Raw genomic sequence first — 60,948 nt, 5'->3', positions numbered from 1 at the left:
ATTAAACCCATTTGCGGGCCGTATGTTTGACACCGATGCCTTGAATCAAGCGTGCTCTGGTGGAGGAAAAAAAATCTCCAAGTAAAGCGCATCACGAGGCTTCATTTTCAGTGAGAGTCCTGAGGCACTACGAGACCGATGCGTCCAACCACAATCCATGCCCCGTTTAGCATTAGCAAATATGATTATTGAGAATATCTAAGCAGACATGAATGTTTGTTTTTGAAACAAACACGGACATATGTCTGGTACGCGGAAGGAGGGGGGAAAAAAAGACACCAGAATGCACCAGAAATTATTTTAAGGCTCTGTTAAATTCTCATCTTAATATCAAAACAAAAACAAATACAATACACCTTTGTAGCCCGATGTCGCTGAAGCAGAAAACTAGTATAAAATAAAACATCTTCAAACCAGCTACTCACATGGTTAGTGCTCATAAATAGGATTCTATTGGAAAAGAAACAAATTGAAATCCGCTTAACATGTTGCAGCTGAAGTTAGCGTACGACAACAAGCGGCCAAGTTGAAATGACCAAATGTGCCTGATGGATTCACCGGTTGGCCAGCCATCTTGCGTTACCACCCACTAAGCCGCAGGTGTCAAAATCAGGGCCCGGGGGCCAGGTCCGGCCCGCCACATCATTTGATGTGGCCGGCCAAATGCCAATTTTTGAACACTTGATCTGACTTGAGTCACAATGGCCCTCTGACAGAAAGTAGAACAACAATGCGGCCCGTGATAAAAACGAGTTTACTGGCACGTTCTTTTCAGTTTTCCCGTACAAAAAAATTATTGGACGTAATTGGCTGCAAAATATAGTAAATCCAACCGTTGTAAACCAGCATTAACCAATTCAATGTCAGTGACGTATTTTCACTTTTTTTTTTTTATAGAGTCCAGACATTTGATCCCAGATTAATACTTAAATATCTGGAAATGAATGGCCCGAATGTACATTTAAAAATGTGAAAATATGCCCCTGGCATTGAATGGGTGAACAATACTTAGATGACACAACCTGTTGACGCAAACAGCGACGTTTTAAATTCTAAATCCGCGAACCCTGTTTAACACGCGGGGGTTAAAAAAAAAAAAAAAAAAAAAAGCAACAGGATTTGTGACGGCGGCAACGTAAGATGGCTGCCCGCCGGTCATATTTTCATTCACGCGAGCCGGCTTTGGTCCTTGGCAATCCGAGAAAAAAAAAGCGTCCGTACTTGAAAACGAGGCTCCTGTTATCACCTAAAAATGGCCGCCTTAATTTCAATTCAGAGTGCGTGAAAATTGTCAGAAAAGAGAAGTTTTGATACACACAATGTCAACATTTCCTGAAATTAAAAAAAACATCAGATAAAATGAGTATACTGGAAGCGCAACTTAAGTGTGCATGCTTCAAATTCAACACGTTTCCCAAAAAACCACGACCACCATTTTTTCTTTTTCCCGTTTCCTTGAGATCCAGCTTAACGCATTCAATGCCAGGGATGTATCCGCGTTTAAGAGTCTGGATTTTAAGTATTACATCAATACTTAAGGATATTCATTGACAGATACTTAAGAATTAAGTTGACACTTAAGTATCTGGGATCGAATGCCTGGACTCTTAAAAAAAAGAAAAATTGAAAATACGCACGTCCGCACCAACAAGCCACAAGAGCTGCCTCAGCACGACAAGTGCAACTTTTGGAAGCCGGACATTAAAGGTGCGTCCTAAATTCCAAAATGGCTTCCCGTAGTGACCAAACGTAAGTCTGAATAAAAACCAAGAATATAAGGGTGATTAAAGCAGCTTTCAAAAGGAGCCGCGACCTCACAAACACTGCTTATTAAGTACACTAAAAAAAAAGGGGGCGCAATTCAAGAGTAGTGGACTCCGTGTCAAGTCTGTGCGTCCCCTCTTGAAGAAAGAAAGAAAAAAAAAAAAAAACCTTAGCCGCCAGGAAGCGTCAAAGTTAGCAGGGCGGCCATGTTGTGCGAGGCCGCTCGCCAGTCAGGGTCCCCACCCCCGCTTCCCTCTTGGCTCCTGCTGATCCAGGTGAACGCCGCATCTGCCAGCAAAATAACGACAAGTACATTTATTGACTGGTTCACTGCCAGGCGAGCGAAAACGGATCTTTGACAGCCGCCATTGGAAGGGTGAAACAGCTAATAATTTAGTCATCGATTATTTGAGGCAATGACTCACTTTAGTTCCCGAACACACGCATACATTTGCAGAACGGAGCCGGGCCCCGGAGCGTACCTGGCGCTCACTGCACGGCGCAGGCGGTGCAGCACTGCTCCTGCTTCTCGGGTAGCGTGGAATAGTTCATCTGGCGCACGATCTCGGCGAAGAGCTCGTCCACCATGGTCTTGCTCTTGGCCGAGGTCTCGATGAAGGGGCAGCCCCACTCCTGGGCCAGGGCGCGGCCGTCCGAGCCCGCCACCTCGCGCTCCGACTCCAGGTCCACCTTGTTGCCCACCAGGATCAGCGGCACCTTCTCGAAGCGCTTCACGCGCACTATTTGGTCTCGCATGGGCCGGATGTCCTCAAAAAGCCAAGGAAATCAAAATTGGATTGGGAACATTTTGGACCATGTGTTAGTGCAGAATTTTTTTTTTTTTTTTTTTTAAAGACTTGGAGATGTTTGTCTGTTCACCTGTCTCCGGCGTTGTTCCTAATATGATAGCATTAAGCAAGCTGACTTTCATCACGCGGTTGTAAAATTTTGGTGTGACGGTATACTGTTAAAATTCGTACGATAAGCCACTACTTTTTTCTCACATTTTGATCCCTGCGGTTTATAGTCCAGGGCGGCTTATCTGCTTCTTTGTCACGATCCACCAGGGGGGCATTTTCAAGGTAAACAAAGGGAGACAGAAGAAGGATGCTACTTAAGTATTGCGTTTGCATTTTAACTGCTATTTTACTTACCATGAGGTGACACTCCCCAAGAGTAAACACAACCAGATGTATTACTGTTGTGTTGGTTCATTATTATAACAATCTGAGTGTTTTGGTATTGAAAATTTGTTGGCGCTATTTCTGAACATGCAGGCACGTTGAATAAAAAAACGTTTCAAATAAACAGAATAAAAATACCCATGTGTGATATTTGTGCGTAACAAAATCTACATATCGTGGAATTAATGGCTATTAGTTATATGCCACTTGAGAAAATATTTTCCTCAATGGGGACCCCCGAGTTCATTTGAGTTTGACACCCCTGGTTGAAATGGTCTTTGCAGGGGTTCACTGTATCTGACAAAAGTGGGAGTAGTGAAAATAAGAAAGAAACGCTTTTTTTTTGCCTTCCCACTTACCTGGAAGGACTGTTGGTTAACCAGGCTGTAGACCAGGATGAATCCCTGCCCGTTCTTGATGTACAAGTCCCGCATGGAGGCGAACTGCTCGGTGCCCGCCGTGTCCAGGATCTCCAGCACGGACGGCGACGAGTCCACCTCGATCTCCTTCCTGTAGAAGTCCTCGATGGTGGGGTCGTACTTCTCGATGAAGGTGCCGGTGACGAACTGGACGGTGAGCGCCGACTTGCCGACGCCTCCGCTGCCCAGCACCACCACTTTGTACTCCTTCATCACGCCGAGCTAACTTGGAGCGGCTAACGGCTTAGCTTCAAGGCGCCCCCGAACATTTACGGGCCTTCCCCTATCTTCTTTTTTTTTCGCCCAAGTCGAACCGGGACCACCGCCGTCTACTCGGGGATAGAAGCAACTGGCGGGGTCATAACTGCCAGGTGGGAAAAGTCGACGAGTAAAGTTGCTATGCACTCCGCCTGTTAGCTAGCTCGAAGGCGGCTAACTCTTGGCGGCTCCATGGCCGAGCTGGTTAAGGGTTCGACCCGCTTTCCAAGAGGCACCGTTGGGGAAGGCGCCGTCGAGTGAAGCGCATTCTACTAGGCCGTAAGCGTTCGGGCACGAGCAGAGCGGCGCACCGGCGGCGGTGCCCCTCGCCCTGGAGCCTGCGTCCGGCAACCGAGGCCTGCTTCCGTTTCCGGTGCTACCTTCCACCTTTGACCGAATCGCGGTGCGCTGCCTTGGCTCCGGGAGGCAGTGGTCGAAACCTCCGGCTAGAGAAGCCGTTGGTATTTTGGAGCGCTCCTCGCCATGTTTTCGGAGGCCGCCTGGACGTCTGGCTGGAGCCTCTGCCGGCTGGCTGCGGCCGGGAGGCGGGCAGACTGCACCCGGAATGGTCGCCGGCCAATCAGCGCGCGGCTACGCGACACCCCGAAATCACTGAGAGCGGGGGTGACAAGAGCTACATTTACGGGCGTGATCTCAAAGCAGCAGAGAATCAAAGGAACATTATTGTATAACAGGGGTCGTTTTTATCTCGGGTTCTGTTGCATCGTGGCCGAATAACTTTTTGTTGTTGCTCATGTTCACTGGAGCTCATATCGTACGGCTTATTTGGTTCTTCGGCGCAAGCAACATTGTTACGTTGTACATACCAACAGACAAGTTCGCCATCTACTGGACAAACCTCATAATACAGCAAGTATGCAACATTAACTAGCAAGATACCCCAGTGGCCACACAAGAAAATCTCTTCTCAATTTGACCAGGCTATATAATTTAAGGATGGTTTTGTGAAAAATTAAAAAAACGAATAGGACTGCTGCCATTAGTCTACCGTCCATAATCAATAGACAAAACAAATCTTTTTTTCCAAGCAATGTAGTGCAACACTACACTAGCGTTCAATCATCTAGCTTCATCGTGCTACTGCTCATCGTAAAACACTGTGATCACCCTGGAGATGATCCACAAAGGGCGGGGGTTGCCATCGGTTGTCCAACTAGTTAGGACAAGCAGCTTACTGGCTAATGGATCTGAAGATGGGCATCACGGATTTGGAACAAATGCTCAAAAGCCTTTCCGCCTCCTCCCCCGTGTGTGTGCTAGTGTTCATACGAGCGACCTGCAGGGCTGTGAAGCAATTTGTCAGGATGACTCACTCCGACTGGGAGCGACGCTATGGCAACAAGAAGGAACAAAAAAACACACACACACACACACACACACACACACACACACACACAAACAAGAAAACAAAACAAAACCAAAATATCCTCTTTTTTCAGATGTTGTTTTGAGATCATAAACGTCACCGTTGTCCCCTCGTGGCCATTCTAAACAACCAAGGCAGAGGTGTCCAAACTGCAGCCCGGGGGCCCATTTTCGGCCGGCCATCGACATTTTATCAGGCCGCGAGATAGCCCGCAATTGTATCCCAAAAAGGAAATGACACTTCACAAGCGAAAACGCGAAAGAAAAGGACACAAAACTCAGTTACTGTCGTGGTATTTAATGTGTTTCACGGGATTGTTTTATATTTATGTCCGACAAGTGTTTTACATCCAAATATTTACTGTAGTTATGAATTGACTACTGAGCTAGCATAGCATAGGTTAGTGATGGGCTACAACGCGTCTGACTTTCAGTGCTAGAGGAATACAGTCATAGACGACTTCAATTACGCCCTATTCTTTGACATCGATGTAGGCCCTTACTCAAAACACCTTCTGTATATTAACAAGCATTTCGTAAGAAAAAGAAAAAGATGTCGACTGACGTCAAATTTTTAACAATCCACTGGTTGAACATTCGATGCAACTCCTGGCTAGATTTATTCAAAATAAAGATTATTTAGGAGTATAGTTCCATCATATTTACATAAGTGCAAACAAGGTGAAGGTCACACATTCGTAGAGGATCCACATCAGCCAGCACAGCTGGACTCACAAAAAACTGTTCACCCCAAAATCTCTTTACCTCCCCGAAAGACAGAACAACGCTCGACACGGCCAAACCACTTTTTTTTTTTTAAATATCACGTATGTGATGCATTTTCACAAAGCAGGCCTATGTCGCACGGATTAGTTTGAAGTTAGGGACGAAATTTCCGACAGAGAATTTGGCATTTTTACAAAAACGAGGTCTTCGCCTTAATTTTCCCAGAAACCGATTGGAATTGAGTAATGGTGAGCACACCGTGCGCACCATTCAAAGATGAACCTGCCAAAACCTTCAGCACATTTCTATCAAAATTGGGCATTTCAAATTAGAAAATATATCAACAGCTTAATTTTCATCTCCGGGGACATAAGCCTGATGAATAATTTCAACATTTATGTCTCACCAATGACTTCATCATTTCATATCCACATATGTTGTTGATATTTTCACATTTGCAGCTGTTTTTTCCCCAATCAAGTGAAAGCATGAGTACAATTTTATACATATATACTGTTTTTATTGCATTTTTTGCTTGAAGCAGGACACTATATTTTCACCTAGTCATATTGAAGTGAAAAGTATATTGAAAAAAAGTCACTCATTAAGAAAAAATCCAATAATTTGGGACAGATTTCTGTTTTTCAAATGAAAGCTGCAATTTTATGAGGATAAAGTTGTAGGTTTTGACGACGACTACTATTTTTTATGATTCAAGAGGAATCCAACTCAGAATTTTCCCTGGTTTCTGCGCAACATGAATAATGATAGTTATGGAAGTCATACGATGATGCGTGAATCTTTCTTTTCCTGGGCCACGACACAATTAGCATGCGAGCGTTGCCTTTATTCACAAAACGGCGACGCGGTTCATTAAACGTACTAAAATGCGTCGAATCGACACCAAGCGAGACTTTTCCTGACTCAACTCATGCGCGCAATTCCACATTTTCCCTTCAAGGGCGAAGGAATTTGAAAGAGGCACGTTAGAATTTGGATTTGGATGGCGGTCAAACATTCAAGCCGAGCGAGAGGACCAAAAAAAGCGGATCGTTGGAATCCGCTCCGGCATTGCATTTAGTTGCATAAAACGCCAGGCGACTTTGGCCCCACCGCAATGTTTCATCGTAAAGTCACTTTTGTGTCTCTGACACTAAAACGGAGGTCCCCAACCGCATGGGTCGCACCCAAAATAAGGATTTGCTTCATCTTATAACAGTTGATTCATTTGTGCTTTGTTTGGCTGAATCTCTGTTCTCCGGCGCCGCCTCTGGCCGCTGTTCAGATTACATACATTTTGTAGTGAGGAAAGACGACGTGGCTTCAGATGAGAACAGTCACAGTCGTCTGTCTGTGAAATCTGGCCCACAAGTGTACTGTTTTGTAAAAAAATTGTCATTTATGGAAACAGGCGCAAAATAAGTTTGTCGATCCAACAACTTCTGACTGGATAACAAGCTAGCTAATGTTGTATGCGTTTAGCTCGTTAGCATTTTCGTTTGTGCCAGCTATTTCTCTTTGGTATATTATATTAGCGTACGCAAAGGTTTTGCATCGATAAATACTCATTTGCATCTAATTAACGTTTTGTATTGAAATGTATAGCCGGTTCACGGTAAAAATCTCAAGCGTTGACTGTTGCGCGGTGACAAAAAGGTTGGGGACCCCTACACTAAAACAAAGCTTCTTTTTCTTTCTTTTCTCTATCCACAATCCTCACCACAGACATACAAACAAAAGTTGACATAATTTCACCCGTCTGTTCACTTCATTCCCAGTCAGTATTCTACTGTTGTGTATATACTGTAGTAGGATATGTTTATAGATAGACTTTTGATTAACACGTCTTACATGGCTTTTTTTTTTTTTTAACTGTACATAACTACAGTGAAGGCATAAGAATGATGGCAAACTGGTGGGACTGGACAGTTTCAAAGAACAATTCTTGACAACATAAAAGTATACAAAAAAAACAAAAAACAAACTAGGAATTTTGACCTATACCCGATGAGGGAGTGGTGCTCAATTTTTCACTGACAAATGTGATCTATTAACTCATTCAATTGGGGGCCATGTCGGATATCTTTGATAACAGCCAAAAAAAAAACAAAAAACCACAAAATCAGATGAATTGCTGAACATCTAAAATCTCAGATACTAACACTCGTATTTTGAATTAGTTTTGTCTTTGTTTTTTTTTTCAAATGCAATGCATCCTCACGTTTCAGGTTGAATTGATGTGTTTTCTCATGCTGACTATCATTATTTGAATAGTGTTACTTCAGCAGGTCTCATTTATCATCTCATATTTAAAAAAAAAAAAACAGAAAAGAAACATGTCACGTCTCATTCCTGCTGATATCGTATCAGATTGATACCAGTATCGCACAATACACTAGGCTGTAATCGGAAGTGAAAAGGTTGTATTGAGACGGCCCTGCATTCAATGCTTAAAAAAAAAAAAAAAAAAGTACCGCATTTTCATACTGTAAGGCACACCTTCAACGAATGACCGATTTTAAAACCATTTTCATATATAGGGCGCACCGCATTATAAGACACATAGAATAGAAGCTACAGCAGTGGCTGGGCTTGTGTTATGCTTCCTCTAGATGGAGCTGCGCGAAAGGGAATGCTAACAAAACAATCAGATAAGCCAGTCAAACTTTATCCATAAACAATCAGGAATGAAGATGAATTATGGAAAGTACTATCTGAAGAATAGGGGAAAAGTACCTCCATTACATCAAAAGACTGTTTCGATCAATGCCAAGAACAATCGAGAGTTTAAAAGAATAGAATTAGGATTCAATTATACTTTGAACTTACATTTTTGAATGCAATTGCAACCAAAAAGCTTAAAATATATTGTTTTGTTGATTCTTGATTTATTTTACATGATATAATATCAACTGTATCAAAATTAGAGCATATGTTTAAACGGAGTGTTATGAAAATTGTTATGAAAAAAAAACTGGTAAAATTTGAAGACTATACATGGCAATGAAGTCATTTCATTTTTTGTCCTCCAAATATGAAATCTGGCAGTTTATGCGCGGTACAAGGCGCGCCGTATTACTGCCAGCGTTTGAGAAAAATTAAGAGGTTTAGGGCGTGGCTTATAGTGTGGAAAATCCGGTACCTGGCATTGAAGATCCGGACTGAAAAGATGTAAAAATTCATCTTTGACTTTGAATGAGTTAATAAGCTGTAACTGTGTTCCGCTGAACTCGGGACTTCATTCAGCAGAGAATTGAGAACCACTCATACAGAGTAACTGTTCTGATTAAACATTTGGATACATTTCACCATTTAAATGCACTTTTCCGTTTTTTTTTCTTTTCCATTTTTATTTTTTGTACGTAACATAATGTGTGCGTTGCACATGGCGACGAGACAAACGGCAACCAAATCGCTGTTTGCAAGCGTGAGCAAATGATAAGCGTTTGTCCAAGTTTCTCCGACCGCACTTTGACCTGATGCCTTGTGAGGAGTCCCGCCCCATAGAGGGCGCTATTGTCTTCTCTTTGTGTCTTTGCATTTGAAAAGTTGAGCCGGCGACAAGTGCAGCGGGCCCAGTCCATGGTTGAAAATTTCAATTTGTGGGGTCACCGGAGCCAAACTGGGCCGAGTCCCTCGGTCCGCAGCTTGTCGCGCTCTGGCTTCTTGCATACAACTTATAGGTTCCAATTCATTTGCTCTTAATTTGAGAGAGGAAAAAAAAAACATACTCGTCCTGTCACCGCTTGGAAAGATTCAATTCTATTTTGCTGATACCAGCACAAAGTATTGAAATGTCAGGTAGCCGCTGAAGTACCCCCATTTGAGATTGGACAGTTTCATCTTTGTCCAAATCGTGACCCACTTGATGGCTTTTAAGACTTAGATCACTTATTGCACTCCCGTGGTCCCTTAATATAACGCGGTTCACTTTTCGCGGCCGTTTTTGCTGCAATATTTATGTGTACTCCCAGACAGCAAAAGATCTTAAAGGTCAAAATATTGCACAAAAAAAAGCTACCTTGAAGTTACTTTTGCGCAACTTGAGAAGAAGGAACTGGGCCTACTGGATTTGTCAGCGGCTCAGTTAGCATGCACGCGTGGTGCACTTTTAAGGTGTCGGTTCATATGGCTGAGAGGAGGGTGGCGCCCCTAAAGTGGGCCAGGCACACGTTTGTCTTTTTTTGTTTGTGGCGGGGGAGGGGAGGGGGTTACCTTAAGTGGCGTTGGGCGAAAGGCTTACTTGACGGAGGGAGGCGCCATCAGCGCTTTGGCGTCCAACTGGGCGGGGGCGGGGGGGACGCTCAGCAGCTCGCCGGGCTCTACTGGCGGGACAAACGACACAAGACGCCACCGCTGGTTACGCTCGGAATGTTTTGAAGAATATACATGACGATGAAGTTCTTTTATTTTTTGGATGAGATTTTGTATGTATGAGAAACAAAAGGAGAGGGTGCAAACCTGATCGCAGGCGGCGGATCGGGCGAAAGGAAGATCGGCCGACGAGGAGGCGGCGGAGGCGCCGTGCATCATGGCAACTTTTTTTTTTCGGGCCCACGACACCACGGAATGGGAGACGGGGAGGGCAGTAATGAGATGGTTACCGAAGCAACGGGTCAAGATGAACATGCAAACGCAATAAAAGAGGTATTGCGTCATACAATGTGATCAGACAGCTCCATTTGAAAATTGCATTGGAAAAGAACATGGAGATGAAAATTGTCAACTAATGCCTATGTCCTTGACAAAAAAAAAAAAAAAAAAAACTATTTTGCGCACTATAAGTAAAGCTTTACGGACGATAAAAAAAGATGTATGTTTCAAATACATTAGAATCTCAGTTTTCCTTTTCTGAGACAAAAGCCTGATTTTGGAGCTGTAATCAGTTCTGGTTTCTGTCAGAGGGACGGAATAAATTTGAAGTGTGTTAGTCATATACTTGGCTCGTTCTGAAAGTTTTTAAAGATAACTTGCAAGTTTGTTTTTTTAGTCAAATCTGCATTTCATGGACCAAATAAAATGATATGGCGGACTGGATACGCCCCCCCGGCCCACCTGTGTTTAGTTGTACAAAAAGCAATTTTAAAATTCGTATTTTCGTTTTTTTCTGAACAAGAGGCCTATTTTTTTCACATTTTTTTCGCTTTATTTGGACACTAGAACAAAAGGTGCATCGTACCATAGGAAGAATATCAAGGTGGCAAACGTTTGCGAGGAAAACGTAGCAAAGAAAAAATGAGGCTCGGAAGACTTTTGTCAACATCGGCTACGCTGGCACTTGTTGGCTGCTTGAGCTAGCGGCTTCAAATGTCTTCTCTTGTTGAATTTGCGTGTATTTTCCCGCAAAGAGAGTGGGGCACTCACCGGCAGCGGGAACGAAGGGCGGCTGGCAGTGGAAGGCGTCGGGGCCTAAGACGGGCACGCCGCCGTCGCTCTTGTCCACCGCCGCCCGCTTCGGTAGCAGCGAGTGCGCGCTTCCCGCCGGGGCGCCCTGAGACACAGAGCCAAAACACAATCAATCTCACGTTCTTGTGCTACGCTAATGTCGTTAGCCCGTCTATGGCAAAAAGATATGCTTGGGTACAATATTTGCCTGTTGATATCAGCAAATCATCCATTTTGTTGTACTAAAGTTTTGCGTACCTACAATCTAAATACCAAGAAAGTACCGAGCAAGCTAGCTAGCTACTTACTTACCAACCGAGTACCTACCTAGCAACTTATATCTAAATTCCAGGCTAGCTGCTAGCTACACACCAACCTAGAATCTACTTATATACTGTCAAAATTTCCAAGAAACTACCTAGCAAACTAGCTAACTATGCAGCTAGCTACTTACTTAGCAACCTAGTACCTACCTACCTGCTATTTCAATAGGAAGCCGGCGCCTAGCTACCCGGCAATCTATCCGCCAAATAGCTAGCCAGTACCGCGCTAGCTAGATGCGGCGCTAGGTGCGACCTACCAAGGCGGCAGAAACGGCGCCGTGCCCGGCCTTGATCCGGGCCTGCAGGTGAGTGGGAGGATGGAAGAACTTGCACTTGTCCCGGCCGCAGCGACCCTTCACGTAGTCCATGCAGACGATAACGCAGTTCTCGTTGCAGTCCACCATGCCGGCCTCCAGAGGGTGCGCGTAGCGGCAGTCGCTCTCCCCGCGCGTGCAGTTCCCTCGCTGGAACTCGCGGCAGACCTGCGGGGGGCGCCCTCACTTTTCAGCGCGCCGACGGAGGACGGAAAGCGTGCGGCGCGGCCGTACCTCCAGCTTGTCCGAGCGCGCGTGCTTGGGCGCGGCTGTCGGTCCGGTGGGACTTCCGGGGACCAGCAGGGGGGTGCCGGGCAGCAGGTCGGGCATCAAGCCCACGCCCGGGCCCACGTGGCTCAGGTAAGGACTGAAGGCCATACTGGGACCGGTCGCCATGGGGAATGTTGTCTGTGGGTTGCGGAAAATGGCATCAGCGCCACCCAACACTGACTGCGCCTCGACATGAGAGTGCCTGCCCCCCGTTGGTGGGCTGTAGTGCCCCAATGATTTTAGAATCATCATATAATTGACATTGAAATAGAAATGAAGATGACACATGCTCCATGCAAACGCAAACGTCATGTGACCAAATCCCAGCTGTGGTTGGTGGGAAAAAATGCTTTTAAAGATATTATACATTAAAATTAACTTGGCAATCAAAATAATTATACATATAATATCAACTTGTCTAGCTAGTAGCTAGCTCCGGTATTTGCAGTCTACCTACGTATCTATCTATCAATCTATCTTTTTATTTGAATAAGTGTAAAGCTGCGTCCTGAAAGACAAGATGACGTATTCTCTCAAAATTTCCAGCTCCAAAGCGGGCTTGGGCGCCGGCCACCGCGGGACTCACCACGGGCTGCAGCTGCGCGGCGGGCAGCATGAAGTGCATCTGCTGAGCCAACATGGCGGCGGCGGCCTTCTGCTGGATCAGGTTGTTCCTCCCGTTAATCTCCAGCTGAGTTTTGAGGTGCGGAGGAGGGTGCAGGTATTTGCAGTTTTCCCGCGTGCAGCGGCCCTGAAGAAGACCAAAGAGAAAAGGTTGTGTTCGGGCGAGTTGAGTCGCATGGAATCGGAGAGAACTTTTAAAGGTTGTACAAACAAAGACCGAGGAGATAAAGTTGTCCAGTGGAGACAGATGGTCAGATCTCACGCCAAATCATTTTGTGTCGACACAAAGTTCAATAGATAACAAAGTTATTTAACCACTTTCAGCAATGTAAACCGCAATTTTTTTCACGTGCAATCAATATCTTGAAAATAATAATATATATAATATATGTAAATATCTTGTAATTTTTCCACTAGCTGTCGACCGCAAATATAACAAGCAATCAGGGCTCACTTGTTTTCTGGGGTTTGGTCAGGTGACAATCACAAGCTGAGCCGCGACTGGTCGTCAGCCAAGCCCGAGCACAAGCGATGTCATTTTTGAGCGACGAGTGGAAAATGTGTTTTTTGGAAATAAAAACAATGCGGTTAGTGAACAAACTATAAAAAATACATGAACTTTTTACTGGTGTAAATATGTTTTGACTCGAAATACTCTTGCAAACGCAATACACCATTTTTTCTCAAAGTGGTCAAATGATCGCTTGTGTCCCCGAAAGCCCGAGTTAGTCGCATCTCAAAGCAGCGGTGTCCATTTGTGGGCGTGGCCCGGAAGGCGACCTCCTGGCCTCTGGCTGCCCTCGCCGCCAGCGCCGGCGGAAAAAAAAAAACATTCAGGAAGATGAAAGGATCCAATAGCGTGCTGTTGCTAGGCCCCCCCCCCCCCGTCGCCGCTCTGCCTTGGCCATCCCCCTCCCCGCTGCTCTGGAGGATGCGGCGCAGAAAAATGGACGGCTAATTCATTCAAACTTAATAAGCCAAAAGAACGCTCTGGCTGCAGGGAAGCAAAAGCCACACTTGGCAAGCAGGAAATGACTTCATCAGACCCTCCTCCATGATATCGCAAGAAGAGGCAGAGAGGGTCCCCTACAGTAATCTTTATATGTCTCTTTATTTATGTTTTAAAGTTGCAGTTGCTGGCCGTTTGTTTATATTGACTGTGACGCTGATGCCAATTTCCATTAGCCCAACTATGACATTTCACATGAAATATTAGCATTAAGCTAGGAGACGAACTAGCAAGCATTTACTGATGGCTACGGATGCTAAATGAGCTTTGGAAATGAAAGGCTTAGCAGAGGATGACTTTTTTTTAATAAAATTATTGAACGGTCAATCGTATGTGAAATGAATTCGTACAGTATACGGTATGTACATACGTATAGTGCGCAATATATTACAAAAATATCATCAGCTATGATGGACCATGTGATATGCAGACTGTATATAGAATATAATTTTCTGATGTGCATGCACATTGAAGGAGGCTCTCCCTGACTCGTCGGGTGTGAATTCGCTAACGAGCGGAGGTGCGAACGCCGAGACGCACCTGAAGGCGCGGCTTCCTCGGAGGAGCGCCAAAGGAGGAATCTGTTTGACTGCACCGCTCATTATTCGCCCTCACTTCTATTCTTTTCTATGCGGCCCTCGGAGGAACATTTTGGACAGCCGTGATTTGGCTCATTTTCAACTCTTCCATTTTTAAAGTTAGTGTATTTTTCACATGATAATCATCTAGTGGATGCACAATGCAACCCCAGGTACTACTGCGTAGCTTCTATTCTACTGTAGCTTCTGCGCATTATAATGAGGTGCGCCCTATATATACACTGTAAAAGCGGTTTTAAAAAAAGGCCGATCATTGAAGGTGCGCCTTATATCTGGTGCGCCTTATAGTGCGGAAATGATGATAAGTTTGACAGACTTATCTGATTGTTTTGTTATCATTCCCTTTAGCGCAGCTCCATCCAGTGGATTCATAACGTAAGCCCAGCCCCTACTGTAGCTTCAATTCTATGTGCCTTATAATTCGGTGCGTCTCGCAGTGCGGACGATACGGCAGTTTGACCTATTTCCCCGGCTGCCCCCTTACCTTGAGCGAGTCGAAGCAAGCGACGACTCTGCCGTTGTCCACGTGGCAGGCGGGCGGCGGGTGCGCAAACTTGCAGTCGGCGTCCGAGCGCAAGCAGGCGCCTCTCTGGAACTCGCGGCACACTTCTAGGGTCAGCCATTTGGCGTCCCGCCCCGCGCTCACGCCCAGCGCCATGGCGCGCCTCTGAGAAGCGCCCTCGGGGGGACGGGCGCTATATGGGCCGGTCCTGGGAAAGGTGGCGGCTGCGCTCGGGCCGGGCTCAGATAGCAGCCTCGGATGACCATGGGGGAAAACTAAACCGCGTTCACGTCAACATGCTGGAGGCGCGTCGCCTCGTCGCGTCCCGGAAACGAGGTCGGCGTCCTTCAAACGTCCAAGGCAAAAAGGTGCAGCTTGCTCAAATGGAGCCGGGCCACCCTCATCCGGCGTGAAAATCAAAAGCAGACAGCCGACGCCTCCCCCTCACGTCCCCTTTTCTTCCTACTTTGGCATCCTTTCCTCCTTCCGCGTCATCCTCGTCCGCGTGGCTGAAACAGACAATGCATGACAGGAGAAATGTAGCACTGGCAGCTAAAGATTGCGCGGCGCCCAAGGCGGAGGGGAGGGGGGGTGCCGATGAGGACCACGAGGCGGAGGGAAGGAACAACAAACTGGGAGGTGAGGAGACGGGCAATGAACGGGAAAGGCCAAGCCGCTCGATGCCTTCGTTAAACCGTTCAGCGCTAGCATGCACGCGCATACACGCACACACGAACACACACTCACGGCCAGTGAGTGAGAGAGAAAGTGAAAGAGAGAAAGAGAGGGCAGAGAAACATCATGTCGGAGAAAAAAAAAGACACATTTTTCAACGGTTTAAATGTGATGCATTTTCACAAAAGCGGGCTTAGCACGTACGTCTCACACTTTGCATGTTCTCCCCGTGCCCGTGTGGGTACTCCAGTTCCCTCCCACGTTCCCAAGTATATGTATGGGCTTATTTCCAGGTAGCCCATACTAGTATCAAAAACTCTCCTAAAACTGTTTTCCGATCACAAAATTGGAATTACAGCAGAATAGAAAAATGTCATAATGTCATAACATTTTAAGAAAAAAATCATATTCGATGGAGTAAGTGGATCTTTCTTTAAAATGTCAATGTTTTGGGGGGAAAGCTCGTGTTTTAAAAGTATTGGTAGTATGGGTAATTGAGTACTCACTCATACTGGTATCAGCATGAAAAAAAAGAGGTATCGAACATCCCTAAAAATAACTATCGATAAATTTGGTAATAGATTACTTGACAACGAATTACGTGTCCGTTTATTGGCGATGCTGCCTTAAAGTCAAAGACCAAATAGCCCAATTCCAAACCGAACCCAGACGGAATGGAGAACCGCAAATACTCTTCATAAAGACATTTTCATCTTGAAATACTAAAGCAAACTAGTCTAGAAAAGACTCAACAAAGTGCGTCAAGATTTCATCCGTGTTTCTTACCTGTTGGCGTTGCGAACAAGTCTCCTCAAATGGACGCGATCGATCCAAGGTAACCGACTAGCATTTCATCAGCAGCAACAGAACCATCAATTCTCCTCGGCAGCCAGGGGAAAAAAAACAGACAAAATAAAGCTAACAAATTGTTAGCTTTTTCCTTTTTGTTGCGTAGCAAATTAGCAGTGAGTGATGGTAAGTAAACAGACCTGGGAGGGCTGTACAGGCGTGGGAGGGGTCGGGAGGGTTGGGAGGGGCTTGGGGGAGGAGCTGGGGAAAAACGAGACTTGAAGGAACGCGAGACTTCAAAATGACGCTTGTACCTCATGTTTCATGCTCATGACGCATTATTGAAGTCGAGGACAAAATTGTTTTATTTTAATAGTAAGTTTAAAAGAACATAAAAACAAAATCAACGATTGTGGGAATAAATGTTTTAGTACGACGGCGTATTAGGGCAAGAAAAGACACGATTTGACGACATTAAACGTCCACCCTCCATCTGTAAATTTATTATGGCAGAAATTATGTCATTTTATTTACAATACTTTTGAAAAGGATGTCTAGATAGCCTGGAAGAATATTTTGTTTGGCTTTGTCGAAAATAATAGAAAAATGTCATTCTATGTATTTATTAACCTCGTTAATGTTTTTGTCAACATACCACCTTAATTGCTCCAAATTTATTGAACGAAAAGAAGCTTTTAAAGTGATTCATAACGACATTTAACAAGACTTTCTTTCGGATAACAAAAAGCTAAAAAGAAAGAAAAACAAGAGATTAGCGATAAAATAAACGTATCTATATAAATGACATCGAAAAACAATTGTCCATCCTTCTTTCTTGATTTTTTTTAATCCCACACCCATGAATCACAAGAAGATGGATTAGTGAAGAATTTAAAAGGTTGCAATTTGCTAGACTTGCATGCGAAACTGCGCTAAGTGGTCTCTCTCCAGCGGTAAACGTAGGAATTGCAGCATTCTTGAAAGTTGAATGAAAATGTATTCATTAAATACATGTTTTACTAAAGGGTTGATATAATGTAATGATTATTATTTAAATATTGAATGGTAGCCTACCTTTATTTACTGAATTTTGGCACTTTCGGTCCTCCATACAGATATTCTCGAGATGGTTTCAAAACAAGATACGTAATCAAAACAGAACGCACACCTAATAGAGGTAGGATTTCTTTTTTTCCTTTTTTTTTTACCAAAGTGCCCATTGACTTGTAACATATGGTCAAAAGCGTAGTTTTAGTGACTATTTTGTATTCATACGAGACCTTCAATCATCCCGATATTCAACACGTACTAACCGGAACTGCTGTTTCTCCTTCTAACGGATGTTAGCTTGACTGTAAACTTAAGTCAGCTGGTGGTTTGTTTGTTTGTTTTTTTTTCCAGCCTTGTCACTCGGTGGTCAAAGTTCATTTCCAGAGCGGCGACACATCATCATAAACATGCCAGTGAGTTTTCTTGTCCTATTTTTGTTCATTATAACACCCTGGTGGGGCCTTCTTGTTCTGCTTTAGTAGCTAGCGGTGGCGTGTTTGCTAAGCTAGCGATCGATCGTATCCACACGTCACACATATTCAGTGTTTTCGAGGTGTCGCAAATCCCATATGAATGAATCGAAAATGTCGCTATGGATTCAAGTCGCCCTAACTTTAAATGCGAATTCTGTGCTGCTCAAACGCCAAATAGCCAAGTCAGCGCACGTCAGCACGATTACTTTGGTCCATTCAGAACTGGAGGAATTTGTTCGTCACATTCGTCAAAAATGAAGCTTGCTTTTTTTTCTTATTCATTTGTTTTTTTAAACCGTCATTCAAATCATTTGAATTGTTCATAAAACTGTTGGAGATTTTGCACTAAAATTGCAAAATAAATAGATAAATTGTGAAAACGTTACAGCACCATCTGCAATATTTTTTTATTGTTATTTTTTAAACCTGGAAATGCCACGGCAACGAGCCGGAAAGGAAAACACGATTGGAGCAAATGTTTCCACTTCTATGATCAGGAGTTCATGTGCCCTTTGACAGAAACACGAGTTTGCGGTGGCCATGACGTGCGAAGGATGCTCAGGCGCCGTCAACCGAATCCTCAGCAAGTTGCAAGGTGAGCGCAAAACGTTTCGCACAAAAGTTCCCATTATCGGACGTCTTTGTAAAATTTCCTCCTCCGTTTGTTTGGATTAAAGATAGGGCCAACACACATCTATGTAACCGATAAGGAAAGTCTGCACACCCCTGTTGAAACGCTTGGCTTTTGTAATCCAAATAAGGCATGAGTCAGACGGGCAACTTGCACAACTCAATTCAGAACAATGGAAGCAACAGGATTATGTGATTGCTAAAGTCTGCACACTCCTTCTATAATGTAGATGATGCAGATTTGTTTTTCGATCGTTTAAGATGACTCTTTAAGAACTAATATATGTTCTATCGTACATAGTAGAGGTGCCTTTTTTAACACTGCACAATAAGTTATAATGTCATCGTTGGTTGCAGTTTTGAAAGGTTTAGTTGATTTCAATGCAGTCTTCCGGTTGGTGTTTTGGGTTGGCTTTGTGTTGCGCAGACGTCAAGTTTGAAATCGACCTCCCCAACCAGCTGGTGTGGATCGAGTCGGACAAGGACGCCGAGGTTCTGCTGGAGACGCTCAAGAAGTGCGGCAAAGAGGTCACCTACAAGGGCACCAAATAAAAGCAGGTGGCGCCGCCCTCGCTTCATTACTCGGATTTGTTGCGGACCCAAGCGCAAAAGCTTTGCCCGTCCCAGATGCTTTGAACGCTCACTAAAGCACTAACTCATTCAGTGCCACGGATGAAATTTTTCGTCTTTTAAAATAGCAACTATAAGTAATCACCTTCTGGTCAAATACGTTTTTTATGGAGAGGAGCGGTCACTGTAGTGATAGCTGCATTAGATGGTGGCGTTTCCACGCTTATAATGCAGCCATTGTCTACATGCCATCGAAAGTAAGGAATTGAAGGCAATCTTTCATATGATAGCACCCGTATTTACATAGACATAGCACACAATGTTCTGTTGGCCTTGAAAAGGTGAGTGAATGCTAAAAATAATGGCTCCCTAGACGTTTCCTTTTCCAGTAACTCTTGGCACTGAAAGAGTTAAAATACACTTTTTAATGTTCTGTTCATCTGTTACATGTTTGGCTAATGACCATATCAAACTTAACATGATGAAGACATACAATATTCTGCAAAAAGGAGTCACACACACAATTTAGCAGTACTGTATTTTGTATCTTGAAAAGAAAAACATACATATTGGATTTTAGATTATTTTTTCAATTAATTTATTCTCTCATTACTCTTATTCTTTTTATGGTGAGCTTGCACTTGATTCTTCCTGTACTACTGTGGTGCTGTGTTGAACTGGATCAAATCTCATGTGTACCCCCTTGAAGTGCCTTCATGTAGCCACATTTGAGAAACGCTGCATTAGTGCTGTTCTCATTCTCTCATTGTCCAAAAATGCGATAGCATCCATACGCTCACTAACTGCGTCTTTGTGTGTTGTTTGTCAAGGATGACGAAGACGACTTTTTGTGGTGCCAGTTGAAGGAATGAGCGTCAATGGTGGTTGTCGTAGAAGTTACTTTTTTTTTAATTTTAAGATCAAACTTGACTTCCTGGACCTCCTTTGTGCATTCCATGCTAAAGCTGCTGTCAGAGACACCGTTTACATGCTCTTTTTTTAAGTGATCATTTCTACGACTTGATCTGATCTTTCCCTTTGATGCCACAATGAACATCTAACGCTAAAAAGTCACAAAAAAATCACATTCATGTACTTTTGCAATGCAATAAAGTTCTCAACTTCAATTTTCGTTCCTTGCGGTTACTCAAGCCAAACTGGAGCCTCATAAGGTATATGTTTGTATGTTTTTTATATATACACTGTACAGTCTCTCTCTAATCTATCTATTTTTGCAATTACGTTGCTACACCGGCAGATGGCAGCAATACTTTATCAATAATTAGCGTAGCAGATTCCGATCAAATAACGATTCGTTACATTTGATATGAAGTCGTGTTAGTTTTATTTTGTTATTTGCGCGTTGTCGAAAACCGACAACCGTTTTTATTCCGCATTTAAAATGCAATACTGTCCATACTATTACGGGGTTGTTGCCTTTACAGTTCGTCGATGGGCGTCTCCTTTCGCCAAGTGCCGGAAGTGGGTCGAAACGGATGATTGAAGGGGCGTCCCCGCGCGAACGGCCATCAAATTAAAACTTTAGGAGCCGGCCCGTCTGCGCTGACATTTCGATGAGCCGGCGCCGTGATGGATGTTTACAACCCGCGCGCCGACAATAAATAACAACAAGGAAGTCGCCATTAAACAAAGTAGCCCCCGACGGAATGGCGCGCTGGCTGCTCGGGGAGGGGGGGTCGGAGGTCACAAGCGTTTCAAGGTGATAACAATGATGCATGGGCGAATAAATCACCAATTAATTCCCGCCGTGGAAGGCAGCTGCTCATTTCCCGTTTGCGCCACAAAATTGTTTTCCACAACACTATCAAAGTTGATGACGTCGACCAACGAGCCATCTAATGACGATGCCCCCCCCCACACACACACACATTGTTTGGGGGTTCTCAAATGTGGGTACGTGAAGGCACTTTAGCAGGTATGTGAGATTTCAAATTGCTTTCCGTAGGTATCATATAATAATAATTATTGTAAGGTCCTCTTTTAAAGGTAGTTTTTTTCCCCCTTCAAAATGATAGTCTCTATTTCCTGGAGCGAATAAAACCTTTTCATGTATAAAAGTGCACTGTACTTTTGGAATTCCAAATATGCATGCCCTTGATAATTTGGCCTTGACTTTTTATCTTGATTAAAGGCAGATTATCAAGGGGTCCTTGGAATTTTTTTCCCGACAGAGCCTAAATATACTCGCCGTATAAATTGTTTTTTTGTTATTATGAGACAAGTTATTGAAAAAGCCACTAGGTGGCAGCAAAGCATCACCTTTTTTTGCGAGCACGACGGTCACGTTGAGGAGGAAGAAGAATGACGATGATGAGCATCCATAATGTATGCCTGCTCGATGGGAGGATGATGCACGCCCAGGCTAATGATGGCACACATGCGGCGGTGGGGAGAGAAAAAAAAACACATCACAAATGATACACACGAGCAGATTTCTGGCATCGCGACAAGCGAATTGACTTGAGAAGAAGAAAGATGTATTCAAAGTTGATGGTTGGATAATCGTTGGTCACAACACCTAAGACAAACAGAAAGCCAATCGACCGTAAAAACAACTCGGATTATTATTGTCATCATTTTAAACTTATACATTTTCTTTTAGGTTTTTTTTTTTTTTTTTTAAAGATCGCAGGCATTCAATCCTAGGTGCTTATTTACATAACTTTCAGGTCTTTGGCAAAACGAGGAAACATATAAACTAAAAGCATGTGTTGATCCAGAAAAAGAGGTCTGAACCTGTCCTCACAAGCACAGTAAAACCTGGGATTTGGTTCCCAGCATGAAGCAAAAACCAAGGGAGCGTGTAGGTGTGCGCGCGCACCCCCACACACACACTTACACACGCGCACACACGCACGAGTCATTGCGCTGAATGTCAGCCATCTTAAATTTGTTTTGGCCCTTTGAAAGGCCCTTCGTAAGAGATTTTGTGCGACTGCCATCAAATTTCGAATGAGGCGCGTACATCCCAGCTAGCATAGCGCGGCGCGCCTTCACTTCCCCATCCGCAGGCATTACATATTCAAACTAAACTTCCCCTTTCTTTGAAGGGCGACTTTCTTCTTCTTTTTTTTTCTTCTCAGGAGTGTTTCAGATCTCTTTGTCTTTGGCCCCGGTTTGATCTTGATTCTCCGCTTTCGGAACCTCCAAAGTTTTGGGCCTTATTAAAAAACTTTGCTTCTTTGTTACGGTGCGGGGACGGCGCCGTCTTAAAGATGGAGGCGACAAAGGCGGCGGCGGGATTAAAAGCACCTGAGCGAGGCGGCGCTAACTGGCTGCTAATGCCTTCCCGTTTAATCACGGCAGCTTCACGTCGCCTTCACCGAGACGAGACGCTGTCGTCAGCCGGAAGCTTTACGATTCATCGAGCCGCGTTGCAATTTGTCGAGGAAAAGGGGAAATGTCACTTCTTCTTATTTGGCCGCGGCGGCGAGAACGGCGTCCTCGCTAACTAGGGAGGTGTCCTAATCACCCAAATTATTCTCGTATGGAAAGTGGCGTCAAATTTTGCGGGGACAAAGAATTGCCGATGACAAAGGCTTCCTTTCAATCTTTTTTCACTAACCGGAGGTCCCCGGGTACCGGTCCGTGGATCGACTGGTACCGAGCCGCAACGAGATAATGATGTGTTTGGAACCGAAGTACAGTAGTTTATTCTAAACTGTTTATTCATTTATGCTTTGTTTGGCTTGATATTGGTGTTTTGGCGCCACCTCAGGCTGCTGTTGATATTACATTTCGTAGTGAGCAAGGACGGAGCGGCTTCACCTGAGAGCAGTGGCTGTGGCTATTCCCAAGTAGGCCGGACCAATAAAATCACGCTATATATTGACATAAACGACAACTTCAGATGTATTATTCTTTTTTAAAGGCCCTAGAACATTTCGAGCGCTACATCACTATTAATCATAAAACACCAAAATGACTTTCAATCGTAAAACGTATCAGGTTTTTCGTTTCTCGAGAAAAACTCTGCTCATTTCGATACTCATCTCGCCGGCTGGATTACGGTGGCCAGTACCGGCCCACGGGCTTTATGTTCGACAGCCCCGATTTAACCTTTATGGCATTCTTGGGCTACAGCAAAGTGAAAACCTCCAATGTTGAGACGAAAATGGCTGCTACGAAGCAAAACGGCTGACTTCCTGTGTTTTTGTTTGTTCGTTTTTGACATGGCTCTGTGGGACTTTTTTGCGGCTCTACCTGTGTGTGCCAAATTTCAGGCTCCTTTGTAGGCAGAATTCAAAAGCCTTCGGCTGGAGTTTGAGCCCCGAGAAGCGCAAAACTAAGCAGAGTCACCGTCCTATCCCACAGTCCCCAAACGCAGCGCGGCCTGACCCTGCAGGAAGAAAGTTCCCGCTGTAAAAAGTGCGTGCCGGCCCTTTTAAAGGCGCTGGCATGAATAATACAAGGCGGCGCTGAATTATTGATGCAGATTTTTGCACACAATCTGCAGCGGCCATTAGGGGGACGTGTGACGGATCTCATTTAATTTGGCCGGATTAGATGGATGGGCCCACCTGCGGGGATTACGACGCACCGATTGTTTGCCGTTTTGCCTTAAGGACTTCATCAACCAAAACATTGCTTTTAAATGCAAAAATACAAAGCGGGATTCGGGCTTTTCCTGTTTGAGGCAAAATGTGAAATATTGGTTTCCATTGTGGCCTTTTTCTATGGAAATGCTGTGTTTTAATGGAACTAAATCACATTTAAGGAAAATGCCATTTGATCATTTTGCACTTGATGAAAATACATGATCAAAAATTTAAAATGTGTGCCTCATGAGTACGCGATCCTTGGTGTGGCCACCAGGATAAACCACAAATTTCACAGCTAAGTGCCTCAATACATCACAGTCAATCTTCACAGAGGATAAAGAAGACGCGCTTGTGAATCTTGTGAGAGCCCCAGCAAAAACATGCTAGATTTGTTAGCCCGTCTATGGTGCGTCCCGTTAGCATCGCGCTAACAGACTTGAGACTTGAGATTCGTATGCGGTGGTACCTCTACTTGCGAACGTCTCGTTGAAAATGAAAAAAATCAAGTTTTTCGAAAAACGTCGCCTCTTGTTACGTAAGAAAATTCAGGATCCGAAAGGCTCGAACAAGTCTGTAACGTAATATGAAAAAAAAGGTCTATTTGTTCCAGTTTTTATGCATTTTTATCATTTCTTAATGGGCCGGCACGGCCTCAAAGGAGACACGGGTTCCGCGCACCCTGCGGTCTTGCACTTTTGTCCGCGCTTTTCATGCACGGCGAAATGTTTTCAGGCAATTTTGTGAGCGAATGTAGCATCGCGTTGTAATGGCAAAGCGGGCCGTTTTACTTTGGTGCGGGAAGCGGCTCGATGAACAATGACGATTCCTTATGCATGCAAAGACATGGGGCCGCTATTGAATCCATCTCGGCCTTCATAGGCTGTGACACGAATCGCATTGCAATCATTTCATGGAGCGCCTGCACTCACACGACTTCGCCACGCTTCATTAGTCCGCCGCAAAGGGTTTTTTTTTTTTTTTTCATTGTCCAACTATCTGAAACAATTTGCAAAATCAAAAACTTCACACGTCAGACAACCAGAATGGTGATAAAAAGTCTCAACGGATGTTGGAAAAAAAAACAACAAAAAACATGTATTTTTTAGTTTTATTATATTTACACGAATGAAAACACATTACACTCATCAAATTTCGATGCAAATTATGGACTCTGTTAAAAGAAAATGCACGTATTGATGTAAAATTAATTTATTATTAAATGAATCAAATAATGATTAAATTCATGACGTTTTGGCGCAAATCATCAGCGCAGTTACGAGAAAATGCATGAATCTATATGAAATATAATGATTATAATGAAACACTAGTTGAAATCCGCTTTGTTCAAAACGAATGCTAATGTATTTATTTAGCCCCCCCCCCTTTTTTTTTGCCCTTTGACCCCAAAGGCTTCCTACTAATCTCCTCCGCGAGACGCCGCACAAATCAGACTTTTGAGGAGGAGGACAAGGAAGCTCCCAGGAAAGAGAGGGAGAGAAAAAAAAAACGAGTCGGCACAGCATCAATTAACATGTCAAGTCTTCTTCCCCAAACACCCCCTGTGGAGGATGTGAGAAGGGAGGGGGGGGCATCAGCGATATGTCGAGATTGAGCTCCAAACGGGTGTCAGGTGAAATATGGAAAAAAAATAAATCCAGGGAAAGTCGCAAAGCTTTTGCGCTCACTATTTGATGTTTTGAGGACAAACTTCACCTCGGATTCGGCGCGCGTGCGTGCGTGCGTGCGTGCGCTCGCTCGTGTGGAGGGACACGCCCACAAGTGAGATCCAACACCTCCAAAAATATTGGGACAAGGCCCAGCGCTGATGGGTGAGAGCGCGCAAGGACAAAATGGAAAGAGTGCTTTGCTGATTGGGTAAACGCTGCCACATGACGTCCATTATTTTATAATGAGAATTATATTAGCATTTTGAAAACAGTTGTTTGGGTACCCGCCGCGGGGCCCTTTAAAACGCACGCCATATTTTGGACCACTGGAGGCGGTCGGAAGGTCCAGTTGCGACGGACCCGATGAACGTGAATACATCGCGGGCTCGCAACCGAAGGCGTCGTCGTCGACGGGCGAGAGAGCCCGCGGCCAAAGCAAAGGGGGGCGGGGCTCGCGTCGGCCGTCCCGCCGCCATGAAGGCCCCGCTCGCAAAGGTTAAACAAAGGCGGCGCGCCGACGCGGCTCTCGACACGCGCCGTTTCGTCAGGAGATCGGCGGCGAACGCAAAAGGCGCCGCCCGCTCGGCTCCATCACAGGAAATCATCAGCCTTTAATAGTTTTTTAATGAGTTTGCAGAATGCGCTCTGGCGACAGGCCGCGCGCACCCCAGCCGGGCTGAATAATGGATAAGGGCAGAGGTAGCGCTAATGAAAAGATGATGAGAGGCATTCCTGAGAGACGCGACGAGCGGTCGGCAGGACGCTCAAAGTTGAAAGAAAGCGCCAATTAATCTTCCTGCGCTTACGGGAGAAATTAGACAAAAGACCGGGCCAGGAAAAAACTAAACAAAAACGTGCGGCTTGAAGGTAAGTCAGGTACACAAAGAGATTCCGCAACGCTTTTTAATGAAGGTCTTTTTCTGGAAAAAGTTTGCCAAAGAAAGCCAGGAGCAAAAGTCCACTTTGGCAAACAAAGAAGGGCGAAATTCAGGATCTTTTGAAAGCCACTGGAAGACAGAGAAGCAAAATCCAAGTCCGGAAAAGAAAAAGCTGCCTTGACCTCTTTGCTTCGAGTCCGGCTGAAGTCCAAGCACCCGCGCCTCACTTTCTGGGCCTGGGTATCTTTGCTAGCAGAACATGATGGGGCCATCGGGTACCGGGAATCTTTCAGGCACAAGCGAGTCAACAGAAGTTCTAGCTTCAAAAAAAAACAAAAAAAAACCCAAAAGCTCCGACAAGTGCATTCATAAATTAGAATCGACAACCAAGTTGGAACTGGAAGCAAAGTTGGAAGTCCGCGTAGGAGGCCCACTCAGACTTGAAACAAAAGTTGGAATTTGGGAGCCGCCTCGGACGGGCAAGTCCGCGTCGGCGTGCTCGGAAGGATCCGGCACGGCACCGTTTTCGGAACGTGCTACGGTTACCTTGCTAAGGGCCCGATCTCAGCGTGACGTTCCGCCTCAAGACCAACGAAAGTACGAGCAAATCGAGGAAGAACCAAGAAGCCGCCACCGGGGGAGACCCGCAAAGCTTTTGACGCTAGGAAGCATCTGGCAAGGAAGAAGCGGTTAGACGGCGAGAACAAACGCGAAGTCTCATCAGACGGGAAAAAAAAAAAAAAAAATCTGTGACCGTCACTCACGAGTCGAGTCCCGCTCGGTGGGATCGTTCAAACAATTATCCCCGCTCCTTCGCCCTCCCCGTCTTAAATCCACGCTCCGAATCCTCTCGGCGTTTCACACGGAACTTGTATTAGTTTTTTTCGGCGGCTCCCCAAAAATCCCGGCAGGTCAGGACCGCTGTTTGCGTGATTTAATACCAGCAAAATGAAAGTTCTTAGTCCGCGTCTTCGGCGGAGGAATTTTGAGGGAGAAGCTCGGCGTTCCGCGCGGCGGCCGGATTAGCCTCGCGCTAATTTCCAGCGGAATCCGACGGAGCACCGGCGCGGACGGCGCAGGAGGAGCGAAATCCAGCCGGCTTAGTGTTAATATCGTTCCCCGCGACTTATCCTCCATCACTCGGGCCCGCCGCTCGGACGAGGCGGCCGGCGCGGCCCCGGCGGCCCGGCGGGCGCCGCCGCCGTCGTTTATTATTTATGAACCTGATTAATAATCTGCCGTCCTGCCGCAGGAGAGAATAAGATCCATAACTGCGGCCAGAAGGGAAGCGGCGCCTGCTAAATCTAACGTCCGCGCGCCGCCGAGAAAAGCGGTATACGAGGCTCCCGAATCACGCCGTCAGATTGTTGAAGTGGACTTTTCATGGGGGTTAAATTGCAAAAGCCGCAGGTTAAATAGCGCTGGGCGGGAGGTGGACCGACGCGCCGCTTTGCTTTGCCGGCTCAAGCCGGAGAAACTAAACAGCGGCGGCGAGAGTCCCTCCGTTTGTTTAGCGGGAAAAACCCTCGGAACCGGAGCGGGCAAAAATGGCACTGCGGCGGCTGATCATTTGAATCAGCTGTGTTTGAGAAAGCGCCATCCGAAACACGCAGGAGAACCGGACTCCGACACCCGGGACCCGACCCGAACCTCGACGCCCCGACCCGTCCCATCCTTAGCCCGTACGCCGGGTTGGGTTGGGTTGGGTTGGGGTGGGGCGATACAGCCCAACAAAAAGCCAGAGAACGGTAGCAGTGGATCCGAGGACCGGTACCGCCGTTCGGGGTCCGACAAAGCCCTCGGGCCAAAAACCGAAGCGGGAGTTTTCCCAGTTTTTTGGTCTTTTTGGCAAAGGCGGACTAGTTTGTTTTCCCCTTTAACTTTTGACCCGTGCTAATTAATGCTAATCCCGTGGCGCTAACCTCCGTATGGAGGTTTTATGCTAATTCTTCAAATCAATCCGGGAATAACCTTTGAAGCGGAGCAGACTGAAGCTTATCGTCGGTACGCCGCTTGAACATTTGAAAGCCCGCGATGTGTTTGCGGCCCGCTCGTCGGCGGGGCCGAGCCCTCCGACGGCGCCTAAGAGCGGCGGCTGTTCGGGGGCCAAAGGTGGCGAGCGGCGGGCCATGCAAATGAGCGCCGCTCTTCGCACCTGCCGTCTGATAAGCGTGGCGCTAATCCTTCACCTCCGCTCCGCCGCTTCATTTGAGAAAAGATCTTTCTCGCTCCGTCGCTCCATTTGCCCGCCACCTCGTCGAGTCGTGCCTTCTTGACGCGCCGCTTTTCTCCCCCTTCCGACCCGAAGGCTCCGCGCGTTTATTTGACGGAGCGCCTGTCATGGAAACTGAGGAGCTCCTCTCGCGTAGTCATTTTGCAGCAGTGCGGTGGCGCGTAGGAGCCTTTGCTTTACAAGTGTAACCGCACATCCGCGCCAGCGGGTGGCGGAATGGCGAAATCATTGTCAAAATTAGAGATTTGAACCCTTTCAGTGCCGTGGGCGAAAATGACCCTCCTTTAATATAGTAATAATGTCGTGCTGTTACCTTCCACGTGTGATGGCGAAGCGTGGGTGGACAGAGTCGCACGACAAAAATAACTCCTTAGTGCACTTTACTTGTCTCCAATACGCACACAAGTTACACGCACGAGTGAACGTTTCGTTAACATACTCTACGTTGTTCTTGGCCTCTAGCTCGGGCACAGACAGCGCTGAGCAGTATCCGTGCAGTGAGCCGCGAGTACCGAAAAACAACCATAGAACAACGACTCGTCTCGCGATGACAACCGCGAACGGGACACGAATGTTGCATTCAATGACCAGACTTGGCTCGGAAAACCAAAACAAGAATTGATACACAACATCTGAACTGCCTTACAATAATAAATAATAAAATTCTTATCATACGTTTTTTTTATGGTGGACGGCTGACCTCTTGACTAATACTTGCCCAATGTAAACCCACTGAGCGCCGTGATAACTGTGACCATGGGATGGCAGTGTTTCCACACATACAAGGTAGCCATTACCTACTGTACATGCAAATCAAATTAAGGAATGGAAGTCAATCTTCCAAATGATCGCGCCCATATTTAGATCGACATAGCACGCAATTTTCTTTTGGTTTTGAAAGCGAGTGAAAATGCCTAATATACGGGCCCTCGAGAGCTTGCCTTTTCCCCGGTTGTTTAACGCCTTAACCATAGCTCTAATTTCTATTATTTGCCAACAAAAACAAAGCAGGATGGGAAATCAAACATCCGAGGGAGTCGCGTCTAGGAGGAAACCTTAAGCTTTTCGTTCAAACCCTATCAGGAAGCCCTCATTTGAAACCCCTAGCCAAAGTCAAATTTTGAAGCCCGTTTGTTTAACAGCTTCAACGTGTCTGAAAACCCCAATTGCAAATCTCGGCCCCGCAGGCTCGGGACCCCAAATGGAATCTTGAAAGCGACCTTTCGAGCCTCAATCCTGGCCTCGACCCGACCTCGGGCTCGGGACCCGACTTCTTCTATCGAGTACCCCCCGATTATGCCGGCAGCGTCTTAAAACGGCGCGCTAATATATCGAGCTGCGAGTGGTCACATTTAGCCAAGGCGAGGTGTTAAATCTGTCTTCCTGCGGATACAAGTGTAGTTGCGCATACACTCAACAGTCTATGAGGCAGGAAATTAAAGGCAGCCATTTTCTCCAATCTTCCCGCGCCGCCTCCTCCATTTTTTTCTTCTCTTTCTTCCCGCTGCGGCCGCATGCGAATCGCACTCATGAATCTCAAACAGCGCGTTTGCGCCGCGCCACCCGCGTCGGAATCACTTTGGACAATTTGCCTTTGATGGCGCTAATACGGGCTCCGACCCGAATCCCGTTTGGACCCCGGGCAGGTAGATGACACGCTTTCTCTTCTTGCCGCCGTCAATTAACTGCTGGCGCAAGATAACAAAGCGCGCGGCGCGCCCCGTGCCGGCTGCGGCGCTAAATGGACCACTTCCTGTGCAATTTCACGCACGGCTTCCTCACACTGTTTCACGTGTCCTGTTACGACGCGCGCGTTGACCCGCTTTTGGATCGATCGGCCAAAACGTTGACCAAATCATTCTCAAAATGACGACCAAAGCCGAGGGAACGCCATTTGGTCCGTCGTCGTACTTGTCACCCACCGCCCGTGTCACCGGTTAGTCAGCGAAATGTTTCAACTGCCATACACTCGGGTGCATGAAAGGAGGCTAAAATATAGCATAGATGATCAAAACAGGTCAAAACGCCGTCCTGCTTTCTCTTCTAAATGCTTGCAAAGGAGAGGTACGCCCAGGAGATGTCAAATTTAGCCCGTGTCGAGCTCATTTACTGCCATTCGAAAGTGAAAATATTGTCCATTTTGGAAATCTAGAAAAGCCCGTGTTTCATGACGCATTTCCCCCGATGTTTGCATGAACCTTTGATATTTTGTAGCGAGGAAAGGACGGTGCGACGAGAGGTATTTTTTCCCGTTCCTTTCCACAAATCATCTTGATTCTTCATTTTCGGTCGTCTATAAATAAAGTTTGATAGACTTAACTGATTGTTTGGTTGCCATTGCTCCATCCGCCGGACGCGCTTAAAAGCCTCCGCCGGCCCGTCCGGGTTTCAAACACGCAAGCGCAAACGGGCGTCACGTCGCAAAAAGTGCAATCCTCAGCGAGCGCGCTTTACCCGCCAAGCTCCAGTCAATATCCCGGCAAATGAACTGCGCTCATAAAAGCCACCGTGTCAAATTAGATTAAACATGCCAGGCATTAGCGGGCCTACCTGCGGAGGCATTTTCATTTTCACGCCATTACGTGGCAATTATGAGTTATTATTTGTTCATTTTCCCGCCACGGCTAAACCGACAAAGCCAGCAGGACTAACGAGCGAGCAAACAAACACGCGCGCGAGTGAGGCGCAGGTGGGGAGGCGCCGGGCTAATTGGACACCGCCAAGAAAGGGCCAAAGGATGAGAGGGCCTGCGAGGAGGCGATCGCTCGCCAAAGTAGACGTTTTGCGAGGCGCGCTCGCCCCGCCGTCCACGTGGTTGCGCTCGCGGCCCCGCCCGATGCTTTGGAAAGCTTTGCCGGCCTTTCCTCTCGCGAGATAAACCTGAAGAGCCACGCGTAGCTCTCTGTCTTGGCTAGAATTGGACATCATGCACTACTCTAGCTTCTGATCCCCGCGCCTTATTATGTGCTGCGCCCGATATATGAAAACCTATACGTGAAGTACCGACAGGGTTAACGACGCAAACTCGCATTTCTGTCTTCGATTTCTCTCTTTCGAAAGGTGTCGCGTCCAACGATCCTCCCCTTTGACACCCGTGCCCAAAGTGGAGACCCGTCGAAAAAAACAAGCCGGAGCGGCGGCGCGCTAATTGGCCGCCTTCAATTAGCCAGCTGCGGTCCGGGGTCCCCCGGGCCCCAGCGCGACTTGTCGGAACCGGGCCTTTCCGGCGCCGGGACCCCAAAAGGCCGGCGAGGCGGCTTGGGTTTCCAGGTAACCGAGCGCCTGTCAGCCATTTCCGCAGCTACTTGTTTGTTTTCCTCCGCCGCCGCCGCCGCCCCCCGCCCTCAGAGACCCGCTGAAATGAGCGCGCTCTAATTGAACTTATTTGATTTAGCGGGCGAATTAAATGCGGCGGTCACGTGGCGCTCGTCGGCGTCAGCGCCCCGAGTCGCGCGCCGTTCTTTTCTGAAAAGCAATCATTTCTCCCAAAGTGCGTCTCCGTAACCGCATTTGCGCTGATTAGCCTCGTAAAAAGACGAGCCGCCGATTGGCCTTTCCCAGAAATTGCCCGGCGACGCGGCGGCGCGCTCGGGTCAATGGCGGCGGGTGTTTTTTGGTCCTCGCCGGCGTGATGAGAAACAGCTTCTCATTTTGCCGAGGCGGGAAACGACGCTCGGCCTCCGGCGTGATTATTTTTTGTTTTCACGTGAGAATCGACGCCGTTGCTCACGTTTACGGCCAACGTGCATCTTTCCGCTTGGATGCGGGGTTATTGCCTCCATATATTTCCGCCCGGCGAGAGGATGTGACCTTCCTCTCGCGCGCGTTAACCATTTGTCTGTTGTTCAAGCCTGACATTTGCCAGCAGTTTGTTTTTGAAGGGCCCCCGGAAAAGGCTACCTCGCAAGCGTTGCCAAAAATCGGCGGCCCGCGGCGGGATACTGCGCGGGTCCTTTTGAACTCGGCTTCTCTGATTATTTTATTGCCATTCCTTTTAGCGCGGCTCCAGTGGCCGCATCACGCAGGCCCAGTCGCTAAGCTTCTATTCTATGCGCCTTATAATGCGGTGCGCCTTATTTATGAAAAGGGTTTGAAAATAGGACCTCCATTGTAGGTGCGCCTCATAATCCGGTGCGGCGAGTGATATCGCTGCGTGAATGTACTGAAATTAGATCAATGACTCGAAAACACCTGAAGAGGGAGGCAAAACAACACAAAGACTAGGCAAGTCTTACAGTTATTTCGTTAGTTAGTTCGTTCGTTAGTTAGTTCGTTATTTCGGGTGCGGCCCACGCGGCCGAGGTAGCGGTTGATTCTGGGCCGCGGACGGGCGCTTGGGGACCTCTGCGCTCGGGCACTTGAACGCACAGAGGGCACATTCAGAATGCTATTTTTCTATGATGCAGTGACAGGGTTCTAGAGGCCTCAAGAAAAATGCTTCAATCTCGGCTCCCTGACCTTTAAGTTTGATAAGTGCCACTGGCTTAGGGGACTGAAATTCCGGCGTGCTTGAAAAATCACAAAACGTCTGCATGGTTGCTACTCTGCTCCTGATTGGCTGAGGACTTTGTGGGCGTGGGCCGCCCACTAGGACACCAACATTAACTGTATGTGTCTCCACGGCTGATGTTGCCGCGGCGACGGGCCCCCTAGTGGAAAACCGGTTTCATCTGGTCCATGACAGCGGGGCGGGGGGGGGGGGGGGGGTGTCTTACGGGGCTGTTCGAGGACGCCTGACAGCTGCATTAAGGCCTGCGTCACGCCCGCTCACCTCTCCCAGCATGCATCAGCGCCGCCAGGAGCCTCTAATGGCGGGGAAGATGGAGGAGGCTTCATTAACATTCAAACACATTTTCGGAATGGTAGCGCTGATGACAGTAGAAAAACATTCCATTTCACAGCACCCCGAGCCAGTTACTGTGAGCAACATGAAATTTAGTGGGCACGCCTATCATGAGGAGTCACCCCCACCCCCCAAAAAAATCGTCAAGACGTGCTTGAAAAAACTGAAGCATGACGCACCATCAAATTTGCCTCAGAGGTTTATCATATTTTCATGTATATATATATATATATATATATATATATAAGGAAATTCTAAATGATAAGTTACAGCACCCAAACTTTTGGCCCTCATTTTGGGGAAAAACAGTCTGTCTTATATTTGGGGAATAAACTGGGCCCAGCCATTCAAACCGATCATCATTTACAATTGCAAATATTTGCTGAAAGCAGGGTGCCGATTGGTCGACAAAAGGCCAAAAGTTTTCAGAATCCGGCCCGCGATGAAAGGCATCTCCATTGAAAAGAGGCGTCACGTGGCTGGAAGCTACAAGAAAGTCATTCCCGATCATTTCTTTCCAGGAAAAGTTGCTGCACCCCCTCCCCATCTTGCACGCGCGTTTCTTCTTCCCCTGCGTCTGATTTCTGTCTTCCTTCCACGGCGAGGAAGTAAATTTAGAACGCCGCAATCGGGATTGGATTCCTGAAGAGAAAAAAGGCTGTTGTTGCTTTTATAGGACGAGCGCTCCACGACGCTCCCACAGGCGGGCGAGCCAGCCAGCCTGCGGGCTTTGACTTATGAGGCGGCTAAGGCCGCCTCCTCCCATGACGCTTTGCTGCTCGGCGGAGGGGCGGCACGGACGGGAAGGTCCGGGGAGACCAGTTAGAGCAGCCGAGCGACCCGCGCCTCGGCCCATTAAAAGTTTGCCTCGCGGCAACAAGAAGAAGAAGTAGAAGGAGAAGCGGCGCGCTGGCCGGCTGCCCGAAGGCCGTCCTGACAGGCCACGTTGGGGAAAACAAAAGCGGCCACTGGCGTCCCTCAGGAGTCCATCCGCAGTACCTTCGGGAGCCGGCAACGAGAAACCGCCGAGACCAAACGCAGCTCCACAAAAATAACATCAAAACTCCCATAAACATCCGCTATCTATCTGGAGAGCTTCGGCGCCTACCGCCTCTCTAATTAGCCACCTACAGCACCTGCCCGGAGAGAAAAATAATCATCTACCAAAGCGGATATCCACGTATCTACAGTAATTCCCGACTTTTCTCAGCTACGTGCTGATCTCGCAACGTTTTATCATTCTACTCTGTTTCCTTCCTTTGTTTGTTGTGCGGGTCTACCTCTAACTATGCGATTCATTCTTTTCAGAAGTCACTTTAATGAGGATTTTTCATAAGTCGAGGCCCGTATGACATGTAAATAGCCTAATCCGTTTCATGCCGGAAAAAAAAAACGCTCCAAAACCCTTCAGATCAGGGGCGTCAAGCTCATTTTTATGGTGGGCCACATTGTAGTTGTCTGTCAGAGGGCCGGAATGAATTTCAAGTGTGTTTGTCACACACTTAGCTAGTTTGAAATCAGAGGCCGGTAAAAAAAAGATTGGACACAACAGCGTACATATAGCGAACAAAATAAATTGGGAAATCAGCGAGGAAATCAACAAAACGCTTGTACAACAAAAATCCCAACAAGCGGCTAGACAGTATCCGGTCCTCTTCGAAACTATTTCAAAGCGCACGCTTGTCGGAGTGGATTTGGACGCGGCCGGCGAGCTAACGCAAATCCGCCTAGCGCCGGGGCCGGCATCCCGCCGCGCCGTCTGCGAGATGGACTTAATTAAGAGCAAAGTCGTGCGGCAGAGGCGGCAAAGCCGCTGATCCGCAAGGTGCCGCGCAGGTATTTGCTCCAGCTGGGCGGCACGCGGGGCAAAGCGCGAACTTGCTAACGGCGGATTAGCGGCGGGGCCCTGTCAGCCGGCTCTCTCGCCGGAGGGGGGCCCCGTCTCGGGAACCGGCTCCTCATTGCCGCTTTTAGGGATTTTTCCACTACCTACCGAGAAGATTTTACAGGTGCGAGCAGAACGATTCTAAATCTGTCAACGGTTATGGCCTTTTTTTTTCTCGGGGCCTGACATTTGCCGGCGCGTCGCCGTCGTTAGCGTTGCGGCTAACGGCGGCTCTCGTTCGCCGGGCTTGCAGCGGCATCGTTTTCAATCAAAGGTAGAAGAAACTGGCAGAATTTGACCCTAAAATAAAGGCTGCGCCCTATAGACGGGCGCATCTTGTATTTGGGGAATTACGGTAATCAGCCACCTTTTCCTGAGATGAAAAAAGTACATTTCAACAGTGCATTTGTCAGTTGTCAGCCAGCGGAACCTGCCAAGGAATCCGCCCGCCCGCCCGCCCGAGCTTTCGGCCGGGGATTCGCTTAAGTCGGGCGGACGCCGACGAGGCTCAACGCAATCTCGGGCTTTAACCGAGACCGAGCGCGAGACGAGCGGTCTGAAGATTGCCTTAATCCGCTCGCGCGCATGAAAAAGACGACGGCGACGACTCGAGAGGAGATACTGCACGGCCAAAGTCTTCCGACGCTGGCGTCCTTGTCTTTGGTGAAGCGGCGTGCAAGCTTATTAGAAGTTCAAGTCCACAAACGGAATTGCGAGATGGCGCCAAATTTATTTGCTCATTTCCCTTTCTTTGATTAATTGATTTTTTTTTTTTTTTTGCCTCTATGAAAGGAAATATCATTCACTTATATTTTCTTTAACATTTTTTTAAATTATTGGTACTTATGGTAAAGGTACTAAAGGAACGTATCTGGTACCTAAAAAGAACTAAATTCCACTAATTGTTTGTTCTTTTTTCAAATTAGACTATAATCGTCGAAATTTAAGACTTTTCCCATTCGCCTTTACATTTTTTATTTGAAGTAAAAAAAATACGTAACTTTGTGCATCCTAAATGTAGAACAGAAATATACCCATCAAATCTACTACACTTAAAAAAATACTTATTTTGTAATATTTATTTATTTTAAATTTTTTTATTATGATAATTCAAATAATTGATTGAAACCTTTTCATGTACAATGAAAAAAATGATTCAAATGATTTACTATATTCTTTTACAATTGGTCAATAGAGAAATTCTTGAATTGTTATTAAATATTATTCATAAATATTATTACTACAATTAAAATAATTTGTAATGCAAAGGTTTTTGTAACAATTTGTTTATTTTATGTATTTATTAATTACTTAATAGCAATTTTATATCAAGTGGACCAATATTTTTTTAATGGTTTTAATTGTGCATGATAAACAATTTCCCCATAGTTATGAAATGAATTATTGCTCAAATATGGACATTTTACCCATTGAAAATGGGTAAAATGAGAGTCAAGTTTTCCTTTCGGGAAACGTGAACACACACAATGAATTTCGTATTAATTCAATTCATATTTATTCAGCGGAATTCAAATTTGATCCAGCTTGAGCTTGAATTGAACAGGGAAGAAAAAAAAAAGTTTGTCACTTAGGCTTTTATGGCGAGATAATAAACTTCGTGTCATAAAATAGACTAAAGTTTGAAGCAAGTAGATTCTGCTCACATCTTATTTATGAATCAGTTCCTCTATATTATTCCAAAAAAGAAGAGGCTTTCTGATGATTTGGCTGGCTATAAATGACTTCCATTGAATAATAAAAATATTCATGTTTCTTCGCCGACAGTGCTTCGCCTTTTTCACGATTAATGTCGGCGAATTGGAAATAGCAAGTCTGACTTTCTTCCTTTTTTCATTTTTTTTTCTATAATTCCTCCCGTCCACGTCCGATGTCACAGACTCCATTTTGGGTCGCCGGTGAAATACGAGGGTGCTAATCACCGTGAGCGACGAGCCGGGCCGCGGAGTTCACGCCGTCTTAATTAGTTTGCGCCGTACGTGTAATTATTCGTGCATTTTTAAATTCACTTAAGGCGGCGGTGGCTGGCCGGCCGGCCGGCTGGCTGGCTGCCTTCATTTGCCAGGATCTGGTTCAAGGATGTCCTGCAGTTACGAATCAATCCCGCATTAGCCCCTCAAAGCTCCGCGTAATTACACTGTTGTCTTTTTCTTTTTTTTCCCCCCACCAACAGCGTTTAAAAGCAGCAAGCAGCTGCTCAAAATTCGCTGCAAATGTAGCACCGGTTTTTTGGCCACTCATTTTCAACCCCTATATTAAGGGGCGGTGGACTTATAACCACAGAACTCAAAACAGACCCATTTTGTACAAATTTCTGTTGGAATAATTCATGTCATGTCATTTACACGATGATAAATACCTCAAATTCTGTCAGGTTCAACTTGAAACATTTACTAAACAAGAGCCAGGAAGGAAGACAAGGGGCTTTTACCCACGAGGAGAGCGGACAAAGTCATGTACCTGTACGGCACATTCTGTTCGCCCCTCTTTTAGCGTCGGGAGAAATGAATTACAAAAGTGATGTAATTACCGTAACGCATTACTTTTTGCTGTAACGCGGTAGTGTAATGTTTTACACATAGTATTATTTTACTTGGTGCAAATGAGAGTAACGTCAGGGGCAATATGCTCACTTCCTGGATGAGTGCAGACAGCAGGTTAAATATGGACAATACGTAGACAAGATGGACATACGCCCATTGCTTTCAGCACCTGAAGAGCTGTTCACTTTGCCAACTAGCACCAGTAATTTGACAAAATATTTAAAGCGATATATTTATATATATCTATATATATATCTACACGCACACACACACACACACACACACACACACACACACACACACACACACACACACACACACACACACACACACACACGAGGCTTGAGTCTTTCAAAGTCAGCCCAAGTTGGCCGATAATAAGGCCAGGCCAGTGAAAAATGGCCGGCCACTCAGGGGTCAGAGCGCCCCATCACTCCATGCGTCTGCTTTATTTTCCGCAACACGTATCAAGAGAAGCCCGTTTCAACTGCTCGCCGCACATAAACGGCGATGAGCGCTAAGAACATTTTTGACGCCCTACTGCGATCAACTTCAGGGGCGTATTTTTAGTAGTCTTTAATTCCGGCGAGAGACGCCGAAGAACGCATTCAAATATAAAAACAAGATAGCGTCGACTTCCCGCGGCGGCAACTCCAACCAGAAAAGAAAAGAAAGAGAAAAATGAATGAGAAGTTGCTACGCGGCCACTAATTGCCGGCGCGCTTTAATGGACCTTGATGGTCGCGCGTCACTTTTCGAAGCGGCGTCGGCCGGGCTCCAAGGTCTCGTCTGTAAAAACGGCGAAACCTTCGGCGCCCGCCTTTTGTCTCGTCTAATGCCGCTAACGAGGCCGCCATTCATTCGCCGCGCGGGAAAACAAACAAGCGGCACAAAGAGCTGCGAGGCGGGAGCCGGCTGACGCGCTGGGAGGGCGCCGCGTCCCCCGCGCCGCTTTGTGCACAAAACGCCAACCGGGCTTCGGGCCCTAACCTTTGCCTTTATCCGAGATCCGGCCGCGAGCGCCGTGAAGCGGGCGCCCGGCCTCTAAGGCAAACTCAAGGCCCGGGGGCCAGATCCGGCCCGCGTCACGCCCATTTGTAGCGTTCGACAAACCGGGACCCCTTTGGATTCGGCGCCACGGCGTTCGCTAGGCGTGTCTATCACCTGCAAAAAGGTCGGTGGAAGCCAGGCACCAAAAGGCGCGGGAAGTCGGCCGTCTTAGCTTCATCCTTTGGCAGACGTGTCCGCCATAGGCAGAGCCGCAATAAAGTCCATCGAAAAGACACGGGACGTCGGCCATTTTGCTTTGAAGCAGCCATTTTGGCTTCATCCTAGCCATTTATTCACACGTGGAGGTCCTTGACCTACGGCAACGTTGACGCTAGTTTTTGTTAGCCCGTCTATTACCTTTTTTACAACCGCATGTTAGCATGGCGCTAACGCTAGCGGTTGGATGAAATAAAACAGAGCGCGACTTCCACTTGAACATTTTCCCCCATGGAAAGCTCACTGTTGCCTTCAATGGTTGCATGGAGCCAACGCTAGCTCCGCGCATGTTCGTTTCATGTTCGAGCGGCGATAAACATCTCCCGGGCCTCCCCGAGTCATCGAGGACCGCACGGGCGGTCCGCTGGAAGGAAGCAGGTGTTATATGAAGTCAGTCCATTTCCTGTCTGACTGTCAAATCTTTCCAGCCGCGTTTGCCGCTCAAATGAAAACATCTGGCAGCGGCTTTGATATCCTGCTGCGGCGACGGCATTTATCCGCCGCCCGCATCGCGCACCAATAACACCCCGGGCCTCCCGCCCGGACGGCCGCCTTCCCAAATCTCATTAAGCCGCAAAACGCGGGCGCCGCCCGCCATTGCATTTGATGTGTTTCCATGTACGCATGCGTCGCAATAGCCAATGCGTACAATACAAAAAACAAAACGAAAGCAAAAAACAACAAGCACCAGCCTGCAGCGGAGATATCAAATCGTTACCTTTATTAACGGTCAGATGGCTTTTTAATAGAATCGCTTTATTGCCTGGCTCCGACCGGAGGAAATTTCCTCCCCCTTTTCGCCTTGTTTTTCATGCTAGCGTGGCTGGGCCGCCGCTTCTCGCTCCGTCCTGATGACTTGCTCCAAGCGAGCGTGCCGTTTCCACCACCGATTGCGTCCATTAAACGCCGGGAGGTGGCGGGCGGGCGGGCGGGCGGGAAGAAAAAAATACAACAGAAAAGGAATAAACAGCCTGAAGGAAAAGGTGAACATGCAGAGGCGGCCCGAGCGCTTCAAAGTCAGACGCTACTTGAAGGCATCGTGACTTGTCGGCCCGCAACCTCACCGCTTATAATTGAGGTTTTACTTCATTTGGACTTTAATTATTCATACATTTTACTATCCATCCATCCGACTTCAACTGTGCCACATTTGAAACCCATTTGTCAGGCTCAAACACGGGTGCGGATTTTCTTTCATAGCTCGGCAAAATAAGGTGAAAAGAAGAGCAACAAAAAAAGATGAAAAAGGGAGGAGGTGGGCGCCAGCACAGTAACAGCAGGAGCACTTGAAACTCGGGGAGCACCTGAGGGCACCGCGCTTGTCGGACCGAGACCCGATGACTGCTTAAATATTTCATTCATTCTACATTCAGTCATTTAGCACACGTTCTCACTAATACAGTTGTTAATTTCTTATATTAATTCTTAATAACACAGACTCTTGATCATAATCAATATCAAATGGCACCCCGCAGTTGTATTTTTTTTTTTTTTTTAGAAATAAATCAAGTTAAATGAATAATTGAAAGTTTGATTACAAAATATAACACTGAGAATAAAGGATAGGTAACTGAAATCTATCTAGGAAAGTATTGTAATTCCCCAAATAAGATGCGTGTTTTTTTTCCTAATGTAAGGGAAAATCATAAACTTGGTGAAATTCGAATGCTTTTGGTATTTATGGCAAAATAAATTTGAGCTGCATGGCAAGGTAAAAGAAAAACAACTGCATGGAGCGGCGCTGCGTTTATCCACTGCTCACAATGTGGGAAATCTGAAACACGCTTCACTTATCCTGCAACAAAAATACTGTTTTGCTATAGTTTAAGGGTGCGTCCTATAGTTGGGTCAAACATATTCAACGGTTATTCTACAACTACAGAAGACGGTTTCATTAACTTTCGTCCCAATTTCATCTGTCTTTCATTAGGGCATTTAAAAAACTTCTATCTTGCATTTCCTGACCAAGAGCCAATCAAAGAAAGAACGCATATTCTCCGCGCCCATTGGTTACGCGAAAGAGTCGAGCCACCTGATGCGGGGGTTGAAAATGAGGGGAAAAAACCTCGACTCGTACTCGGGAAAATTCGCTATATCAGGGCGTGGCGTTTGGCGACCCGGTCCCAGGAAGTCAAATAATTGCGTTTGGAGTACAAGATTTGCCCAGCGCTAACCTTTGGTCAACGGCGGGAGGATAAAAAAGCTCATTATTGCCAAGATCAAGCTTTTAGCCGCTTGCCGGCCTTGGGGAACGCCTGTTTGCAGGCGTCAATTAGACGCCCGTAACAAGGCGTCCAATTGGAGCCGCGGAAGTTGCGCCTCGCTTGACTTTTAGCCCGGGTCGGCCGCGCGCTAGCGCGATGATTAAAGGCGGCGCGCTAAAGGTCTACTTCGAGTTGCCGCTTTTCTGTTATCTTGTTGCGCTCCATATTTTGAACCTATTTTGAACATATTTTCAACCTAACAAAGGAGTACCAAAGCAACGTTGGCCTTGAGCGGGTTTGGAAAGTGGCCGATAAAATCAGTCCTTTTTACCTTCACAATAGAAAAATGACAACTTCTTCTCGGGGTCGGAACATTCATTTGGAGCGAGTAGCTTTCGCGCAGAAGGAAAGAGTTGGAGAGTGGCCCCCCCCGCCCCCGCCCCGCCCCGCCCGCCCGCCCTTCCCCTGCGGCCGCGTGAATATTTGATAGTCGGCGATATGACGGCTCACCTGCAGCCGTGTGAAGAAGAATGGAAAAAAAAAAGAGCTTTCTTATTCTTTGATTTGAGCCGGCTCGCTTTCACGCCGTGAATTATTAACGGCGCCGCAACCAGACGTGCCTCACGCGCCGTTTGCTCGGCCGCGCCGGCGCTCCAAAGCCCGCCCGACCCCTTCGCGCTCGTAGACGTCGTTGCGCCGGTCCACCCTGTCCAAGACCGTGGAAAAGAACCCCTCTGGAGAACTACAAGACCACCGCTCGCCATGCAAAATTTGGAGAAGAAAACCCGTCTTTCCGGCGCGGGCGATGGTGCCATGCGTCGATCTGCGGCTGCATGGCGCCCACTACTGGTAAGGAGCACTTGCTCCCCAAAAAAGAGGATTTCCGGCTAATTCTTCTAATGAGCACATTTGCGCCAAGGGCTTGGGAGAGTCCGGGCGGCGGGCGAGTCAAAGGCGCCTAACGAAGCGGCCTCGGGGATGTCGCGAGCCATGGAGGCGTCCGGAGTCTCCCGGGGATGACGTCGCATCTTTCACGCCGCCGCTCGCCCGCCCTCCGGTCACGTTTGCGCGCCGGCAATTAGATTGTGATGTTTCGCGCCCCCCCCCGCCCCGCCCCGCCCCGCCCCGCCCCTGTCGGCCTGATGAAAACTAATGCTCTAATTTGGTTGCCATATTGCCACCTGACTATTAGATTTTTGCCCTTTGTCCCGCTCGCCAGCCACCGTGCCGCTCGGCTAACGCGATTAGCCGCCGCCGCTGTGTTATTGCTTCATGTTCGCACCCAGAGGACACTTTTCATAATAAGCTGAGGAAGAGGAGGAGGAGGAAGGGGGAGGGGTCGATGGAACAAACAATTCCAGCAAAGCTTCCCGTTTGGAGCCTTCCTGGGCAAAAGTGCAAACTCTAACCTGTGTTTTTTACTCATTTTGAGAGAAAAGCAATGTTAGGTATTTGTTATTTTTACATATTGTGGATTTTCATTAAGGACCGTAACTTTTTCTATCGCAGGTTGACGTAACAAATCAATTTTAAATCATCGCATCGTATTATTCCCGTACACAACAAATGGATGACTTTGTGGTTTTGAAATCAAGCATAAGAGTTTCTTGAAGGTACTGTAACATAACTACCCTAAAAATACTGCAAATTCTCAACTTGATGATTGAATCGTTCGTGACAAGTTAAAATGAACTGGCATTATCTGCGACAATTTTTTTTCTCAATTTTTGCTGCTTGCGGAAAAAAACAGTTAATCTATAGTATATACATATATACGTATATATATATATATATATATATATATATATATATATATATATATATATATATATAGTGTGTTATTATCAGCGGGTGCAAGTGTGGCATAAGGCGCAGATGAACGGCCTCCAGAAGGCGTCGACTTTTGTTTTCTCCTCGGCCCGGAAGAACATAAAATGTCAATAAAGTGCAAGAAAAGGCACTTTTTGCTTAAATCTTGCTTTTGTTGCTCCTTTGCCAATAGACGGACACACACACGCATGCAGGTCTGCCGCGCTCCGCCTCGAGGCCGGTCTCCTCAATCCCTTCCCAATACTTGATGGCGCTCTGCATTATTCAAGCATTATGATAATGTCACTTAAGATGACCTTTTTGTTTTTTTTCTCCTAGTGGAGGAAACGCCCGCCATCCCCGACGGCAGAAGGGAGCCGGGATACGCGTGAAAAAAAGTTGCGAGCCACTACGTATTCGTCGAGGTTATTCGGGCAATGGGGGGAAAGACGGAAAGCACTCAAAATCTCCATCATTGCACTTGACGACGCTCGCGGGAGTCTCAACCGAATTATACTGCCCCCGGTGTCCACGTCGTGCACTCGACCGACTGGACAATGTCCGTTCAATTCAAGCAAAATTCCAAACGTTTTATTTATGTTTTTTCAACAAGTAACATATTTGATAAAAAATATACAGAGAGAATTGGCTATCTAGCTAAGTGACTAGCTATCAAGCTAGCTCGCTGGTATCCATCCATCTAAATAGCTGGCTAGTTTGCTATTATATATTTTGGGAAATCCTGAGTTATCAGTACGTTTCGATTTATTATTTTATTCATGTATTATTATTTATTTAATTATGATTGTATACATTTATATATAACTACATCATGACGACATTATAAGCCTTTCAAAGTCATCCCAAGATGGGAGGCCAGGCTAGTGAAAATTCCCCAGGGAGCTTAAATTGTTGCGCGTGAAAAAACGTCTCCATTCATTTGATTATTTTGCCATGGAAAATGTCTAATAGCGAAAAAGGTGGACATTTCAGGAAGGTGAAAATGACTTTGCGGGACGATCCTTTGAAATGCGAAGGACGGGAACATTTTTGCGCATTTACCTAATGATGTCAACAATATTTCCGTTTTTCAAGCTTTTCACCTTGAAATATGGCGTTTTTGACCAAAGATAATGTCGCGCGCATGATTGACAGCATGACGTCACGTCGCCTTTAAAGAGCAGTGGAGATGTACCGGATGGAAATGAGGATGAATTTCCATCTCTGCAAATACATACGCTACACTCCACATCATAAATGCACATTCATATGGAAATCCTGCGTTATTTGCATTTCAGATGAATGCTGAAACACGCGCACGTTCGCACTGGCGTGCGTGCCATTTGCGAGCAAAGCTGCCTTGAGATGTAGATGGAAAAAAAAGCTCTCCATTGTCATTAATAAGCTTGAAAAGCTTGCATCTTCTTAAGCTCGTTCAAAAAAAAAAAAAAAAAGAAAAAAGCCTTTCTACTTGTATTTGATTTGATGTGATCATATACCATAATTCCCCAAACATAAGACGCACCTGCGGATGGGACGCACCCTTCATTTTAGGGTCCAATTCTGGTATTTTCTATGTTATACCGTGTATAAATTCTCTGTTAATCTAATATACATTAACTGTCTTGAGACACGACTCACGCCTTCCAACTACCATTTCCGATTTTCCGATCATGGGCGTGGCCAATTCACCATAACATTAAAAGCTGCCGTAGCTCGGCCCAGAGAGTCCGATCATTTAAAAACCTGAATTGGAGTCCTTTTCCGAAGACATCTATGAACTAATTTGTCCCCTAAGTGCTAGCACCACCTTGTGGTAGAAAATCTAACATTTGAACCTGAATACTATTGTTAAATTTGTCTGAAAAGCCTTAATAACTGAATGATGACTTTTTACGACTTTTCGGTAATGGGTGTGGCCCGCACAGCTGAAATTTCCAGTACTTCACCGTAACCTTCAAAGCTTTTGTTACTTAACCCAGATGAGCCCATCTTTTCAAAATGTCGCTGATTTCATAAAAGAGCAATTCTCAAGACATCTTTGGCAGATTTTTTTTTCACGTTTTTACATAGGGTGTTGATTGTGTTTGATGAGAGTTCATCCCCGATGGCCGCTATAGCCTCACTTTTCATTGGAGTACTAGCGCCTGCTCGCGTAAACACATATACTGTACATATTTGTTAAGTTCTTATGTCCTGTGCTGAGCCAACCTTATTTTTCCTCAAATCGGGCTAACCTATTCATGAATCCAATGATTTAGAACCACAGTTGTAGTTTTTTGCAAAACGCTCAAACAAAAAACAACCTTGGAAAAAAATCCTGCTATTTGTCATTTTCTAGCCCTCTCTAGTTCATTTAGCTCAACGTGCATATATCCCCAACGTGCCTAGGCCTCTTTTCTTGCGTTCATCTCCATAAAGTGTATTGCGCAATTCCCCAACTATAAGACGCGCTTGCGTATAAGACCTAGCCTCCGTTTTGGGCTCAAATTCTGCTATTTTCTATGTTGGCGTGCTGAGGGCCAAGGGGAAGGTTCTCTATGGAGATTGTTTTTTGCCTGCGCGGGAATCCAAATGAGCTTCTTCCCGCGGGACGGGACCGACGGCGGGAATAAGGACGGGAGTCGGGGGGGTGCGAGTGGGGGGGGTGCTCCGATCCTTTGTTGGCGGGAAAACACTTGAGGAAAAGATGAAAGGAGATCAAAATGCTGGATTTTCTTTTTGTAGCGTTAGCATAAACGCGCGTCGCAGAGGAGGAGTGGAGCGTTGCGTGGAGAGCGCCCGTCACGTACGACGCCCACCGTTGTTCTCGCTGCTTTTTTCTGCTCTTCAAATCTCCTTCCGCCGCGTACTCCGAGAAATTTGCAGAACGTCACTCGTTAAGAGTCTTCCGGTGCCGAGCGCCGTGGGAAAAAGCCAGCCTCCGATCGCATCTTTGGTAGCTGCCGAGACGACGCTCCCATCAAACGCTCACACTCGATTACTGCGGTGCTCAATGAGCTTCAAGTGACGAGGAGCGCTGGCCGCCGGTGTCATCTCCCGAATCAGATGACCAGAATTCTTGTCACCGGCAAGTAAAGAGTTCATATTTTACGGCTAACTATTTCTGAGACGACAGCCGATTATTCTTGCGCTCCGTCCAATGTATCGATTTCGTCAGAAACAATGGAATCGGCGAAGTAAATCGGACTGCATGGCAGAGCGCTTTGGAGGACTTACGGCATCCTCGTTGTCATTTTATAGCCGGCATATAAAAAAGTATGAAAAAAGGTAGTAGAAAGGTATAAAATAGTATGCAGTTATGAGCCCCAAGTGGGCTAAATTTGACATCCGCAGGGTATAAATCTCCCGTTTGCGAGCGTTTAGAAGGGACGGCAGCCCGACCCGGGTCCAAATTCCCCCCGGGAGTTAGAGGATGAACCAAAACCGGTTCCAAAACATCCTTATCAGGGTACCCGTTGATCCACGGACCGGCAGTCGGGGGCCGGCGCCGGACAAGGCTCCCACCCGTTTCTTCACAACTCCGAGACCGCAAGGAGCCAAACGCCCGAGCGCCGCTCGAGGCGTCCCGCGATGCCTTTCTGGCGCCGGCCAATTAGCGAAGCCTCCCAGGATGCGCCGCGGCATTTGTCTCCATTACAAATGCGGGTTATTGGCGGGGGCGGTCCGGAAAACGTTCTCCGACGCAATTAGGAGGCGAGCGAGGGCGGGGCGCGCCCGGACGTCGGCCTGGGAATCCCGGGCGCCCGGAATCCCCCTCGCCGACTTCAGCAAAGCTAATAAATCACCGGCGCTCGCCATCGATTAGCCCGCCGCTAAGTTAGCGGGGCGGCGCTCACGCCATTAACCGGACGCTCCGCTGAGGCAAAGTTGCTAAAAAGGCTTGCGAGAAGGTACCGCCGGCGCGCCTGCCGGCCGAGACCTCTTCCAGATGGAGATGGAGAAAAACTATTTAGTCGTCGTTAGGCAATTAAGGCCTCCGCCATCACGTTGCCATTATAGAAAGCGTCCACGCCGCGCGCGCGAAAACCTCATCTGGGCCCTCAACATCCATCCTTGAACGCGACCAAAGCGTCAGAGCCACCGGAGGCCGCCGGGGGCCACCGGAGGCAACCGGGGGCCACCGGGGGCCACCGTTAGTCCATGGACTAACAAACTATTTGAAGAATTCCCTTTCAAGACAAAATTGGCGTTCCGAATGATGCTAAACAATTTTTAGGGGAGCGTTTGTGTGCAAGTCAGGGTTGGGGTTGAGCAAACAGAGCCTCTGGAGCACGGGGGTCAAACTCCTTTCAACTAGCGAGCCACATGTAGGACAATCTCTTCTCACGGTGGCTGGACCAATGAAATCATGCTACAGTATATACGCATTTCACTTTAAAACGACAACTTAGCATTTTTTACTTTTTTTTTAATACTGTCCAAAATAGTACAAGCACAACATCACTGTGAATCATAAAACATTAACGTTACTGTTAATCCTAAAACATTTCAAGTTTTCCATTTATCGAAAAAAAAAAGTCAGCTGATCTTGACGCTTTACAAAACGGATTAAACCCGGTTGGGGGCTAGACCGTCTGTTTGACAACCTTGCTCTACATCAGGGGTGAAAAGCTATTGTCAAGTGGGCCGGACCAAGAAAATCGCGGTATATGTTCATATAACTTACCCAAAATAAGCACTTGAGTACCCAATGTAATCAATTACTTTAGTACGTGATTACCTAAAGCTATAGATTACTCTAGTACTTCATTTAGCACTGGCTATTTTTAGGACAACTTCCTCTCGCTGCACATTTGAAAAAATAAAGAAATAAGTGCATGGGCCTCACTATCTGGACTCTAAAAAAAACAATGGATGAATGTGTTTATATACATATATACACACACATCACTATGCATACACACACCACACACACACACACGCACACAGGATACAAGTCTATATGTTCATTTGTTCTAAATTTGAAAAGAAATCTGTACTGTTCCAGTCACACAGGCGTGTGCTTCAAAGCTTCACCAACAGAGGGTGCTAAAACACATATGTCAAATCGCCATCTTGATGGCTTCTAAAGTACTAAAATAATGAATTACTTTTAGCCTTAATTACTTAAAGTAATCCATTGATTTAGTGTCTACATAAAGTAATTGATTCCTCTACTAATCTAAATAATTAATCACCTTAGTAACCCGAACCCTACTCTCTCATTGCTGAACGGGGGGGACGGGGGGGCCGCTGTGTAGTTTCTGTTGTTTTCGAGCACCTTGCCTTCCTTCCTTCCTTCCTTCCCTCCTTCCTTCCCTCCCTCCTTCCTTCCCTCGCCGCCTCCCTCCTCAGCCGCCGCGTCCTCCTATCTACGCCGTCACCTTGCACCTGTAATGGAGGAATTAGTCGGCCCTGAAATGAACTTCTTGTCTCCGCTCTGCCTTCACGTGGAAGGGAGGAAAAAAAAGAAGAAAAAAAAAAGAAAAGCGCAAAGTGGCGAGCGGCTGCTGCTGCTGGTGCGGAGGAAGGCGAGGAGGCGGCGGAGGCTCCAAATCTGTTTTGACTCTCGGCTTCCTCGTCTTCCTCTTCAGATTATTCTCGCCTGTCGGCGTACTGTCATTTATTGCTTCAAAGACAACATCTGGAAGAGGAAAAGAAGCTTTTGAAAACCTCCTTTTTCCCCCGCATGTCTTTGACGGTGAATGCACAAAAGACTCGAGTGAGAATCTTTTCATTACAAAGCAAATGACTTTTTGGAGGCCTTTGCCAGGCTCGCAACCTCTTCCAATTTTGCTGGACGGCTTCTTCATCCCCGTCATTATTTCATCTTTGAAAGGAGGAGTGGATGGAAATCCCCCCCCCCCCCCCCCCCCCCCCCCCCCTCAAAAAAAAAGTCTCTAAAAGGACAGCGGATCCATTTTCAAGTTTTAGCGTCATTTGCATAACAAGACTACACAATGAAAATGCTTATTGTGCTCCCGCGCAGACTTACATTCCACACAACAGAGCAAATAATAAAGTAGACAAGTGTAAAAAGAGTAATAGGGCAATAAGGGCAGTGGCCATTTGCACCAATTTAAAAACGTATCCATTTTAACTTCCATTTGTAAACATCAACCACAAGAACCTACCAAAAAAAAAAAAACAAATTCTCAAGATGCCACGGGAAGACAACCATTGTGTGAAATGTAAGTCCGCTCAGGAAAGTAAACAGAATAAGACTTTCATTGTGTAGTCTTACTATGCATATGACAAGAAACTCTTGAATTAATGAGGAGCGGAAATGATCCGGAACCAGACTGGAAGGAGATTTGAGAAGGTGCAGGTCCATGTCCGCTCTCCTCGCAAGCAAAAGCTACTTGTCTTCCTTCCTTTTGGCCTTCATTTTGGGGAAATTTGGGAATTTGGAGGATTAGGGTAATTGTTTGCACACATTTTCTTGCTTTCACCGTGCTGTTTTTTTTTTAGGGGGGGAGCAGTACCGTCACTTGAAATCCTGCATTGTAGCTCACCTGTTCATTTTTTCCTGTCGGCTTGTATAAAGTGCCCCCCCCCCCCCCCCCCCCCTCCTCCAAGAAGAAGAAGAAGAAGGATGTTTGCTGATTGAGAGCTTTAAAGGCACAATGAAGGCGTAATTGAAAAGGCGTCCGGAGCCGCGGCAGCCTTTTGTCATATCTTTTTAATTAACTTTCCTTTTCTGCCGCGCGATGGCAGCCGGCGATACCGGCAAACGAGACGTTTTGTTCATTAAATTGCGCATCTGCAAGCGTGCCGGCCTAATTAAAATTCTGCCAGCTGACGAACAGGACCGAGAGCGAGACCAACGTGCGCCGGGCTTTGAACGCGATCACGTGCGGGACGGCAACAGCAGCTGATGACACTTCAACTTGAATTACATGAAAAAAACAACAAAAAAAACAGACGTAAGCTCGTTTCTTCTACTTGCTCGATTTGTGATCTTATTGTACGACCGGCGGGCCGGTTCTGGCGGGTCTAATCCGGCCCGAGAGATCATTTCGTAAAGTCTAAAAATAAGGTGAATTTTTTCAATAATCGAAAAACTTGAAATGTTAAATGATCAATAAAAATGTTAATATTTTGACTCATAGTTATACATTATACAATACAGTTTTGTTTTAATGTTATTTAAATACAATTATTTTATTGGTCCGGCCCACTTGGGAACACATTTTCCACATAGAGGAAACTACTTTAAGTAATCAACGGATTACTTGAGGTAATTAAAACTTAAAGTAATTAATTACTTTAGTACTTTAGAAGCCATAAAGATCGGGATTTGACAGATGTATTTTAGCACCCCCTGTTGGTGACGCTTTAAAGCACATGACTGCACCTGTGTCAACAGGAACAGTACAGATTTCTTTTCAAATTAGGAACAAATTAACTCACTCGCTTCCAAAGAAACACACACACACACACGCATATATATATATCATAAAAGGCTGTCGCTATTACAAGTCCACGAACTCTGTCTAGCAACAGGTGACATCATCTGCTAGCATTTACATTTAGCTATGAGATTTCAAAAAGGCTTTGAGTGAGAGCGGATGCCAAGTTGAGCATTTCCAACTAAGTGCTCGCTCGGCGACCCGTCCTTTTGTCCTGGCATGAAAACCGGAGCGGCGTGGGTGGAAATCCGGCCAAGGCCGCTCGCAAAAAAAAAAAGAATAAAATACAAGATGAAAAGAAAATGTGAAAATGTGCTAAAGCTTTCTTTTTCTGTGCAGAGAAGAACAAGATTAGGGCAACTACGAGGCCTGAAGAGTCCTCTTTTTTTTTTTTTTTTGGAGCAGACACACAAAGGCCTCTTCAGCAGGCACGAGTCCTATCAGATCAGGAGCAAGAGTGCGGTTTCACTTTCTCTATCATCAAGCTGGAGGGCTCCTTAGCCTCTCCGTGACGTAATGGCCGCACAAAACTATCATCGGCGCTCTTTGGCTTTCAAGACATGCTCAATGAAGGCCTTCAAATCGGGCTTTCAAATAGGCTTTTAAATTAGGCTTTGGGATGGGGGAGGGTCAATGTAAAAAAAAAAAAAAAAAAAAAAGAAAGGGTGGGGCTAAATCAGAGTGAAGGTTGAAAATGTTGTCTGAAGATTTGGCTTCGCTTTTGCAGCGTCAAATGTAATTGCAAGTCCGCACCACTAGATGGTGTAGCGGCGCTCTCGTTGGCTGGACACGCGCGACTCCCGCACAAGACTCTAGCGAGCGGCTTTTGCCTTTGGTGACCGCGGCCGGACTGCTCACCCGCATCCGCGTTGGACCGCGCGCGTTGTGCTCGTAGCGGCGCTCCTGCTTCCTTTATCCACTGCCGGAATCGTCCTCTTCTTTTTCTTTTTTTTTTTTTGATGCTTTGACTTGTTGTAGGCGTTGCTTGTCTACTGCAAAATGTGACATGAGTTGTCATTGTAAGATGCGCTTTCTTGAAATAGTTGTAAAAACAAAAGAACAAAAACTTGGCATGCTTTGAAATTGAATTCCAAGATGCCATGATATATTTGTGTGTGCGGCTACCTTTGTTTAGAAAAAAACAAGTTCCATTTGACCGCACTTTCAGCAGAGAAGTATGAGAGTCCGGACAGCAACACACAAGGCCTAAATGCAAACAGACGCACGGGACAACGAGCGACACCTGCGCAAGAAACCGGCTGCTCCAAGGAGCTGATTGGTCTACCACACGCACACACACACACATTACAAATATATGATGCTCATATATATTTAAATAAGCAATATATGTTGCTTTGACAAAAATAATAATGTCGAGTTTTTTTGTCTTACATGTCAGCGGTGTCAAAGTCAACCTCATTTTATGCGGCCGATGAGAAAAATGAGGCCTCTCAAATAAGTTGAGAACTTTGCAGAGGCCTTCCATTCGATAGGAGTTGATGGACGCAACGGAGATGGGCCGTAGCGCCGGCACGCTCGCCAAACAGCGCGGGCGGACGCCGTTCGGTTTCGCAAATGAAGCGGCGGTGATTTTCCCGGCGCTCGGCGGAAGGCATTGGGCAGCCTGGCGTCGGGTCCCGCTTCAACTTGAGTGCAGTCGCCGCCGCCATTAGAAGCCCGCTTGCTAATTAGCGCGGCGCTAACAACATCAGGAACAGGCGGCAGGCTGGTCAGCAACTCCGCCAAGTATTTCTTTCCCGTCACGCAAAAAAAGCCTCGCCTCTAAGCGCGGTTATCAGTGTCATCCCCAAAATATGTTTTTGGTTCGCCCAATTAGTTTAATTGAAAATATCTGCTCTAGCTTCAAGCAGTCATTTTTTTTTTTCCTGGAAAAAAACAAAACAAAACAAAAAAACAGACCACTTAGACACCAATTTACAGAAAAGACTAAACACTTTGCGCTACTGTTTGTCACTGCTTGTTTTTCACTTAACTTTTTAATTTTGTGTAATTATTTCTTCTTTTTTTTAATGTCCACCACTGTCCCGTCAGACAACGCTTTGATGTCCAGACGACGCAAGAAGCCATTGACAGACGGACTGGAAAATTTGGCTACTTATTAGCAAGCCTCCATTAGCGGCTAGCGCCAAAGGCGAATACGCGTATTGGATTGTCGTTGGCCTGAAGCGCCCGAAATGCCGAAATCTTGTCTTAGATGACAAGGCTCCGCCCGCACGGACGGACAAAAGTGTCCGTGGCCCCCGAGCGACGGGACACCCGGAAGCCGTCGTCCATCGGCGCCACGACTGTTCTCCGCGCCGGCGTCCTGCACTCGCTCGAGCGTCGCCGTGGAGATTTCTACCTTCCAAGGGCGTTCGGGGTCGCCGGCTTAAAGAGCACTTTGCCTCTCAGGTGGAGGGGTGGAAAAAAAAAAGAGGTTATTGACACAAATTGCTGGTGAGTCTGCGGCGTGTTCTTGAAATCTTCCATTTGAATGCAGCCCAACATCGGCGACGGCTCTTTTGTGCCCGCGCCGACCTCGCATTGAACTTTGATAATGACTCATTGAAGGGAATTCAGTCAGCTTGTGTTTGCCATGAAAAGAGGAGCCACTTCATCTTGTAATTATTCACACACGCGCGCACGCACGCCCTCCAGCTCCGAGGCCTTTCACCGCTCGCGCATTCAACCAGGCGGTATTTAAAGGTTCATAGCGTGAGCAAAGAGAAATGAATCTCCTCTGACCTTGCTGATGTCATTCAGATAATAACAAAAATTGTACAAATGATTGTAATCAAAGCTTCAACCGCCGTTGAGCGGACGTTTGTCCATAGTTGCTTATGGTGGCCCTGAAGTGAGCATCCCACCAACAAAAAAGGTCATCCGAAAGAAGCGGACAAGAAAAAAGAAAAAAAAACACAAACAAGAAAAAAGAAGCGAACAGGGAAAAAGGCGCGGACAGGGAAAAAGGCGCAAATAAGAAAATTGAAACAAACGAGAAAAAAAATGCAAACAAGAAAAAGAAAACTAGAAAAAAGGCGCAAACAAGAAAAAAGATGCAAACAAGAAAAAAAAACAAGAAAAAAGAAGCAAACATGAAAAAATATGCAAGGAAGCAAGCAAGCAGGACGTCAGCAAGCAGAACCACAAGAGATGGCCCAATAGCCAGAATATTTTCAACCTGGCACATTTCAAAAACCTGTTACCTGTATCATTGTGTCCCTGTGAAGTCCACACCTCTTTGGAAGGGACCCTGTACCAGCCAAAACCTTTCAATGTGGATTATCAGACATCACTGGACAAATGTACCGATAAACATCTGTCTCACCGCAAACTGGACACGCCCCTGTATCTCCCGATACCCGTATATTAGGTTGAGCTGATATGGCAACCGTTTCAATCGGAACAAAAACGAGTCCGCGTTTTGCGCCGATCAAAGTCCGCATTGTCGCGCCGGACTTGGAAGCGGAGCGGAAAGCGTGGTGGGCGCATTATCTGGCGGTAATGAGCGGGCCGAGAGGAGCCGCAGGCGGGACGCTTTCCGTATGTTAGCGCTCATTAGCCTCGCTCCAGGCTCAAAGCGGCGAGAAAACATCTCCGCTCTGTCCTCCGGTGTTTCGCCCTTCTCGCAAATGTCACAATTTCATTTTTAAATGGGCTTTCTAGTACAGTGGTGTCCAACCCGCGGACCGGGGGCCATTTGCGGCCCGCCGGCCATTTTTAAGGGCCCGCGGCAAACCGCATTCCTTCGCCGCCGCGCTTCCCTTTTTGCGGGTTCGGCACCTTGCATTTTTTGTTTTCGTCCCCTAAAAAATACATAAACGGTCATATCGGCAACCGTATCACGGGGAGATGCCTGATTTCGGCTCGGATTCTCTCCTCCGCCGCACACACAAGCCTCTTGCAGAAAAAGACAGGGTCAGGATTTCACTAGGGTTTGGCTTTTCAAATTTAGTTGCAAATCCTCCTTATTTGACAGTCAAAGTCCAGTTTGGAAGTCGGGGTTTCCAGATGGGGATAGGCTTTCAAACCCAGGTTAGGGCTTTCTTTCTTTTGCTTAACTAGTGGCCGTGTTTGTACGCGAGCCGTTTGTGTTCACACTCCGCGTTTTCGTCCTCCTTTTGTTTTCACATCGGACCAGCCGTTCGCCTGCGGCTCGACTTGGCCAAACGTTGCGCGGTCTCTGTCGGCGACCCCCGCCCGCCCGCCCGCCCGCCCGCCCGCCATATTTACCCGCAACGCATCCAGCCGAGCCCAATAATGAAAAGCAATCTCGGCCCAAATGTCACGCCGCCGTTCAGAAAAGAAAACACAAAAGCGGAAAAGAAAAGCCTCGCCTTCAATAAAGCCGGCGGGCAGCTTTTAACCTCCCGCCGACGCCTTTCATCGGTTGCTTGGTGGAGGCCCGGGCGGCCCCGTTGCGCCGCGCTCAAAGTTCAAACCAGCCGAGTCAAGCTTGGCGACGTTGAGGCCCGGGGTCGCCGATCCGGCGTTCCAACGCCGCTCCCGAACCAAGATGCCGTTTGGCTTTTTGGTTCGCGTTTTCCCGCTCCGGTTCGGGTTTTCAACCTTGAGCTGGAATTGCAAAGTAGACTGTCAGGTTAGGTTTTATATATATATATATATATTGTCAAGGCCTCAGAGATCACATGCACGCAATTGTTGGCGGGGGGCTTCATTGTTAGTGGGCACAATATGGCAGCGAATGATGAGCCGCGTTAGCGATAGCGGGCGGCTGATAAACAGCAGGCAGCACAACAACGGTTGCCCGGCTTTAATGAAAACACGCGCGCACGCACGCCGGCGCAATTTCCACATTAGCAATCCGAGTGCAACATGGTCATTAACAAACAAACAATTGGCATCTTATTTTGCCCTTTAGTGAAGCGGAGAGACAAAAAGTTTTTTAATCCTTTCGCTAAATCCTTCATCGTTACATCCGAGGCGAAACTACGCTCTGCTTTTATGGATTATTTGGACACTTTTTTTTTTTTTTTTTTTTAATTAACTTTGTGGTTCTTTTTCTCAATGAAATCATTTTTCAGTCATGACCCCCAATTTAAAGGAGACAACACAGAGTCCACACATGATTCAATCAACATTTAAACTACTTTTGTAGTGGTTTGACTCGGCGCCTTTTCTTCAGCGACTCCGGGAAATAATTCATCTGTTTCATCAAAAATTCATCTGTTTTCTTTCGCCAGAACACTGTGTCATTCATGACAATGCGCATCCTTATAAAATCAAACAAAATAAAGGCATGTCATTTAGAAATAAGTTACTTCATCTTCTAATTAATTTGCTCTTAACATGGAGATTTTCTGTTGGAGCTGTCGTTGAAGAACGCGTGAGGAGACGGCACATCTCCAAGCATGGCCTCGATCTTCGTGTTCCTGGTCAAGAAGATCGCATCATGGACTGCCACGTCCAACCAACTAATCGTTTGCATTGTCACCATATGTCTCCCCCAACCCTTAAGCGCAACAGTGGTTTGGTACCTCGGGCCAACCCGAATGAATAAATGAGGAGCGGAGGGGATCCGTAACCAGACCAGAAGGAGATCTGAGAAGGTCAGGTTCCTGTCCGCTCTCCTCGCGAGACAGAGAAACTAATTGTCTTCCTTCCTCTTTGTCGTTTATGAAATGCCTGAACCGAGGAGCAGAAAAAAAGATGTTCTCCTTTGATACAAAGGTGGCCATAGAATGACGCAAGGTGACTCCGGCTACCCCGGGTCACCTGTAGCCCCGCCCCTATCACGAGGAGAACTCGCCGAAAACCCAAAGTGGGCGTATTACATTCCGAGCCGGCGCGTCCTTTTCACCTTGATCCCCACTCAACGCTTGAGCGCTGTCGGACTTTTTTGATATGAGCGGCGTTCCCGAGCCGCCCGCAGCTATTTCCTGTCAGGCATCACGAGCGGCTGCCGGCATCATCGTTAGCGACGTCGTTATCCGATTCCCTCAGAAGACGGCGGGGAGTGATGAAATAAATAAAAATCCTTCACGGGCCTCAAACGCGCGTGTGATGAGGAGAATGATGAGGAGGAGGAAGAGGAGGATGCCGCCGATGACGATTCCGAATCATTTTTGATCGGGCAAATGAAATAAGTCGGGCTAATATATGAGGGGAAAAAAACAACAAGACTTCTGAGGACTTTTGAGCTGCTCTTGTTTGTAGTGGTTTGGGTGCGCAGCGGGTGCGACGTCCCTCCGAACCGGGCTGTCAAACATAAGGTCCGTGGCTCCGATCCGGCCCGTGAGATGACTTTGTCTTGGAAAGTATGAAAGTGAAAGACCCTGCTCGGATGACCTTTGCGATTTTCTTTCAAGGCCTTCTCAAAAGTTCTTTTCAAATTAAGAGCAAATTAACTCATCCAATCCCAAAGACATATTTTTACGTTTTTATTGAGTGATTTTATCAAAGAGTGCAGACATTTGAATTGGCTGACAGGGCAGACGTATATCTTTTAAAATGTCGGTCCAAAATGAATTGTGATAATGAATAACCTTAGATCATTAAGTACTAAATTAATTGATAAGGTGGTTAAGCACTAAAGTAATGGATTACTTGATGTTATTAAGTACCAACCGAATCACTTCCTTTGGATAACAAAGTACCAAAGCAAGGGTGTCAAACATACGGCCCGCGGGCCGCCCCTGACCCTCAAACGGGTTCAATGTGACCCGCAAGACCATTCTCTGTAATATGAAAAATAAGCTCAAATTTTCATTTCGTCAACAACTCGAAATGTTCGATGATTAATTGTAATGAATAATAGTGATGCTGTGCGTGCATGTTTTGGGACGGTAATAAAAAAGAAGAATATGTTTGAAGTTGCTGTTTTAAGAAGACAAAAAGTTCTATGAATTTATAGCATGATTTCATTGGAAATGGATTGTCCTCCGTGCTGGCTAACATTTTCTTACAACGCTTGTTTGTTGGGGTTTGATGCCACAAACAAGAAATAAAGAAAGGCCCGTCTCCTTCTAAGTGTGTGTATAATGCCACACCAAGGACGCACACACACATGCGCGCACATCATCGCCTTGATGTTGCAAGGATGCTGACACGCCGCAAAAGGGGGAGGGGGGGGGGCAGTTTGAAGTCATCTGAATAAAAGCAGGAGGAATATTAGGAGATGGAAAAAAAAAAACATTATATCCAGGTAAATCTTTCAAGGTTTTATTTCATCCTTTACAATTGTTGCCTGCACCTTCATCATCATCATCATCCTTGTCTTTGCCATCATCACATTCACAGCACGTACAAATGAGAAAAGTAATTAAAACCTGAGGCTGAAAACGAGACGTCGCGCATGAACACAAACACACACGCAGGGTTTTTTTTCTACTGTCGTGGGGACATTCCAATGACATGATGCATTTCCCACATACACACGCACACACACACATATATCTATATATATATATATATATATATATATATATATATATGTGTGTGTGAGTATATGGAATAGAGCAATGCCATGCACTCCCACACGGCGGCACATGCGGACGGCGGGGCCCGGGCTTCATTTGCGGCGTCCAGCTGAGCGTGGCCGTCTCCCGTTCCCTTTTTTATATATGGGAGCCTTTTGGACTTTTAATGGCACCCGGCTCGACGGGAGGCCCCGCGCGCCAAGCCCGCCGGCCAAAACGCCTCCGACAGACGGATGCCTTTCCAGCCGCTGAGAGAAAATACCAGGAAGCGCCATTCCAACCCAAAGCGAAAAGTCGGATTAATTGGATCATTGCGCTAATAACGTGTGTGTGCGCGCGTGTGTGCGCGTGTGCGTGTGTGCGTGTGTGCTAATGCCAGGCCGGATAAATGAAAACATTAGAAACACACACTGAATCATTTTTCTCTTTCTCTTTTAAAGCATGCTCGTCAAACTCATTTTTATCATGGGCCACATTTGCACTTCTAATTTCTGTCGGAGGGCCGTCGGGATTTTACACATTTTGAAATCGCGCATCAAAAACATCCCAAAATTTCCCCTCAGGGGTTAGATGGGTCCTGCAAGGACATATGGCTAGATAAGGAATAGGAGGCCACTACTGGATGAACATTTTCAGCAAAAAGAAAAACGTCCCAGCCAGCAAAGCAAACGTCCCTTCTTTTTTCACGCCAATTTCTAGGAAATTTCCTGTTTTGAAATGTAAAATACAGAATAAGAGAAAATATTACGCCGCAAAACGTTGTGTTCTACTGTAAAAAGGGATGAAGAAAAATAGATGCAATTGAGCTAAAAAGCTGTTTTAAACTACAACATTCCATTCAAGACTTTTTAAATGATGGTTTTAAGAACAATATGAGTGCAAAAACAACTCAGAAATTCGTCATTGAAAGTGTGACATACGAGGACCCCGAGACGCTTTTCCGGGTTGTCTCATACCCACACTGGATATTTGTTTTTTTTTCACAGTACTTGGAAGCGCACAATAAAAAGATGCAAACAATAAAAAGACGCAAATGAAAAAAAGAAGCAAACGAGAAGAAAGAAGCAAACAAAAAAGGATGCAAACGAGGAAAAAAAACGCAAGTATTGAAAAAGATGCAAACAAGAAAAAAGAAGCAAACAAGAAAAAGAAGCAACAAAAAAGGATCCAAAAAGAAAAAAAGATGCAAATGAAAAAAGAAGCAAAAAGCAAAAAAAAATATGCAAATGAGAAAAATGACGCACACAAGAAAAAGAAGGAAACAAGTAAAAACAAGCAAACAAAAAAACAACAAGAAAAAGGATGCAAAACAAGTAAAAATTGAAGGAAACAAGAACAAAGAAGCAAAGCTAATAAGGATGTAAGAAAAACAAAAAACGGCCAACGAGGAATCGGTCGAACTTGAAATCCATCATTTTGAAAACTTATAGCTGCCCCACAAGGTGCCCGAGGTAAAGTAAAGGAAATTGTGTAGAGCAGCAGCCGCGAGTCACAAGAATTTACAGTCCATTTTTGTTTCCGTCAAAATACTGTCAAATTTCTGGGCTGGCGTCATGGTGAAAGCAAGCGCCTAGGGGGCGCCAAAAGCTTCATTCTGTAATTTGAAGTTGAGAAAAAAAGTTTCTTTCCTGAGTGATTGATTGGACGTTTATCATCCACGCACACCTTCGATTTCGGCGTGTGCGCGCGCGCGCGCGCCGCCTTATCTGTCAGCAGCATGTTATTAGTTGCTGTGCCATCGCCATGGAAACAAAGCGCTGCCTCCCACCTCGCCGTGTGCTCCATCATGTTGCCGAGCCCCCGACGCACTCCGGCACATATCTGCACTCGCTAAGCTCGCAACGCTAACAGCCTGCGCGCGCGCGTGCGTGTGTGCGAGTGTGTGAGTGTGTGCGACAAAGACTGATGAACAGAGTGTGTGTGAACATTGGATTTCAAAGTCGAGCCCCAATTTTACTAAGCATCGTATGTTTTTTACTAAGCATCCTATGTTTTTTTACTAAGCATCGTATGTTTTTTACGCCTCCGCTGTTTTGATTCATACTGAATTTGCGGAATGTGAATTAATGAAGGGCGGCCATTTTGTCACTGGCTGTCACCTAAAAATGACAGGTTGCATTGTGGCCTTTGCAAACTAAGCCGCGATTGGTCCTTCCCTGAGCCCTGCGTAAATGAGATGTCGTTTTTAGTCAACAGGAAGTAACAAGAAGGCACACCACCTGAGATGCTCTACAACGGCGGGATTTCTCTGATAAATCCATGTTTCTCAAATGCGATATCAATAATACTGGTGTTTTGGCTGGAGCGTTTGCATTGGGCATATTTTTGAAGAAAAAAAAAGTGTTTGACTTCCCTTTTAACTCATTCAATGCCAAAGACGAATTTTTACGTTTTTTTTTTTCAATCTTACACACACACACACACACATACATTGCACACAGACACAAAATATCCATATATACAATCAGATTTAAATACACACACATTTTGCCACACACATACGGTAGAAGCACGCATGCACAAACACGCAAAATACACGTCCAAATTAACAGTGCATGCACACACACACACATACGCACACACACACACAAAATGCACAAATACAAAGACATTAAGAGGCAGATTTTCACACACACTTATTGCATCAACTCACATACACCCACACCCACACTCGCATGCATAAAATATGAAACGAAATACATGCATGCCTGCATGGTTGCGTGCATATAGAGCAAATATAAAACAGGTTGATAACATTAACCCTTCAAACGCCAAAGTAGTAATATTGCACCAAGCAACATTTACACACTAAGCCTTCATCCAGGGCCGTCAAACTCATTTTGATGGTGTAAAATCTGTTTTATCTTGTGAGAAACACTGCTTGACGTTCCCCCCCAAATTGAAGACTACTTCCAAATTTGGTATTTTCCCCACAAACTGTAAGTCCTAATTGGCATTTGGCAGGCCATGTAAAATGATGTGGCCCCCGAGCTTTGACTTTCACATCCGTTCCTTCATCCCGAGCAATTATCAAGATGAAGCGTTTTCAAATAGTGACGTGAAAATATGTTTAAAAAAACTGCAAACGATAATAATAATAATAATACAGTAGTTGAGTATCTCGGCTTGATGCATTCAAATGCCCCTGGAAAAAAAAAAGTTTGGATGCGTTCTCTTTGCAAAAGTGCCAAAAGCTAAAGTGTCATTTCCAACAAATCAATAGCACGCCATTAACATGGTCAAGCCCGCGAGGAGGA

The 60,948-nt window shown here is 46.2% G+C and overlaps 3 protein-coding genes across 8 annotated transcripts; 1 reads left to right on the top strand and 2 right to left on the bottom strand.

The window, feature by feature from the left end:
• Positions 1-284: 284 nt before the first annotated feature.
• rap2c (RAP2C, member of RAS oncogene family) lies at positions 285-4,222 on the bottom strand. Its single transcript, XM_088431980.1, has 3 exons — positions 3,308-4,222; positions 2,247-2,532; positions 285-2,052 (listed from the first exon to the last, which is right to left on the bottom strand). The coding sequence occupies exons 1-2, from the start codon at positions 3,578-3,580 to the stop codon at positions 2,254-2,256; spliced, it is 552 nt and encodes a 183-aa protein (XP_088288106.1). The 5' UTR covers positions 3,581-4,222; the 3' UTR covers positions 285-2,052; positions 2,247-2,253.
• A 1,067-nt stretch (positions 4,223-5,289) lies between these two features.
• On the bottom strand, positions 5,290-16,440 carry mbnl3 (muscleblind-like splicing regulator 3). 2 transcript variants are annotated; one of them, XM_088431979.1, is made up of 8 exons: positions 16,225-16,440; positions 14,746-15,272; positions 12,616-12,780; positions 11,994-12,167; positions 11,703-11,927; positions 11,102-11,228; positions 10,199-10,275; positions 5,290-10,062 (listed from the first exon to the last, which is right to left on the bottom strand). In XM_088431979.1, the coding sequence occupies exons 2-8, from the start codon at positions 14,917-14,919 to the stop codon at positions 10,060-10,062; spliced, it is 945 nt and encodes a 314-aa protein (XP_088288105.1). In that variant the 5' UTR covers positions 14,920-15,272; positions 16,225-16,440; the 3' UTR covers positions 5,290-10,059. The 2 variants fall into 2 exon arrangements, with proteins under 2 accessions (XP_088288105.1, XP_088288104.1); XM_088431978.1 differs by having other exon boundaries at positions 5,290-10,059.
• atox1 (antioxidant 1 copper chaperone) lies at positions 15,026-20,077 on the top strand. Of its 5 annotated transcripts, none has more exons than XM_088431987.1 (5): positions 15,026-15,402; positions 17,629-17,690; positions 18,270-18,345; positions 18,840-18,938; positions 19,781-20,077. In XM_088431987.1, exons 1-5 carry the CDS (start codon positions 15,285-15,287, stop codon positions 19,783-19,785), a joined length of 360 nt encoding a protein of 119 aa, XP_088288113.1. In that variant the 5' UTR covers positions 15,026-15,284; the 3' UTR covers positions 19,786-20,077. The 5 variants fall into 5 exon arrangements, with proteins under 5 accessions (XP_088288113.1, XP_088288108.1, XP_088288109.1 ...); XM_088431983.1 differs by having other exon boundaries at positions 15,041-15,402; positions 18,840-18,934; XM_088431988.1 differs by lacking the exon at positions 15,026-15,402 and adding an exon at positions 17,343-17,404 and having other exon boundaries at positions 18,808-18,938.
• The last annotated feature ends 40,871 nt before the right edge of the window (positions 20,078-60,948 follow it).

Source organism: Hippichthys cyanospilos, chromosome 13 (genome assembly GCF_059441005.1).
Source record: "Hippichthys cyanospilos isolate Australia breed blue-spotted pipefish chromosome 13, RoL_Hcya_1.0, whole genome shotgun sequence".
In the NCBI taxonomy this organism is placed as follows: domain Eukaryota; kingdom Metazoa; phylum Chordata; class Actinopteri; order Syngnathiformes; family Syngnathidae; genus Hippichthys; species Hippichthys cyanospilos.
This window is presented reverse-complemented; position numbering and strand designations above follow the sequence as displayed.

Excerpts from the sequence above, each read along its gene's own strand:
- mbnl3 (XM_088431978.1), bottom strand. The coding sequence starts at position 14,919 with ATGGCGCTGGGCGTGAGCGCGGGGCGGGACGCCAAATGGCTGACCCTA. Across the intron at positions 11,928-11,993 it reads CGCGCTCGGACAAGCTGGAG|GTCTGCCGCGAGTTCCAGCG; the intron begins GTACGGCCGCGC and ends CGCCCCCCGCAG. Across the intron at positions 11,229-11,702 it reads GCGCCGTTTCTGCCGCCTTG|GGCGCCCCGGCGGGAAGCGC; the intron begins GTAGGTCGCACC and ends TCTGTGTCTCAG.
- atox1 (XM_088431982.1), top strand. The coding sequence starts at position 15,285 with ATGCATGACAGGAGAAATGTAGCACTGGCAGCTAAAGATTGCGCGGCG. Across the intron at positions 15,403-17,628 it reads AAGGAACAACAAACTGGGAG|CCTTGTCACTCGGTGGTCAA; the intron begins GTGAGGAGACGG and ends TTTTTTTTCCAG. Across the intron at positions 17,691-18,269 it reads ACATCATCATAAACATGCCA|AAACACGAGTTTGCGGTGGC; the intron begins GTGAGTTTTCTT and ends GCCCTTTGACAG.
- rap2c (XM_088431980.1), bottom strand. The coding sequence starts at position 3,580 with ATGAAGGAGTACAAAGTGGTGGTGCTGGGCAGCGGAGGCGTCGGCAAG. Across the intron at positions 2,533-3,307 it reads TTAACCAACAGTCCTTCCAG|GACATCCGGCCCATGCGAGA; the intron begins GTAAGTGGGAAG and ends TGGCTTTTTGAG.